Here is a 72089-nt window from a genome sequence, read left to right on the forward strand (position 1 = left end):
AAATTCTTGGATTGGCATTAATTCTTTTAGTTTTTATTCATTCATTTGATTCATGAGTTCAACTTATGTTAGTTTAAAATTGATTTGGTACTGTGATCTAGTCTCTATGGGATCAATACTTTTCTCATCATTATACGCATATTTGACTAAGGTACACTTGCTTGAATTAACTATGCATAAATCATACACCACCAAGTAAAAAATTCTAGCTACTCAATTTAATTATTATTTATACTTAATCATAAAGTAATTTACAAAGACAATTATAACCCTATTAGGGCGGTTAGTACTAAAAATAATGAATAAAGTAATTGAAACATAACAGACACATATGCGTGAAGGCCTAATAACACTAAAGTATAAACAATAATATTTTTACTTTAGTATTTAGAAGTAGTAAAATACAAAGTATATATTATACTTTTACTTTGAAATCCATTTGGATAAAAAATTCTATGGTTTATGCTTTTCAAAATAAAACACCATTTTTTGTTTAACAAAAGCATAATAATAAATGTGTTAGTAATAGGTGGTTATCACATGTCATGGCATATTTATAATAATGACACATCACAGTAATAAAACACTTATACATGCCAACTTGTATTATTATGTGATACATGGTAGTTAGAAAATAGTGACATGCGTCAGTAACACACATGCATATTATAGTGACGCATGGCAGTTATTAAAAGTAACAAGTGTCAAATTGTGTTGCTATGCGATACGTAGTAGTTAGAAAATAATGACACATGGCAATCACATAATGATGACATGTGTCAAATTATGCCAATATATAACATGTTGCGATAAAAAAATGACACATTTCGGTGACACGTATAATAATGACACATGATAGTCACATAGGTAGTGCTTTGTATGGTTTCCGTTTATTTGATAAATGGTGCCATGTCATTGCCAAATCAACATTTATCTCATCATGTCCATCCGTATGCATAGGTATTCACAAAAGTTGGTTTTGATTTATGTACACACCAACTGTTGGGGAAAGCTTCATTTTAACGCTTCCTCCAACGATTATGTGTTTATTCACTTTTCCATTAATGTGGCGCTTAGTTTTTAATGAATATATCAAGCACTTTTCTCGGTTTTGAAGACAAATCGAGTACAAATGTTTATTTAATAAACGAAAGCTATAAACACATACATAATGGAAACACTTGTATGGCCATGCTATATGGCAATAACATTTATAATTGTAATAGTTACATAATAATAACACATGTTAGCAACACATGTATAATGGATGCCACGTAATAGTAACATAATGGTGACACCTTTATGACCTAAAACACATAGAGGTGTAAAATGGGCCATGTCAGGCTGACACAACATGACCCACCTTCGGCCCGCGCAAAGTGCAGGCCATCATGGGTCATGTCACCCTCTCTAGGGATAATTTGGGGGGTTGGCCAAACACGGCCCATGGCCTAAGACCATGTGGGCCTGGGCTGTGGACCTGGGCCAAGCGGGCTATAGGCCATGCTGGGCTAGGCCACATGCTGAGCTTTGAGCGTGGGCCGAACCGGGCCAAATTGGTTTTTTATCTTTTGACATTTTTTATTTTTTTATTTGTTTGCTAAGTAAAACTAAAATATTTAAATTTCTTTTGGGAGCTATTTAAAAAAAATAAGAAATCTAACAAATAAATGAAAATAAAATTACTTAAGCAAATAAGAAGTCAAAGAGACAGAGACTAACAAATTGAAAGAAAAATAGGAATTTTATTTCATTTAAATTTGAATATACAAAGCATACAATAGTTGGATGAATGAAATATGAAAATTGGAAAATGAAATAAATTAATAAAATATAAAAATACAATATAGTTACAAATTGAAAATAAAAAATTATGTTATTAAAAAATATCAAAAAAATTAAAACAAAATTTACAATAATTTGAAAAAAAAAATGCTATACAACTATTAAGTATACAAAAAATATTGACTTCATCATTTTCTCCTATTGTTCTTGACTTTGATCATCTATTTCAGGTGAAACATTAGGTGTAATGTCATGGTAAAGGATAAGGCTATTTATAGGAATTAGAAATAATTTAATTGTCCCAAATACCCTAAAATTAGTCATTTTTCAGTTGTTGGGAGGGATATTTTGGTCATTGTAAAGTTATTTATCACTTTACCCAAAATATCCCATAAACTAACTGTTATATAGCTATTGAGGGGCATTTGTGTCATTCTTTCTCCCCCTCTCCCCAAAACCAAAATACATAAATACCCTCCTATAAAGTTGTTTATAACTAATGAGGGGTATTTCTACAAAAAACCCCCAAAAGGATGAAACTAGCCGTTGAAGACCCCCCAATGGCTAATTCATTGGGCGGGCCGAGCGTGACCCGCTACGAGTCTATGGGCCGTGCCGCGGGTGGCACAACCCGATTTATACCTCTACAAGAAGTACATAAATATAATTAGGAAAAAACAAATAAATAACCATAAAATTTACATTATTTGATACATATACCTAGTTAATATGAAAAAAGATTCCTCATGTACAACGCACGTGCTGAATTACTAGTATACGAAAGTGAAAATACAAGACAAATGAATATTAAAAGAAAATCACATAATGTAAATGTGCAAAAAGCTCTTGGAAAAATGATTATTTGATATTGGTTAGCCAAAGAAAGAAAGAAAGATTGGAAAGACAAAAACACTTACTATTGTTATGACAAAATTTACTTGAGAAGAGTGAACAACTAGAACAATTAAAACCCTATTATCAATATCCATGCTTTGTCATGCCAACTCTGGACCAGTAGGAAGTGCTACGTAACCATAATAGTGTTGGGAATTGGTTGTATTCCTGGCTGGTTCAACAGGAATTTGCTTTATAATAACCGCAAAGACCATACTTATAGACCCAATTAGAATGCTGAATAGCCATAATTGCCAGCTTAGAGGGACAGTACTTGCAAAAGTTCCCAGGAATTCAACCATTAATATTTGGAATACTATTGTGCAGAACATCACAACTATGAATACCCAACTGTTAAACATGCCACGGAAAACATTAATGTTTTCCATATCACGACTATTTATTTCATTGAAAACCTGGCAAAAAAAGATTAATTAGAGAAAGAAGATTAATACATGTTCAATTATTAAAATCAAATCATAACAATTGGCAAGACTTTGAAAAAGATTAACTAGTGAGCACAGACTACATATTAGAAACATCATGATTGAAAAAAAAGGGGAAGAATGGTAAACAATATTAGTATCATCATCTATTTTATATAGTTAGCTACTTGTAACCACACATCATTATCTTTTCATGGAAATTTCATTTTAATTATACTATTGCCCTCTCTCTAAATTGTGCTTCTTTTTATCCTAATAGATTTGCTCACCTATTAATTTCTTCTTCTATATTCTTCTTCAATTTTCTATGCACACATCTATTATCATTAAACTATGTTGTATGCTTAAGCTTTTTCCTAAGATAATTTTGCATTCTTATACATCATTTTTTTTGTTCTCTTGATAAGGAAAAAAATCTATTTAACTTAAGTTTGATCCACTTTTAAATAATATTAAATATTTATCTATACTTTTAAATATGTATATATTATTAACATATCATAAATTATTGTAAATTCTAAAATTGTATTTCATTTTTCAATCCCCTCCCTAAACTCAAATTCTTTATGCACCATATATTATCTACTACACTTCTTTCCTTACATGCCTATTTAGATCTCCTCTTACAAAAATATTTTCTTCATTTGGATGGCATCATTCATATTGATCTTTGAGCAATTAAGGTGAATCAACTAAAGCGTCAAGAAATTCCTAGGTTGATTGAGTCTATATAGACAACATGTTTTTTTTAAGGTTTGGTTGACGATCTCCATTGAAGCATTATTATGGAAAGAGGCTCAAAGGGTGGAAGATGAAGTAATAGAAGAAGGGTGCTTATGTGGCAAGAGAAGAGTGGGTGATTCAAATGAAAATGCAAATTTCACCAAAATAATGAAACAAAGGTTGGAAAGTGGAAAAGATGAGGGGCTAGTCATAATAAATTCATGCATGAGAAAAGAGGTTTGGGTTGGCGTGTGGATTGTCATATGTTCAAATTTGATAACCACCAAAAAGCTGATTGTATTTTTTAAAGAAAATTCAATAAAAGTAAAATTAAAAGCATTATAAAGAAACACATATTCTATTTGATAGATTAAAGGCAACACGTATTTGGAGTGTTTAAGGGAGAACTGGTTATTTTTTATGTAAAACATTAGAAGGCAACACGTTTTTAGAGTGTTTAAGGGAGAAGTGGTCATTTTCGATGTAAAACATTAGAAAGCAGCACATATTTAAGAAAGAGGTGGCCTTTTCGAGATTTATCAATGAATTATCATAACTCTCACATGTGCTCCAAACAATTCTTACAAAATGAAAAAAATCGTATACAAAATTCATCCTCTAACATGTACTACAACTACATGTACACGATTAAACTCACGTGTGGATACCATTTTCTGCATACAAAATGGACCATGTTACCTAACCCCAACCCTTCCTATATAAATATATATACAGGCACACACCCACACAAACTTTGACAAATGTAAATGTCTACGAGTACATGATCAAGGGTATTTGTAGGGTTACAACTTGAGTCTAGACCTGTTTATGGGTCGGGTAGCCCAACGGGCCAGCCCAATCTAAGTTGGGATTGGACAAGATATCAGGCCCGTGGGCTTGGGTTGGGCCTAAGACACCAGGCTTGACCTTTTTTCGAGCCGGGCTTGGGCTTTCTCAAAAAAGCTCGGCCCGAGCTCGAGCCCAACTTGATAATGCATTTATAATATATATATATATATATATATATATATATAATATTTTTTCTTTATTATTCTTACCTTTTTCCAAGTAATAGTGAGATTTTTCATTATTTTTTGGGTTTTGAGGTCTTTTAATATAAATAAAATAAATTTTTATTGAATAACAAAAATATTTTCCAATTTTTTGGCCGGGTTCGTGCTCGGGCCTAGGCTTTGCACTTTATATAAGAGTCGGGCTTGGACTTAAGATCTAGGCCCACTGGTCGGGCCGGGCTCGGGCTTGGGCCTGGGTATATTCTGTTAATATAGAGACAGAGCTCAACCCAGCCTGGCCCATGAACAGGTCTACTTGAGTTAGTTTGGGTTGAGGATCTATTAAATGTTGAATGGGCCTGAGTTCAAATCCCAACCCATTGTAGTTGAGATTCTTCAATTTGGACAATTAGAGCTGCACCCTTAGGCATTTGGTCTTTCTCTTATAATACAAATAGAAGAAAGAAATTGTATGCCTTGTACTTTTTTGGAGATTATTTTGTGTTTATGGTTCCTAGGAAGAAGTCTACAAAATTTTCTCCAGAAGTCAAGGAAAACTAGAGAATTGGAAATTTGCTTTGATTGTAATCTTGCAGATGTTAATCTTCTATAAAAAAGTGTGAGCAACTTTTCTAGTTTGTCCACTTTGATATGTTTTGTCCTATCACGAAGAATAAGGTTGTGAGCAATACTGATGACAATTTTATTATAGCAATATAGTGACATAGGGCTTGTTATAGGTAGGGTTGTTAATGGAGTCTGAAAGTTGAATACCTAATTCAACTTCGAATTTGATTATCTCAGATTTGGATGTTAGAACTTGTAGTTGATTAAAATCCAAGTATAATAATATTATTTATGTATATATGTAATACAATTATATATGTATATAGATATTATGTGTAATCTAATTTTAATATTTTATATTTATATAAAACTATTATACATATATAAGTTAAAAATAATTATTTTTTTAAAAGCTTTTGGTCATTTTAAACACAATAAGATGGTTGTGGATTAAATTTGAATTTGATATGAAATCTAACAAGATAATTGGATGTGGATGTAGATCTAGAGGTTTGATAATCAGATTTGGATGTGGACATAGTTGAATCCAGTCCAAATCTAATTTGATTATAGCCGTAGTTATAGGAAGACCTAACTAAAGAAGTAGTTTTCACCCGTAACATCTCAATAACCCTGTGTGCCATAACACGATATTCCACTTCAGTACTTGAACGAACCACCATTAATTGTTTCTTACTCCTCCATGTCACTAGTTTGCCACCTATAAATGTGCAATACCTAGAGGTTTACCTTCAATCATCTACAAAGGCTACCAAACTGTATTAGTACATGTTTCAACATTCAAATGTCCATTATTAGCAAATAAGATACATCTTCTTGGGTATTTTTGCAAATAATTTAATACCCTTTCTCCAACTGAGACGTGTTGATTTAGGAACATACATATTAGGAAACAATATACCTCTTCCTTGGTGCTTCTTCAAATACTTTAGTACCCTTTCTACAAATGAGACATGTGATGATTTAGAAGCATGCATATGTTAGCTAAGTACACCAACAACATATGCAATATTTGGCTAGGTCATAAACAAATACAACAACTGACCAACAAGCCTCTAAACTGTTTGGCATCAACAACAATATTCCCCACATATCTCCTAAGTTGTGATTGGGCTCAATAGGAGTGTTGAATGATTTACATCCAAGCTTACTTGCATCCTGTAAAAGATCTAGGATATATTTTCTTTAGGAAATGAAGATGCCTTTCTTGGATCTAGAAGTTTCAATCTCTAGGAAATACTTAAGAGAACCTAGATCTTTTACCTCAAACATAGGAGCAAAAAATTGCTTCAACTTCTAGATCTCTGTCTCCTAGTCACTTGTAATGATGATATTATCCACATAAACAAAATAAATAATATGGACAACCGATTTCTTGTCTCCCCTATTCACAAACATAGTATGGTCTCACTAAGACCGTTTAAAACCCATCTATTGAATTGCTTTGTCAAATTGGCCAAACCAATTCCTTAGTGACTGCTTTATCCTATACAAAGAGTCGTTAAGATGACAAACCTTCACTTCAGTATCCTTTGCATGAAAACTTGGAGGTTGTACCATATACACTTCTTCTACCAAGTCCCCATTTAAGAAGGCATTCTTTACATCAAGTGATGAAGATGCCATCCTAGATTGATTAGCAAGGATAATAAAACTTATACTGAGTTCATCTTTCCAATAGGATCAAAGGTCTCTCTTTCCTTTAATAAGATCAATTAGTTCCCACATATTGTTCTTGTGTAAGGTGTCAATCTCTTCCAGCATATCTTTAGTTTATTTAGGAGATTACAAAGCTTCTTTAAGTGACTTAGGGATAGGAACACTAGACATAATAGAAATGCATGCATGATAAGGAGATAAAGAGTCAAGAGAAGTGTAACGAGCAATAGGGTGCCTAGTGGTACAAGATTTAACACCCTTACCATGGTCAGTAGGAACATCAAGGTCATTAATGACAAAAGGTGAAGGCAAAGAAAAGATACCCATTCGAAAAGAATATGGACTAGCATGTGGATTTGCCTCCTAAGAATCCATTGGTAATGGTTGCACAACTTTTGGTTGCTCTACACCTTGAGATGCATGCTGGATTTTTTGTTGATAATGAAGACGAGAGATAACACAAAGAGGAAACTGAGAATTAGAAACAAAAGGAGTAGAAATTGGGAAATTGGAATATATATAGGAAACTAAACCTGTTTCTCACCACCACAAATCTCCCCTTAAGGAGAGGGAAGAAAATAAGATTGGGATAGAAAGAAGGTAACATCTAATGAGGCATAACGCTTAGATGCACAAGGTCAGAACACTTATACCCTTTTTTGAAATGAAGGGTACACAAGGAAAACACAAGGAATAAACTTGAGGTCAATCTTACCCCATGAAGGAGACAACTTATGGACAAAAAACTTGCACCCAAAGATGCAAAGAGGGATAGAGAAAAAAAAAAAAAGAGGATGCTTAGAGTAAAGAAGCTAATAAAAGGCTTTGTATTAGAGGGTCCCACTAAGCATATGATTCATTAAGTATGCTACTCTAAGAATTGCATCACCCCAAAGTCCTTTTAGCATGTGCGTTTTCAATAGTAGGCCTTAAGCCACTTCCAACAGGTGTCTATTCTTTTGCTTGACTATACCATTTTGTTGAGGTGCTTGAGGGCAAGAACTACAATGTAATATTCTATTAGTAGCAAAGGTTTAGTCAAACCCTTGATGAAATACTTATTAGCAATATTTGATTGGGAAATTTGAACATCCACATGTTCAAATATATCCATATGGGGTTCCTTCATGTAAACAATATAAATATATCCATGTGTAGTGAGAATAGTCTTCAGTAAAAGTCATAAAGTATTGATATCCACCATCAATCACAATACAAGCCGGGCTACATATCCATGTGTAGTGAGAATAGTCTTCAGTAAAAGTCATAAAGTATTGATATCCACCATCAATCACAATACAAGCCGGGCTACACACATCAAAATGCACAATGTGAAATGGAATATTAGATATTTTATTATTCAATAGAAATGATGTTTTATAATGCTAATTGACAAGTATGACATTGAAATGAGGACTCAAAAATAGACTTAAATAAAGAAGGAACCAAATATTTTAAAGATTCCAAGGGCATATAACCCAAACAGAGATGTCACAAATAAACCTGTCTCTTAACATGGCTATCACTATGACTTAGAAGTGTTGTAGAGGAAGAAGATTTCGGCCTATCACCATCTTCCAAGATATAAAGGCCATCCACCATATGATCCCTAACAATCGTCCTCCTCTAAGTCAAATCTTGAAAAGCATATGAAGTGGTAAAGAAGGTTGCATTACAATGTAGAGGTTTGGTAAGACTACTAATAGAAAGAAAATTAATAGGTAATTTGGTTAAATACAATACATAAGAGAGGACAAGGTAGGCATAACAATCATATGGTTGGAAGCCTTGAAGTATGGAAAGCAATAGCCTATTTACCTGAGCTGGCTGCAAATGAGGCTAAGGAACCTCTAAGTTACAGACCTTTGAATGGGTATGCTAGGAACCAAAGGGAGTTGTATCATGAATTACTATACTAACTACCACATTAGCTGAATTAGTCTTCTTACTAGGCTTCTTTTGAAATTTCTTCGGTTTTCCCACTAAATCCCAACAGTTCTCCTTGGTATTTCTCTGTCTACTATAACGACTACACCATAGTTTATCCTTGTCATCTTCCCTCTTAGACTATTTGCCTTTCTTAACAACTCCCTTTGTTTCCAAGGCCATAGGCTCCCCATCGAACAATTTCATAGAGTGTCTTCTGCTCTCCTCTAACTGGATAAGGGAATACACCACTTGGAGACACAGCAAATCCTTGCTCCCCATGGGTTCATATACTAGGTTTACATCAACAAGGCAAGCAAACACATGTTGCTAAGAAACTAACTTCCTATAATCCTTATGTCCTTCTCATTTCTCTAGGAAATTCTCTAATAATAGTCCAGCTCCTTCCACATGGATATAGTGTATAATAATAGGCAGATAAGATATTATCACCCTTCTTACATCCAATTAACTCAACTAGTAACTGGTAGATTCTAGAATAATGCCTAATCCCAAACCTCATTGGAAATTTCAGCCCACATGAAGTTTTTCCTAAGAGAAGGATGAATAGAAGACAGTAACCAAGTCATAACCATATAGTTTTCTTGGTCCCATTATCTGGCTCCTTCCCTTTAGGTTCTGTTATGCGTCCTGTTAAATAACCAGACTTCTCATTACTCCCCACAACCAGTCTTACACTTTTACCCACTCTAGATAATTTCACACTATCTATAAGAGTAATAGAAACATGTATAAACATATTACCAAGTTAATTGTTACACCAAAAAGAGTTTTAAGGTAACAATAGAGGTTGTAGAGTCTTCACTATCCATCTTTAACACCCAAAGCTAAACTAAACCATTTAGCAATAAGAGCTAACAATCATACAACAAACCAGGAAACTACCTCCCAACAGGCTTGTACTGCTAACAACAATTAAAAAACTCACGTACCAACATTTCCAAACCAAAAAAAAAGGAAAGATATAGCCCAGTTGAATCCTTCTCCTTCACCAATTTTGATCGGTCACTTCACTGCCTAGCCAAAAAACACTATATATACTGCTAGGAAGGATAGACCACTAAAACTAGAAAGGGGAACACACAACACAGCTATTAAGAGTCTTTACACCATTGTCAATTAGCTTAGGAGAGCATGCAATCTGAAATACAAAACTCACATTCAGTGTCACCACTAGAATATCCCATGGCCTCCAGATTTACTGCTACAGAATGAACACCACTTGTAATTGTAACACAAGAACAGTCACAAGAATTTCCAACAAAAAGGATTACTCACATCATCTAACCACCTACAGGTTTGTGAAAGAATCTTCCTTGGTTTTACAATCAAGGACAAAGAATAAAAAATGAAAAAGAAGTATAGCTGTGACCAGATCAGATGAAGTGTTTCCATATTTCTTTGTCTCACGAGTGAATAAAAAAAAAAAAAAAAGAAGAGAGAGTATAGGAAGAATGTCCCTTGATCAGATCTAGTGCTCTAATACCATCCTGTAAACGTTAATCTTCTAGATAAGAATGTGAGAAGAAAGAGACAAGTGAAGAGAATGATTGGAGTCAAAGTGGTGAGTGGGTAGCGGCTCCTCTTCCTATTTATATTAGGGAAAACATAATACAATGTAAAGGACAAACTGCCCCTCACACTAACCATACATATCTACTGAATAAACAAGGTATTTTTTGATAGATTTCAAATTTATTTAGTGGTCGATTGTGATACTTGATGATGAACTTTTAAACAAAAAATGAGTGTTTTAGGTTGTTAGGTGAGGCTATCTACCTACCTTGGGGTACTAGGCACTTTGTTCTATGTTTCTATGATATATTAAAAAGGTTATTACCCAACATTGCTGTATATTTCTGTGCTATGTTCTTCGATAAAATTTTCTATTATTGATAAAAACAGAACGATGGAACAGAATTCATATAGTCAACTCAATACAGTTGTTTGGGCTTACTTGAGTTGAATTCTATTGATCATAAAGGGCAAAAAAAAAAAAAGCATAGCAAGATATAAGCCATAAAGAATGGATAAAATTGAGGGGGAATGCTCTTTAGACCAAGAAAAAGGAGATATAACAGCAACAACAAAAATAAAGAAGTCAGTGAACTACATGGTTTTTTAGTAAAAAGCAAAAATAAATAGGAAACTAATTAGAAATGCATCAGCAGATAGCAGGTTGCGCCTTCATGTCACTTAGCAATTCACATCTCATGTCCCAAAGTCATCTGAAACTTGATCTTTTGCTTCTTTTCGTAACTTAGTTTTGGCTTTACTTCTATTCCAGTATCTATGAAGGGGCTATCACAATCATTTTATTTAACTCGTTAAGCCTCGTATATTTCTTTCATCCAAGTCAAATTTTCATATTGTTTTCTTATATAGTTCATGTTTTGCAACCCAAATAAGATCCATAAAAAACATAAAATAACACAACACATAACAGGCATGCATAACCTGAGATATGAATTTAAACCGAAGCAGTTGATAAACCCAATTTTCACTATCAACCAACACATAGAATAGAGTTTTAAGGTGCAAATTGGATGAGACACTTAGGAAAGAGATTCTTCACTTTTAGAATCTATAAACTGAAAACAATGAACCATACCTGACAGAAGACAAAGGAATTGAAGAGGAAAGTATTGAGAACTGAAGTAGCATCTGAGCCACTAAGTCTCAAAAGCTCCTTTCCATAAAACTGAAGAGTAAGAAGGATGATCAATTGATAAATACTCTGACCAATGATGTTCCTCCACATGGTCCTGGTAATGAAACTAATGCCCCTGCCAACAGGAGGTCTTTTCATCAACATATCATTTGGAGGTTCGGTAGCCAGTGCCAATGCACCAAGAGTGTCCATAATCATGTTCACCCACAGCAATTGGACAGCCGTAAGAGGAGCAGATCCTGTAAGTCAACAAGTTTAGGATAGAAATCAGCATAATGAAAATAATAACATTGCCATACTGTAAATCCAACTAAAATGCTCATTAGAATTGATCAAATTCATTGATTGCATACCTGAGATACAGGCAGACACAAAATTGATCACAAGAGCAACAACATTAACTGTTAACTGAAACTGCACAAACTTTTGAATATTTATATAAACAGCACGTCCCCATTTGACTACATTGACAATAGTTGTAAAGTTATCATCCATGATGACGACATCGGCATTTTCTTTTGCAACCTGTACAAAAATAATATATATGTAAATATGAAAGTTAAAATGAAGAATACGGAGAACACATGTGCAACCACCTCTCCGTATAATTTCTTCTTCCCCATATGCTTCTAAAACCATTAGAGACCATTATCCATATGCTCCTAACCAAGAAGCAACCACATTACATACTCAAAAGTAATCTTTAGCCAGAAAGTAGTTATTAATAGCATGACTTATCTACCTCTTGTGGTTTGTTGGGTCAGCATGTTGCATCTGTTGCAAGTTGAAAATCTAGACGAGCTAAGGCAAGCCATAAAGGACATGGGTTGAGGCAGTCAAATGATTTGAGAATGGACATTGATGGAGTGAAATGAAAAAAAGGAGTTATGTAGTCAAATGTAGTAGTGTTAAGTCTTTGTTTGAGTGGTGCAAGTCTCCTTTCTAAGACCATCTCTTCAAGTGTTGTATAACATATTTTTTTAGAAAACTTACCATATCAATTTTTTTTTTCAAATTCAGACTATATCTCCACATAGTACTTTCCCCATTCTTAAGATATAGCATAATTCATCTTCCACACCAGTCAAACTCCCTGTCTTACATCACCTATTTACCTTCATTCTTTATTCTTTGACAATAACTTCATCTTTATAATTTAATTATATTCCTTACACATTAGCATCATGATGTAGGAAGACACCCAATATAAGAAAACAAAGATGTTCAACCCAAGAACAAACTCTTAGTCATAAGCACCTAATAGGTTCTTGAAAGAATGATGTCAAAATATGGCATCTGTAACAAAAAAAAAAAAAAAGAGAAGTCAATAGAAAATTTTTTATTTCAATTCTCATTATCCTCTTTTACTAAAGATTGTGGACCTTATATAAACTTCTTTCCCTAATCTAAAGATTCCTTTATCCACCCTCCAACTCATAACTATAGATGAAATCGATTAAGCTAACTGAACTTCTAAAATACCCAAGGATTAACGTTTTGACACATTACAAGTTCAACATGAATTTCTAATAAGGACACAACTTCTAAATCTAATATCTAAGTAAATCCTTTGTCTAGAACTCTTTACTCAAAAAACTCATACTGAACAATAGGAAATCCTGTCTCAATTTTATCAATTATCTATTAATTGCTCAGCACTTTCTTAATTCATGTCCAGATCATGATATCTCCAGCTTATTGAATAGATAACCAAATGACTTTCTATTGACTTCAAAATCAAGCAAAACAGATACATTTTGACACCTCAAGCTCTTGATGCAAGTAGGCCAATAGACTTGGGACAGCTCTCTTTGGGGTTTGATTTGAGACCCATGAAATTCACCTAAAACAGCTCTATATTAAAATGCACTAGATTGCTCAAAGGAGAAATTGTTTGGTTGCTTGAAGCATACTCTTCTTCAAATGAAAATGGGGTGTTGTATTCAGATTTAGGAGAAATCTGAACGATTGGGAGGTTAGGTCATGGGCAGACCTTCTACAAATGCTTAATGACTACAGAATTGACAGATGAATAATGGACAAAAGAAGATGGGCATGGGAAAAATATGGATCATTCTCAGCAAAAGCTTTTTACCACAGATTAGCATGTTCAAACATGGCCTGCTTTCCAGTTGATAAATTTCAGAATTCAGAAGCTCCTTGTAAAGTTGTATTTCTAATGGGGTGGCAAAACTTGGGAAGACCTTAACTATGGAAAATTTAAGTGAGAGAGGGGTGGAAATGGAAAGTCTTGTCTGTGTGATGTGTGGTTAGGTGAGGCAAATAGGATTTCATTTGTTTCCGCAATGTTGCTTTGTGAGGAGATTGTCGGCACAGATGTTCAACATCTTCCATTTTCAAGTAGAATGTCTCATGCTACCACAATTACAACTTCATCATCACCCATAGTACCCATGAGAACAGAAAAGAGATTACAAGGTGCAGTGGTAGACTCAAATGATTTTTAAGCTCCACAGGTTCCAGAAGAAAAGAAATGGTCCCTTTAAAAATCAAAGTATACATTTTGATACCATGTCACATGATCTCAGAATTGGTTTAAGAATAACAGAAAAGGATAAAAGAAGAGGAATAAAGAGAGAAGAATGAGAAAGTGTGAAAATGTGGGAGAGGAAAAATCACTCTCTCCCATGAAAACAGAAAGACATGACAATGGAAGGGCTTTTACCAATCAAACCCCCTTAACCCCCTGGTGAATTTTGATAAATACCACCTGATTGGTTAACACTTTTATGATACCAGTTGACTGGTTAAAAGTTTTTCCAGTATCACAGTTGAACCTAAATTATATTGTAAGTTTGTAACCAATAATGAGGGTAGAAAGATTTAACTACCCTCATGCATGTCCAGACAAAATAAGGGTGAGAAAAAATAAAAACACCCCTCATAACTCATCAACGATATAATTTCTAGTTCTAAAAAGCTATGTACCCATAAAAAAACAAGCTGTTTTGATAAAGGGATTTTTCTTAAGCATAATGTTCTTGGGATGCCAAATTTGTTACATGTAGAGGGTTGTTGAAGAAGAGTACTAACAAAATGAAACAAATGAAAACTTCAAAGAATCATAGATGGTACACGTTACAAAAGGTTTCCCACGTCTCAAAAGTAATCTCTACAAGGTTGGTCCATGAAAGAGATTTAATGCCTAGGCAATTAGATAGGTAAGTTGCCTAGGTTCTACCGGGTTTTTAACAGCATTGATTATAAGAGAACAACAAAATACATGTAATGAACAAAAAAGATTCAAATGACACAAATGCCAAACAATTGCGGGAAGAGGGAAATTTGCAAGAAGTCATGCCTGAGCAAATAAGAACTGGTGACATCACATAAGGCTAGATGTAACACAAACCTCTGTTCCTGCTATACCCATAGCAAGCCCAATGTCTGCTGCACGCAAGGCTGGGCCATCATTGGATCCATCACCTGTCACTGCAACAACTTCTCTTAGATCCCTCAGTTGTTTCACTAAGGTGTGCTTGTCCAAAGGCAAGGACCGTGCCATTACCTGTAGCAACATAATTAGCATTTAAAAGTACCCCTATATGGTTAGCAACTAAGGGCCTGTTCATTTGGTGAGCTTTTGGTGCTGATATCTTGTTTCTTTTTTGTTATAAATAATTAAAAAGAATAGTGAAATGTTTAAAATTTTAAAAAATTGATTAAAAGTATAAAAATGAATAAAAAATTATTAAATTTAGTAAATAATAGAATAATTATTACATATCTAAAATACTTAATTAATTATAATAAAATAATAATAATTAACTAAATTAATTATTTAATAATGAATAATTAAAACAATTATTTTAACTCATAAAAACTACTGAATTAATTATTTTATTTCATTAGTGATGAATATTTAAATTATTTTATAATTAATAAATAATTAAGTTAAGTAAGTATAATTAATAATAAAAATAATTACTTTTTAATTAAAAGTCAATTATTTTAATTAATAATATTTACTAATTTTTTATAAAATTAAAGCAATGGTGCTAATAATTAAAAATTAATAGTTTTAATTATTAATAGATTTAATAGTTTTTAATCATATTAATTAATTATGTAAATATTATTTTTATAATTAAATATTAAATTAACTTAATTATTAATATTTAATATAATGAAAATAATAAGGATATAATTACTATTAGATTATTGGAACACATACTCCACATACCTGTCGGACTAGGGGTATAGTTGTAAAAATAAGGATAAATCAAGAATTAATTTTACAATTTAATTGAATGATAGGCCGCCTCATACGATTCCAGAGTGTTCAGCCTTATGGCAACTGAAAGCTCTGAAGTCACAAGATCCTGTACGGCATCATTTCAGAGTTAAGATTTCAGCGGTAATGAACAGGCCTTAAAATTTTGTAATGTAAATGGCATTGCAACCTGAAGTTTTGGTATCAACTTCTTCATCTCTTCAGGACTTTTACTACTGAAATCTGGACCCTCTATAGCCAAGCCATCATCTGTCAATATGCCGCATTCTTTTGCTATTGCTTTAGCTGTGTAAATATTGTCCCCAGTGACCATCCGTATGGTAATTCCCGCAGCTAAACAAGCCTCTACTGCATCCTTGACACCAGGGCGCAGTGGGTCCTTAATTCCCAGAATTGCCACCAGAGTATATCCATCACCAGGAAAGTTATCATTGTTGAAACTATCATCTATATCCTTGAAAGCCAAGCAGAGTGTTCTCAAAGCTTCAGAAGCAAAACCATTTATGATATTCATGACATTCTCTATCCAGGTTTCTGTCAGATAGACAAGTTCCCCATGGCTACCAATTACCTTACTGCACGTTCCCAAGATGATTTCTGGTGCACCTTTGCAGAATGCCCTAAATCCACCAGTTGGGATAGTCAGAAGAACGGACATCTTTTTCCTGACTGAATTGAAAGGTTCAACCTTAACAATATTAGACTTCTGGCGTTGACCATCAAAATCACCCCCCAGAAGCAAGCCAAATTCTAACAATGCTGATTCGGTTGGAGTACCCAGGATGGTATTTTTTCCATCTGTCCCTTTCACCACCTCTGAACTAGTATTCTGAAATATAGAACGTAATAGGATTATCAAAACATCATCAGAAATCATAGACTTTAAAGCATCTATGCTGTCATTACCTTTTATCACCTTTGTTTCTTCACAGATCCATATCTTATTGACAACCATATGGTTTGTTGTCAGTGTCCCTGTTTTGTCTGTACAAATGCAACTAGCAGAACCCATGGTCTCACATGCAGGGAGATGCCGTACGAGTGCCCTATCGTTCATTAATTTCTTCATTGCAAAGGCAAGGCTTAGTGTCACTGCCAACGGTAGCCCTTCCGGAACTGCCACAACAATTATAGTCACTGCAATAGAAAAATAGTTCAGAAGCTTCATTGCATCGTTCAAGGACCACTGTAAAAACTTGTTTTGCAATGCCTTATCTACCAGAAACCTTGCCACTAGAACTACGACTGTCAGAACCGCAAAAGTCAAACCAATCTTCCCAATAATAGTAGCAACACCATTCAGCTTCACTTGCAATGGTGTCTCATCCTCTCCTCCCTCATTCAGAGTCTCCATCAACCTTCCCCACTCAGTCCTCATTCCAACAGATGTTACCAGCATTATACCATTCCCATCTTGAACTTTGGTTCCTGATAGAAGAAAAGGATTCTCCTCAGATATGTTTACAGGTTCACTCTCACCAGACAAGCTTGACTCATCAATCAACAAGCTGTAACCTGATATAAAAATTCCATCAGCTGGAACTTTGTCACCAATAGAAAGATGAACAATGTCTCCAACCACTAAATCATAGATAAGAACTTTCTGTCTACACCCATCTCTGGTTACCTGAACAAAAATCTTTTTCTTCTCCTTATCCAACTCTCTGAATTGCAATGACTGCTTGTAGTCGCTGATTGAAGTAACCATCACTACCAAGAAGATACTGAGTACAATTCCCAATCCATCATATATACCCTCTGGCCAACCCTTAGTGGCAATTCCTACACCTATAGAAATCACAGCACAAACTATGAGAATGATTAAAGTCAAATCCTGCAATGCCTCCCACACGAATATCCAGAAACTCTTAGGTGGTTTCTCAACGTATTGATTAAATCCATAAACCTTCTGCCTCCTAGGTAGATCAATTAAATATACACCATCAGTTAGTGAGACTTGAACTTTTCTGGCAATTCCTTCAACTTCTCCATGGAACTTCAAACGCCTTGAATCATGGCCATGAACAATTGATGCAAGTTCATTTGGATCAATGCCAAAGTCAGCTTCTCTAACCTCTTGGGAGAGCTTGTATTCTACTCGATTTCCAGCTATACAACAACACAAAAAATAAAACACAATAAAATAAGTGAGAATGCAAAACAGAAGTTATGATTGAAAAGAAATACATAATTGAAATGTGCTTTCATAGAGGCCATACCATCAATAAATTGTAGGGCTGCTTTTTGAACATATAGAGCAACACGTAACTTTTCCTGGCAGAATTAATAACAGCAATAAGGATATAAAATTTAAAAGAGAAGAAAGAAAAGAAAATCAACCCAGAAAAATAAATGTTTCAATTAGTTCGATCAGTTCTCTCTCTTGTCTCCTAATTACTTATACAAACTTAATCATAATGAACAGAACCACAAAGATACCCTTAATGGAGTGGCCAGCTCATAAACATAACATAGAAAGAAGTTAATGGCCCATATGGTCCAGGCCCATTAATATAAACATAGCTAGTAAAAAGACAAGAAATAAAAAGAGCACTAGGGCCCATTCGGCCTAGATGTCAATAATGCCAGCTTGCTTAATGTAGTAGCTTCCCTTTTGGAACTCAAGACATCAGAGTGTCTTCCAACATATTGCACAAGAAGTTGACGCGTACAAGCTCTAGCAGAAGTTCGAGAGCCTGTATGAATGCAAGACCTCGTAGAACACGGCTTTCATGATCTGAAAGCTTGTAAATATGAAATATAAGGATGGGTGCAATGTTTCTGAGCATTTCAGTAAATTCCAAAAAGTCTTGAACGAGCTATCTAGCATGAAGATAGTATTTGATGATGAGGTACAAGCATTGCGTCTTCTGAGTTCTCTACCAGATCACCGGGAAACTTTGGTGGTTTCACTTAGCAACTCAACCCAGAATGGTGCACTAACTTTGAACATGGTAAAGAACAACATGTTCAATGAAGAAACAAGGAGGAAGGAGAATGGTACCTTCACTCAATACGATGCTCTTATTGTTGAAAAGAAAGGTAGGAGAAAAACCAGAAGACTCTACAAGAGTGATGACAAAGACAAGTCTAGAGGAAGGTCCAAACCAAGGAAAGATATAAAATGTTATCACTATGGCAAGACTAGCCACGTAAAGATAGAGTGCAGAAAGCTAAAAAGAGAGCAATCCAAAGGAAGGGTAAAGGCAAAAGACAAGACAAGGACACAATTACAGTTGCAACTAATTGTAGCCTTGGATCCATGAACCTCACAAACCAAGACTCCAATTGGGTGATAGACTCAGATGCCTCATTCCACGTCACTTCTTGATGAGATTTCTTCTCATCCTACACTACTGGTGACTTTGGCTTCTTGGGTTAGGAAATTATACTATTGCCAAGATCATTGGCATGAGAGATATCTATTTGAAGACCAGTCTTAGTTGCAAGCTTCTCCTAAAGAATGTCAAACACATTCCAGAAATCTGCCTAAACCTTATCTCCACTAGTTGCCTTGACGATGCTGGGTATTCTACCTATTTTGGTGAAATTAAATGGAAGCTCACTGGGGGATATCTAGTGCTGTATTGAGGTGAGAAAGTGAATATCCTCTATGTCACACAAGCAACGATCTGCAATGGAGAGGTGAGTGCTGTGGAAGACCCCTACAATGAGCTACAGAAAACGAGACTCAACCATCTGAGTGGCCTCGAGACCCTTGCAAGGTAGAAAGTTTTGCCTTTAGCTAAATGTATGCATCTGAAAAAACCTGCTTTAATTGTCTAGTAGGAAAACAACATAATGTTTCTTTCCAAAGGTATGCTTTGTAACTAAGTCAAAATATTCTTGACCTCGTTCATACTGATGTGTCTTCTATGAGCACTAGAACACTTGGTGGTGCTCTGTATTTTGTTACATTCATTGATGACCATTCTAGGAAGGTGCAGGCTTATGCCCTGAAGTCCAAAGACTAAGTGCTAACGGTCTTCAAGAACTTTCACACTAGTGTGGAAAGAGAAATTGGCAGAAAATTGAAGTACATGTGTTAAGAGTCGACAATGGGGGTTAGTATAGAGGCTTCTTCGATGCTTATTGTAGAGAATTTGGCATCAAGTTGGAGAAGACTGTCCCATAGACACCCCAATAGAATAGTGTAGAAGAAAGGATGAATAGCACCACTGTCGAAAGGATCAGGAGCATGCTTTCTCGGTGCAAGTTACTTAAGTCATCTAGGGAGAAGCCATGAGGACTGCAGTAGACTTATTCAACCTTTCACCTTCTGTTCTACTAAAAGGTGATGTTCCAGAGTGAGTCTGGAAAGGGAAGGATGTATCATACTCACACCTATGAGTATTTGATTGTAAGGATTCTATTCACACCGACACACCCCCCAAGGATGAAAGGTCCAAGCTTGACAACAAAGCAAAGTAATTCATCTTCATGGGATATAGTCATTAAGAGTTCGGCTATAGGCTATCAAAGTCCTTGAGAAGATAGAAAAATCAAGGTTTGTGCAAAAAAGTTTTGTGGACTTAGGTCCAAGTTCACCCATGGTGCATAGTGAAAATTGAGGAGAAGTACCATAGGAGTGAGAAATCTTGAAAGAAAACAACTCTAGTGATAGTTCACTGTGAGAGGGATTCACATCCCCTGAGCAAGTATCTCTTGAACCTACTATTGACCAGAAACCAAGAAGATCTACAAGATAGAGACAGCCTTCCTAGATGTACACCCAAATGAATATCTACTGGTCATTGATGGTGATGAACTATAAAACTTTGAAGAGGCTACGACTCATGAGTACAAGAAAGAGTGCCTAAGGGTGGTGTAGGATGAGATGAAGTCTTTGCAAGACATCAACACCTACAACCTTGTGAAGCTACCTGAAGGAAACAGAGCACTCAAGAATAGGTGGGTGTTCAAAGTTAAGACAGGACATGGTGTGAGGCCCAGATACAAAGCTTGACTGGTGGGGAAAGGCTTCAGCCAGAAGAAAGGGGATCCTTTGATATGAAGATTGAGAAGTCAAGATGTGTTGATTGTTAGACAAGAAGTCAAGAAGATTGAGAAGCTAAAGTTAGAGCTGAGCAAATCCTTTGATATGAAGTATTTGGGACCAGCTAAACAAATTCTGGGTATGAGGATTCTCCGAGACAGGGAGAAAAAAAAACTCTGGTTGTCTTAGGAGTACACTGAAAAGGTACTGGAAAGGTTCCATATGAGCAAGACCAAACCAATTAACACTCAAATTTCAGTATATTTCAGATTGAGCTCACAATAGTGTCCTTCAAGTGAGAAGAAAAAGAAGAAACGAAGGGTGTACCTTATGAATTAGCCGTGGGAAGTTTGATGTATGCCATGGTATGCACTAGGCCAAACCTCACTAGGCTATTGTGAAGTGGATCCTCAAATACCTCTGAGGCACCTCCAAGATGAGTCTATGTTTTGGAAATGACAAACCTGTTATGGATGGCTACATAGATGCAGAAATGGTTGGTGGCATTGACTCAAGGAAGTCTACTACAAGGTACTTGGTTACCTACTCAAGGGGAGCAATCTCATGGCAATTTAAGCTTCAGAAGTGTAATGCCTTGTCCACCATTGAAGCAAAATTAATAGATATTATAAAAGCAAACAAGGAGTTGTTGTGGATGAAGAGACTTCCATAAGAACTTAGGCTAAAGCAAGAAAAATCTATTCTTTACTCAAATAGTCAGAGTGCCATCCATGTCAACAAGAACTTCACCTTCCATTCAAGGTCCAAGCACATTGATGTTAAATATCATTGGATTCATGATGCCTTGGAAATAAAGTAGTTGGAACTTGATAAAATCCATATTGATGAGAAAGGATCAAATATGATGACTAAAACTGTGATTGTTGAGAAGTTTATTATTTATGAAAATAAGGTAGGTAAGGTAGAACCCTCCTCATGAGTCAGGAGGGGGTATTTGTTGGGTTTTCCCTCCTCATGTAGAGGAAGAATTAAACATTCAGCAGTGACCTTACATCTTCAGCCTCGCAGATCATCCATAGACCTCACAAGTTAGCCGCAAACATCATGGAATATCTATAGACCTCATAGCTTCGTGAGATGATGGCCTTGCTAGCTCTGCCTCATCGCTCCTCGGACCTTGCTAGTTATTTGGTTTCGTGTGTCATCTAGCACGCAACACCCTTTTTGGTATCGCTAGCTATCCTAGGCCTTTCTTACCTTGTTCCTCCTTTAGGCCTTGCTAATGGTGATTCCACAGGCTTATGAACTTTGGTATTCCAAGAACCTCGTAACTATGCGATGTGGTGATCAATTGCCTTTTGACATGTAGGGTATCTTCAATGATTTAAGCATTGGAAGATGAATGGTCACTCTTGTTTGTTTATTTATTTATGTGTCTTTGTTCATTTTTAGACTGAGTGAGAATGTGAGCTTGCATTAGCTACCTGTAATTAGTTTAAACGTGTGAACACCAAGTTCATCCTCTATAACAAAAAAGGAGATTTTATCTTCTTGCTGCATTATCCTTTAGTAGAGACCAGAGAAGTTGTAACCCCACCATTCCAAGAGATAGTGGAAGTTCATCTAGACTAGTGTCTCGTGGTTTTCCCCTTTAGGTTTTCAAAAGGGTTTTTCACTTTAAAAATCTTGTTTGTTCTTTGGTTTTGTTCTTGCCCCGTTTATTTTCTTCTCCATTTTGCTAAGTTCACTTTTCAATTTCAAAGCTATACTCCTTTTTTCTCAACAGATGGTTGGGAATATGAACATAATAGGTACACCCAAAGATTAAAGAGGAAGAGGGAAAAGATCCTCATCAAGGAATAAGAGATTGAAAGATGACTTGAAACCCAAAACATGAGAAGGCATATGATTTATCAAATATGTGGCAATAAGAACAGCATCCTTGCAAAATTTTACTGGAACATGAGATGCAAAAAGAAGGCTTCTGGCAACTTCAACCACATGACGATTCTTCCTTTCTACTATTCCATTTTGTTGTGGAGTATAGGTATATGAGCTTTGGTGAATAACCCCAAATGTGTCAAAATATGATGTAATGTTCTTCTTAGAATATTCCTTGGCATTATTAGAGTGGAATATTTTGATACAAATATTAAACTATAAGAAAAAAATCATGAAATTGTTGCACAATGGTTGGAATTTCATCACTGAAACACATGAGGTAAATCCAAGTAAATCAGGAGAAGTTGTCAACAAATATAATAAAATATTTATAGCCACTCATAACTGGTAAATGATAAGGCCCTCAAACATCAGAGTGAACAATATGAAAAGGAGAAATTGATCTTTTGTTACTTGATGGATAAGAATTTCTACAATGTTTGGAAAGTTCACATGATTCACAATGAAAACTAGACAAAATTAATCCTTTAAACAATTATGGAAACGAATGACTTAAAGTAGAAAAAGAAATATGACCAAAATGTAAATGGCATAACATGACTCAATTGATAAACTGATGAAATAGACTCCAAAGCAACTCCTTGAGATGGTACGAAACTCTTGTTAGGCATATCCAACAAGTATATCCCATTTGCCTTATGGCCACACCCAATCATCTTTTGAGATTGTAATGCAAGAGTATATAGAGGAAGAAGAATTTGTTATATTATTCATCAATCTCGTATGTATATATACAAGTTACAAATTCTATGTTAGGAAAGAAGACTACTCAAATTCCTACAAATCAGTCCTATAATCAAGGTAAATCATATCTCCCTAGTATTTACTTCCTATTTAAATTATACAGTCTATAATATTCCCCCTTAAGCTGGAGCATAGATATTAATCATGCCCAACTTGTTACAAAGATAATCAACCCTAACCCCATTAAGAACCTTCGTGAAGATATCTCCCAGTTGTTCTCCTGTTTTCACATAACCTGTGGAAATCAAACCCTGCTGAATCTTTTCACGAACGAAATGGCAATCAATCTTGATATGCTTAGTTCGTTCATGAAATACAGGATTAAATGCAATGTGAAGAGCAGCTTGGTTATCACACAACAACTTGGCTGGTACTGAAGTTTTAAGACCTACTTCAGTCAGAAGCTGATATATCCACATTATTTCACACACAGACTTGGCCATAGCTCTATATTCCGATTCTGCACTCGAGCGTGAGACAACATTCTGCTTCTTGCTTTTCTATGAAACTAGATTCCCTCCATCAAATACACAATAGCCTAAAGTAGACCTTCGATCTTCCTTGGATCCTGCCCAGTCAGCATCTGAAAAACATTCACTTCTAGTATGACCATGATTGTCATGCAAAATTCCTCGCCCAGGTGTTCCTTTTAAGTAGCACAAAATTTGTTCTACAGTTGTCCAGTGATTAACTGTTGAAGAAGACATGTACTGACTCACCACACTAACTGAATACGCAATATCTGGACGAGTTACAGCAAGACAATTCAACTTTCCAACCAATCTTCTATATCTCTCAGGATCTTCAAGTAATTCACAATCTTTTGTGAGCTGCAAGTTAGGAACCATTGGAGTACTACATGGCTTAGCTCCCAACTTTCCCGTCTCAGACAACAAGCAAAGTACATATTTCCTTTGAGATAAGAATATTCCCTTCTTGCTTCTTGTTACCTCAACACCCAAGAAGTATTTCAGCATTCCCAAATCTTTGGTATGAAACTGAGTGTGGAGAAAGGATTTAAGGGATGAAATCCTTGTAGTATCACTCCTAGTAATGACGATATCATCCACATACACAACTAACAAAATGATGCTGGCAACAGAGTGCTTGAAGAAAACAGAATGATCAAACTTACTTTTCTTCATACCAAAATTCTCGACTGCCTGACTAAACTTTCCAAACTAGGCGCGAGGACTCTACTTCAACCTGTACAGAGACTTATGAAGATAGCAAACATTTCCATACTCCCCCTGAGCAACAAAGCCAGGTGGTTGCTCCATATAAACTTCCTCCTGAAGATCCCCATGAAGAAAAGCATCATTGATGTCTAACTGATGAAGAGGCCAACTATAAGTAGCTGCCATAGAAATAAACAACCTGACAGAAGTAAATTTAGACACAGGAGAAAAGGTATCAGAATAATCCACTCCATAAGTTTGAGCATATCCTTTAGCAATAAGACAGGCTTTCAATCAGGCAATGGACCCATCAAGATTGACTTTAACTGTAAACACCCATTTACACCCAATAGCCTTCTTATCTACAGGTAAATTTACCAAGGTCCAAGTACCATTGTCCTCTAAAGCATTCATCTCCTCAATCATAGCATTATGCCATCCAGGGTGAAAGGGCTTCTTTAATAGTCTTAGGAACAGAGATAGAATCAAGAGATGCAATAAAAAAACAAGAATAGGACGACAAATGATTATAAGACACAAATGAAGACACTGGATAAGTACACTTACGCTTACCTTTACGAAGAGCAATAGGAAGATCATCATTAGAGACTGGTTTTGATGACGAAGGAACATGATCATTTGAGACTGGACCCGACAACGAAGGAGCTGGTGGCTTAGGCCTAGCAGGAGTAGATTCAATAGGATGTGCAACAGATGATGTGACAGTATAGATTAACAAATCATCATCCTCCCCCTGACTTGAATGAAGAGTAGATGGAAAGAAAGGTGTATCTTTTAGAAAACTAACATCAACTGACACAAGATATCTGTGAAGAGTAGAACAATAACATCTATACCCTTTTTGAACACGAGAATACCCAAGAAAAACACACTTCAAAGATTTTGGATCTAGTTTGGTAACCTGAGGACGAACATCCCGAACAAAGCATGTACACCCAAATACCCTAGGCTTAATAGGAAACAATGTTTTATTTGGAAACAGAACATGATAAGGAGTCTTACCCTGAAGGACAGACGAAGACATATGGTTAATCAAGAAACATGCTGTGGAAACTGCATCAGCCCAGAAAGGTTTAGGAACCGTCATTTGAAATAACAAAGCTCTTGTAGTTTCCAGAAGGTGTCTATTTTTCCGTTCAGCAACCCCATTTTGAGATGGTGTATCTACACAAGAAGTTTGATGAAGAATGCCATGCTGAAGCATGTAAGTTTGAAAGGATTCTGACAAGTACTCCTTAGCATTATCACTTCTCAATATTTGTACTGAAACATTAAATTGAGTTTTAACTTTAGCACAGAAAGCAGAAAAATGAGAAAACACCTCAGAATGATTTTTCATTAAATATAACCATGTCATACGAGAGTAATCATCAACAAAAGTAATAAAATACTTAAACCCAGTTTTGGACTCAACTGGACACGGACCCAAAAAATTTGAATGGACTAACTCAAAAGGAGCACTAGCTCGTTTATTGACTCTAGGACTCGAACTAAGATGATGGTGTTTAGGAAACTGACAAGACTCACAATTTAATGACGACAAACTCTGAAATTGAGAACAAATTTGCTTTAACACATGGAGAGAGGGGTGGCCCAACTGACAATGTGCTTCAAAAGGGGTCACAATTCCAGAACAGGCTATGGATCTTGGAACTTGTGTATCAAGGATGTAGAGACCTCCAAACTCATGTCCTTTACCAATAATCTTCTTTGTCGTAAGATCCTGAAATAAACAATAATCAGGAAAAAATGAGACACAACAATTAAGGGTACGTGTGAGTTTGCTAACAGAAATTAAATTAAATGATAACTAAGGTAAACTAAAAACAGATGACAAAGGAAGTGGTGGTGTTGGACTAATTGTGCCAGACCCAATAACACAAGATGTTGACCCATCTGCTAAAGTAACAGGAGAGGTAGATTTATGAGACTGAAAGGTAGAAAACAGACTTGAATTACCTATCATATGATCTGTAGCTCCAGAATCAATGACCCATTTTGAAGAGGAGGAAACAAGACATGTATTGGGTTTACCTGATTCGACGATGGCAGTAATAGGAGTAGATTGAGGTTTCAATGATTCTTGGTACTGAGCAAATTTGGCATATTCATCTATAGATATCATGATAGACTTCTTAGAAGTATTCGTGGTGGATGCAATATGGGCAGACTGAGTTTTCTTATTCTGCAACTTCTTGCAATCCCGCTTCATATGTCCTGGCTTATGACAGTAATGACACACTATCTCTCCTGACTCCTGTCCACGAGTATTAGTATTCATGTCATAGTTACTTGACCTATCATAATTGTTGGATCCTATCCCTTTACTACCACTACCACTCCTGTATTGTTGTCTCCCTGATTCATATGTATTATTGTGACTGACAAGGGCACCACTAGGCTAAATAGGTGGAGAACTTTCTGTACAAAGGACCCTACTGAAAGCATCTTGTAGAGAAGAGATCTTTAAACTGGAAAGAATCTGAGATTTAGCAGTCTCAAATTCAGAAGAGAGGCCAGCTAAAAAACTCATAACAGCCATCTTTTCTCGCTGAGCTTGTTGAACAGTCACATCAGTACTAAACGAAAGCAACATATTAAGTTCTTCATATGTTTTCTTGAAATCCATGAAATAGCTTGTAAGAGATCTATCGCCTTTGTCCGCCTTGTAAAAGGCTTTGCAGACATCATAAATGCGGGAAATATTCCCCTTTCCGGAGTATAAGAACTCTAGATAGTTCATTAATTCCTTAACAAATCCATAGTGAGTGACTAAACCAACCACCTCACTTTCAATGGAGTTACGTATCTGCAAGAACAAACTAGCATCCTCCCTCAACCAAGACTTTCTCGAGTCATCACTAGGAGGGTCATCAGTCAAATGGTTATCCATAGCAATACTCAATAAATATAGTTGAACAGTTTTACTCCAATCCAGATAATTAGAGCCATTAAGCTTATGCTCAGTTATTTTTGACATCACCGTAACAACATCCGACATAACTACTGATTTCTTGTCTGCCATAACCTCAAAATTCAAATAAATAGAATATTTTAAACACCGAAAATCAACGAAGCACACCTGTTGAAAACAAAAGTCACATCGGAATGGATATGCATGTAACAAAGCACAAATATGTGCTATACAGGACGAGGTGAGCCAAAAGACAATGACCGACAAATTTTTTTTTTTCGGCGACAGACGCGCCTTCACGCGCCGGCACGTGTGACTGTGGCAGAATCTTCAGGCGGCGCATGAGACGCATGCGCAGGATTTTGTAGAACCTCCGATCGACGGGCGGCGCTTCTTCCTGGATGGGCGGCGAGAAAAAAAAAAAAAAAAAAAAAAAAACTGCTCCAAGGAGGTGACACTAAATACCCAAAAGTTTTCCTCTACCTGTTGTTTACTTAGGAAAAAAACGAAAGGGCAGGTAGAGACCAGATGCTCTGATACCATGTAATGCAAGAGTAAACAAAGGAAGAAGAATTTGTTATATTATTCATCAATCTCGTATGTATATATACAAGTTACAAATTCTATGTTAGGAAATAAGACTAATCAAATTCCTACAAATCAGTCCTACAATCAAGGTAAATCATATCTCCCTAGTATTTACTTCCTATTTTAATTATACAATATGTAACAGAGATTTTAGGTTTTGAAAAACAAAATGAGTGTGAAAAGTGTTATACTACAATTCATTGACTTTGTTAAGCTACTAATAGACAAAAGTTAAGTATTATGTTTAGGAACATGAAAAACAAAGGATAAAACAAGGGTTTTTGAAGTTTTGATATCTTCCTTTCTTGAAATAGGAGCAAGGGGCCCATCAGCAAGGGATATCTTTTTACAATCAGAAAGAAGTTGTTATGAGCTAAATAGGTTAGACATGCTGGTTATATAACTAGAAGCACCATAATTTATAATCTAAGGGCTTCTATGATTACCTGAAATAGTGGCATGGTTTATAAAAGCACACCCTTTCTCACCCTTTAGGACAATAAACACATTTGCATTCCTAGTCTTCTTGGTCTTCTTACTACTATTGCTGGTCCAAAACCTTATTGGTAAAAGATGTGGATGTAATTTCTAGCAAGTATCCTTCGTATGTTTAGGCTTTTTACAGTACTCACATACCACTTCTTTCTTGTGACAATCAAATTGCAGTCCACATCTCCTTTGATCCAGTTTTTCATAAAAGAACAAAGCATATAGAAGTTGACTGTCACTTTGTGAGAGAAAAAGTGATTAGTGGAGTGATAGCCACTACATATGTTTAACACAAGAAGTCAATGGGTAGACTTGTTTACCAAAGGGTTGAGTCGAGGAAGAGTGGACTACATACGTAACAAACTGGGATTATATGATATTATATACTCACCAGCTTGAGGGGGAGTGCTAGTGTCGACTGAATAGGAGTTGTTTAGTCCTTTTATTTATATTTAAAGTTGATGTGTAATGTTTATATTAAGTGATGTGTCCCATACTTAAGTAGGAACCCTTGATCGGTCAAGGGTTCGTCTGGGCTGAATGGTCCGACTGTTCGAACCAAAGGGACAGTCCATTCTAACAAAAAAAATTAAAATAAAAAATGGCCAAAACCGTTGAACAGTTCAAACTGTTAGAACGCCCGAGTCAGTAATTTGCTAACTAAACCAACATTTTTTGGCAAAAGAATGGAATAGTTTTGGGGTAAAATATACGGTTTTTCGAATCTAACCGTTATGGGGTAAAATATACGGTTTTTCGAATCTAACCGTCCGGCCCGGTCCATTTTGGCCATTGGTTTTCGAGTAGCCCGCGTTGTAACATGTAAATGTGTAGCCCAACCGAACTCCTGCAATTTTGGTCGTTAGACACAGACCCCATTAGCATTCTATCACTAACTTCAAAAAATTCTCACATCACTGTTTAAATTTCATTAATGCCCAAACTACCCTTTTCTTTAATTTTTGAAATCATCAAATTTTTTTTATACTTTGCACTTTCATCGTCTTTCCTCCGCTCCCCTTTCTCGTTCATTCATGCCAACGCTCTAGCCATTTGACAGTAAGATTAATTTTTGGGTAAGCAAACAAGATCACAAGATATTCATCACAACGAAGATAAGTTTCTTTGTTTCTGTAAACCTTCAATAGTAAGATTAATTTCTCTGTTCCTGTACTGCACAAACAACGCTTGGTAAAAGCACGAAGGGAAGGCGCTCCTGCGATCATCATCCAACCACAACTCTCCGCTGAGCTTTTTCTAATAGCTTCTTCACAACATCTGTGCTATAGCAAGTGGGAAGGTGCTCCTGCGATCTCTGAAGCTCTATTTATGTTATCGATTGTTAACAGTACCAGCCGGTGTTACACATCTTATTTCTAGCAGCTCTGGATTCAGGGATCCCTCCAACCCCAAAACTCCAATTATACTCCGCTAATGCTTACTCTATACTGTCATGGTTGCCTCTACAACCAGTCCTATATTAATTCTAATCCTCCAAAAGCCCTCTGTGCACATTCAACTATTCAAGTATGGCTTCGTACAGAAGCCATCGCTCCTTTCACCTCTATAGGCATCTTCAACTGCAGGCACTTCAACGTTAGTTAGAAAACCTCTATATATATCCTTCACTGCTCATTCCAACTTGTCGGATTTCCAGAAATCTGGTCCTTGTTTTAATTCGTCCAACTTTAGTTCTGTCACTCGGAGAACGATTCCGGCTTCTGCCCACGTTCGGTGGTAGAATAAGAATAGTTTGACGGACAGCTGGCTTTCCACGTGGCATTTAATTACAAAGTCGGTTACCATTTGTTACACTTGCGTCAATTAGTTGCAAGTCGGTTATCCACCGACCCGAAATGTATTTATACCTCATTCCATTCTCATTTAATTCAAAAAAATACCTCATTCCATTCTTTCCGCACCCCGCCTCTATTTTCTTTGTTTTTACATGGTATGAGAGCCTTAATCCCTTTCGCTGTGATTTCCTCCTTCTTTATCCCTTTTGTTTTCATCACTGTCACTGTCGCCATTGTTTCCAGCCGTGACAGCTATGGAATCTGATCCAACTTTTCAGATAATCCAAAGCATTCTTGTATTCTTTCCTTTGACAGAAGATAATTATCTAACATGGTAACGGACAGAACAAATACCGGTTGGTGGACGAGAATGGGTTAAAGGTAATTCAATGGTGGTTTCTTGGCTGTTTAATTCTTTGACTCAGCTTCTGAGATGTGGAAATGATTAGAGGAAAGATTTGCAGAGAGCAACATCCCACGGATCCAACAACTGAAACGGGACTTGGCAATGCTAAGGAGACCTAACCGTAGCCGGGTATTTCACAAGACTCAAAGGGTTGTGGGATGAACTCAAAAGCCTCACCTATCTGCCTCAGTATACTTGCGGAGCATTTAAACAATTAATTGTGGACCATGAGAAAGAAAAACTCCACCAATTCTTGATGGGTTTAAATGAATCTTTCAACATTATCCGATCGAACATTCTAGGATTGGATCTATTGCCGAGTTTGAACAAGGCATACTCATCCAAGAAGAACGCTACTAGATGTCTATCTCCCTTTGAGGACCACCCAACCCTGAAGTTGTTGCATTGAATAGTGTATCTAGATCCATGCCTCGAGACTCTGAATCGCAATCGTTCTAAGTATGTTTGTGATCACTGCAAGAAAATTGGACACACAAGGGAATGATGTTATAAGCTTGTGAGTTACCCTGTCGGATGAGAGAAAGGCAAACCAAATCGTTCTACAAAGTCTGGCAAGATTCTCCAACCTAGTTCGTGTGCTAATGCAAACACCAATGATGATGAATCACCTATCGTTGGGCTGAGCATCCAACAATATAACTAGTTGACGGGCCTATTGAGCAGAGAGAACCATGAATCAGACTGCGCATGTGAGTCTTTCCGGTAAGCACTCAACTATTTCCGTTGGATGGATTCTAGATAGTGGTGCTCCTGACCATATGGTTTCCATTGCATCATTGTTATCTAATCGCACTCAGTTGCACTCTTCCAAACCAATTCATCTTCCGAATGGGACTGTTACAACTGCATCTTATTACGAAACTATGAACCTTGGACCAAGCTTGGTCATCAATCATGTTTTACATGTCCCAAAACTCCATTGCAACTTACTCTCTGTTAGCAAACTTACAAAGGAGCTGCAATGTGCTGTTATGTTCTTTCCTTCATTTTGTGTTCTCCAGACCTTGTCTCTTGGACTGTGATTGGGATGGGTAAACTCATGGATGGATTGTATTACTTTACCACTACTGGATCTGTAGATAATTCTGTGTGTTCACTGCAACCTTAAATAAAGGCCAAGAACTTTGGCACAGACAACTTGGACATGCCTCATCGCAATGCCTTTCTCTCATTCTAGAAATTTTGACCCTTCCTCAAAACATCTATTGCGATGCATGCCACAAGGCCAAACAGTCAAAATTACCATTTCCTGTTCAAAAGTCTTGAGTTGCTCAACCCTCTGACTTGGTACATTGCGATTTATGGGGAGGGTACAAGACTCTAGCATACATGGGCGCACATTATTTTCTTACCATTGTTGACGATCATACGAGATGTACTTGGACTTATCTTTTGAAATTTAAATAAGGAGTTGTTCGTCATCTTATATCTTTTTGTGCTATGGTAAAAAGGAAATATGGCCACTCCGTTCGACAAATTCGATCGGATAATGGCAAGGAATTCTTTTTTGTTCATCTTCTCAATTACTTCGTTGAACAAGACATAACCCAGCAACATCCTTGTGTAGAAAGCCCTCAACAAAATGGTGTTGTAGAGCGCAAACACCATCACCTACTAGAAGTTGCATGTGCATTACGCTTCCAGGCTTCACTACCTATCACACTCTGGGGTAACGTCTCCTCACGACCACATACCTCATTAATCGGCTACTAACACCATTCCTTTCAGGAAAATCTCCGTCAGAAGTACTACTGCAACAAACCCCAAGTTACAACTACATGCGAGTGTTTGGTTGTCTCTGTTATGCACAAGTACAACCCAAACCTCAGGATAAATTTTCTAGCAAGGCAACATGTGTGTTTGTTGGGTACCCCTTTGGTCAAAAAGAGTATTGTGTGTTTGATATAACCACTAGGCACACTTTTACCTCCCAAGATGTCATATTTTATGAAGATCAGTTCCCATTTTAGACTTCACACTCAACATCGACCACTCTTATCATCCCATTGCCTGCATCCGACCATGATTCGACCATATCACCTGATTCATTCGTCCATGACATGCATGAAACACCACCAATCACAAGCACACCCGTTGACAACCCAGAAATAGTCATTGAGGAAAATAACCAAGTTTCAAACTAGCTTGGCCCACGACCACGTAGACCTCGTCAAGTCTCCACCCACTTGCGCTCATATGACTACCAACTTCCACCTCTTGCAAATGCGGTCACCAGCCCCAATGCTTGCCTAACTATGATGTCCTCAAAAATAGAACCATCTTCCTTTGTTGAGACTGTCAATGATCCCAAATGGTGACAGACAATGGCAACCGAAATTGAAGCACTTGAGCGCAACAACACATGGACACTTGTAGACTTACCACCTGGAAAGAAGGCCATAGGTTCAAAAGGGTCTACAAGATCAAGTTAAGAGTTGATGGTAGCATTGAGAGATACAAGGCCTGTTTGGTGGCAAAAGGTTATAATCAAGTCGAAGGACTTGACTACCATGACACCTTCACACCTATAGCAAAGATTGTTATTGTTCGTTGCTTGATCACAATGGTTGTTGCCAAGTGATATGAACTTCATCAACTTGATGTAAATAATGCATTTCTCCACGGTGAGCTCCAAGAAGATGTTTACATGTGCATCACTCTTGGATTTGCCATAGATGGCGATCAATGAGTTTGCAAACTCCAAAAATCCGTATATGGCCTCAAACAAACTTCACAAATGTGGTTCCAAAAATTCACTCACATGCTCTTGGGTGCTGGATTTACCCAATCAGTGGCAAACTACTCACTTTTTACAAGCAAACAAGACAACTCCTTTGTTGCAGTCCTTGTGTATGTAGATGACCTCATCACCACAGGAAATGATCTAAGTTGTATTGCCTCCCTTAAATCTTACATCAATGAGTGTTTCAACATCAAGGATCTTGGACCTTTGACATATTTTTTGGGCATTGAGGTGGCTCGTTCGAACTCAAGCATCTTCTTAAGTTAGCGTAAACACATCATTGACATTTTGAACAAAACCGAGATGCACGAATGCAAATTGATGAAGGGTGATTTGGCCCAACCTAGTAAAGAGGGGACACGTGGACGCGACCTAAACAAGAGATGACAACTCAGTCTAACTTGACCAGCCCGCAACAGGTTGAGCTCGGATACCCAACTACCCCGGTACCATATCGCAACAAGAACACCTCGATGCCAAGGCACTTCGGCATTCAACCCAGTTCGGGACTTAAAGACATCAACTCGGGGATACCAGCATGCCGCACGTGGTGATCTTGAAAATCCCTCCAACGGATCCCAAACCTCACGGGATCACGCCGCGTAACAACTAGCATTATCTCCCCGCCTGATTCGAGTGGAATTGATGGACCTTATCGATTGGCAGCGTTATCTTCCAACTAAAACGGAAACGGATCCTATCGTGACGAAGATCCCGAAACCGATCCGCAAAATCCGCGAGGACTCAACTATATAAAGGCTCCTCCCCTGGTGGCTCAAGGTACGCGTGATTTTCTTGCTCTCTAGCTCTCTACTTTCTAAAGCAATTCTCAGCTCGCTTCAGTTTACTGACTTAAGCATTGGAGCAACTTCGTCGGGCTAGCAACCCTGGGTTCTCTGATATTCTTGTAGATTTAGTCCATCGTCTGTCTGGGAGACAGATCACCTCCAACAGGGAGTAATTAGATCGCGCAGCATCACAAACCATGTTCAACTCCCATGGAACAGTAACGACACTTCAATAATGATGCCACTCCAGTCCTCTCAAACCCAACCCAATACAAGCATTTGGTGGGCCGCCTTCTGTACCTTACGACCACAAGGCCTAATCTTAGTTTCATAGTAAATCAGCTTAGTCAATTCATGCAAGATCCACGAGAAGAGCACCTCCAAGTTGCTTTATGGGTGGTTAGATATCTCAAGTCCACTCCCCATCATGGCATCTTTATCCCATCCACTAATGACTTCGTGGTCTAGGCCTTCTTTGATTCTAACTGGGCTAGTTGTCCACTTACTCGATGCTCCACAACAGGCTATATCATAATTCTTGAGCAGTCTCCGATCTCTTTGAAGACCAAGAAACAACACACTGTGTCACGATCCTCTACAAAGGCCGAGTATCTAGCTATGGCAGTCACAACCTTAGAATTCATTTGGCTTAAATGAGTTTTTGCAGATCTAACAATTCACATCGCAACACTCATGGAATTATTCTGCAATAGTCAAGCTGCTCTCCACATCGCTGCCAATCCAATTTTCCATGAACACACAAAGCACATTGACATTGACTGCCATTTTATTCGAGAACATATTCAGAGTAACGAGATCAAAACTTTCCACATCAATGGCAACAACCAACTAGCAGATCTCCTAACCAAAGTTCTCGGGGTGTCACCATTTCAAAACCTCGTTCTCAAGGGCATTACGTCGTCTCATTTCAAAACCTCGTTCATTCGCACGTGATATATATATTTTAAAACCCAATTTTACCCTCCACCTCCCACCCATCTTTCTCTCTTTTCCCTTCTTTTTCCTCCAAACCCGTGTGACTTCTTGGGTGGAACTGCGACAGATCCCCTCTGCCCCGAACTTGTAGTGCCGCTGTTCTTTTACTCGACGTTCTTTAAAATGGGATCGGTCTCAAGCAGCTGGTCTTCCTTCTGTAGACCCCCAAGGATCCAATCCAAAAGCCCTTTCTCCTCTCCGCTTTCTCTGGATCTCTTCACCGTAGTTGCATCAAATACTCTCCCCGCCGGAGGAGCAAAAGCTGTGGTGAATGATGCCATGGTACTAGAGGTCTCCAATGCCAGCCTGGATGGAGCCGACGATGGTGGTTACAACGATAAACAGTTGGGTGATGAGGTTGGTATTGGCATTGTACTTGACAAAGGCCCAATCACAACAACTGGTGTAAATGGATTCCGTGAATCCAAGGCAACGGGCAGAGGAGGCGAAGGTGGAAGATGGAAGGAGTGCTTTGTAATCCGGAATTTGTTAACCTCTTCTCCTGTTTTCTTCTTAAAACGGTTAAATATTTTGTTATTTATTGTTTTTAATATCAAAAACAGGGGAGAATGGAGAAGGAATCATGTTTAATGGGATTCCAACAGTTAGGATTCACGAAATCCAGAAACAGGGGAGAATGGAGAAGGAATTCCGTTGAATCGATGTAAATTGTATTCTCCTTATGCAAAAAAAGGAATCGTGTTTAATGGAATCCTAGGAGGACCTTTAGTGGATAATAGAGAATAGATCTAGGTCCATCCACCTCTATTTCTTTGATTAAAATTTTAAAAATCAGTACACTAATTTCTTCCTAAAGGTTGTTTTCTTCCAGAAAAAAAACAGTAAACAGGACTCAAATAACCATCTCACCTAAAGAGCTACAACAGGTATCTCGTGAAGAGTTGCAGAGTTGCAACCTAAGTTGCAAAGGCGCAAACAGTAAACCACTTGCAGACATAGATGAATGCGTGGATCGAACCATGAATAACTATGCACGATCAACGATTTGCACAAATACGGTTGGGAGTTACTAGTGCTCTTGCCCAACGGGTTCAAAGGGGGATGGAAGAAAAACTGGACGCAGGTGCATCCGTCTTCAACCTTCACTGACAAAACTTCACGTGATTCAAGTCTCCATAGGTAATATATAGGGTAAATTTCTTAGAGGAGGACGATGGAAGGTTCTGGGTTTGAAATGTTAGTGTTTGGATGAATCAACATTTCTTTCTTGTTTTAAAATTTTGAAGAAGAATAAAGGGTAAAATAATCTTTTTTGGTCTTTCTGTTATCGAAAAAAAGTATTAGTCAATTGTCAAAATCGATATGAGTATTGTTAGTCAATTTTCAAATAGTAAAAATATACTTAATCAATTAACTAAATTATAAGGACAGTTTAAGAAATTTGCCCAATTCATCGAAAAGTTTTAAGAAAGAATGAAAAAAAAAAAGAAAAAAAAAGTTTAATGGATATTTTGATAATTTAATATTTTCATTATCTGAGTTAAGGGGTATTTATCATAACATAAAAGTCCAAGGGTATTTGTCATAACATAAAAAAAATTCAGGGGTATTTGTCACTGATCTCGTAGTATATGGGTACTTGTAATAATTTACAAAAAAAAAGACTTATTTTCTGTACAAACAGATGGACAGATGGTCATACGACTAGGGATTACATCAGACTTTGGAGAACAGTTGTACTGGTGGGTGGTCAGTGGTCTAAAGATAACTTATACCTTTACGCGGTAGTTGACATTATTGAGGGTGGCATTGGATTCTTGACAATTGCATATGCAACCGGAGGTTGAAAGAAAAATGAAGGAAGTTGCCAAGAAAATTATAACAAGAAAGTGAGACAAAGGACACATGAAGATCTGTTGGATCAAATTGGAATATAGAACATGGCTATCTTTTCCACACGTCATCTTTTCCACTCGTGCCTCACTCTACACTCACCATTGTACCCCTTGTTTATGTTATGCAAACTTCTTCCAAACTTCTTGATTGAAAGAGCGATTCAACGACAATTTTCTAATAAAATATTTTAGCAATATGGGTCTTGTTTTTTTCCAAAGTGCTACTTGCGAGATTTAATCCCACGTCAACGCTGGAACAAACCAACGATACAGCAATCGGTTGGGTCTTGTTGGAATATGCTCAGTTGCTCACAAGCTAGTTAGTTAAATTATCTATAAAAAGTAACTAAATTTCGCTGAAAGAGACAATCCAAGTCCCATTAATTAAGGCATACGCCAACCGAGGAAGGCATATATGCTCACTTAGACCATGGAGAACTCCATGAAACACATTGAGCAAGTATTTGACAATCTTTTAACACCTGCCTTAAAATACCCCCAGCCTGACGTCGTTAAAAAAAAATTAAAGACAAGATTAGAAACAACTTCTGTAAAACATGCTTGAGATTCCGGTTTACTGTTTAGCGGGCTGTACAGACAACTGAATTGACTTATTTTTTTGGGTGAGAGGAAATGGTTCGTGAATTCACGGTTGATGCTAAACGGAACCACCTCATAGAAAATGATAAAAATTTTAGGCGTGGCCTATCATCATCGTGAATAAGGACCATTTCCTGTTTTTTAAAAGAAACAAAAATTTTCTCCGTCACTTGACGCAAGGAGGGCAACAACACTCATACTGGAGTTTTTTTTGGAATTAAATACACATGACATCAATAACTTTGTTACATTGTATGATTCTCTCTAAGTATCGATGGTAATTTCGAAATCAGATTTGCTTCATATATAGCACTTCTCACAGCACATCCAGTTGTCAATGGGAAATATTTTCCCATGAATGATAATACATAAATAGGGAAATTGTTTCCAATGCGTGGCTAAAAGTATTGTAAGTTGGTGTTAAGAGTGTTCTTAATTTCGGATTTAATAATTTTTATTCATTGGGAGATGTTTTCAATACATAGCTATAACTGATAGGACAAAATTCGGATTTGGATTCTACCTTATCAAATGGGTACTGGTTGACAGTTTTATTTAGTTTTTTTTTTTTTGAGGTAAATAAAAAAAAGAATTTATTAAAAAGAAACAAGAAAGGAGATTACAAAGGGTGATAAGGCATCAGCAAAAAAATAGAACAAAAACCCTGCCCCAACATTTTCCACAACTTAAAAACAAAAAACCACCAGGACAAAGCTCTCGAACCACCCACTAAAGCCCAGATTTGCCCATGCCAAAAGCTCTTCTTAAACCCCCCCTAAAAAACCCCATCATTTAAACAGACCCAAAACTCCCCATCCTAACGGTTTTATTTAGTTTGAAAAAAGAAATTCTGGGTAAAAACAAACAAGCTTTAGGATTTTACAATCCATGCTAGAAAGAATAGGATACTGATGATGGAGGATTTGACCCTCCAATGACAGTGCAATGACAGTGCGACACATAAAACTACTTGCCACCTTAGAGCCAACTCGGCAACTCTAGGGGCACTTTGCACTCTCTAAGGAGCCTCAACGCCACCTCAACACCTCAGCATACTAGCGAATTGATCATGGGTGAGTTGGAGACTTCGGCATAAGGAATGGCCTCCTGTTGGGATCCCGTGGACATGACCACGACCTAGCCGATGATCCACATTACATGGCGAATGGCATCCTGTACGCGTGGCTCTCCTGGTTCTCCGGGATCATGTCCCTCACTTGGCAGACCTGTCCTCCCGCACCGTACACTCTAAAACGGCCGGATAAGCCTTATCATATGCGAACTCCTTCTCCGACTAGGAAATGGCCTCCGAGCGAGGCGGACACATTTTATCGGAGATCTCAGGCAAAGAGCGTGAACCACATGTATCTCACATCTATATAAAAGCATCCCATTCATCAAAAGAAAGTTATGTTTGATTTAGCTCTCAAACACTCTTATCTCTCTTACTTTCTAATTCTCAAACACTCTTGACTTAAGTATCAGAGTACCCGCACCAAAAAAGCACATCGATACTTTGACTATTTTTTTATAGTTCGGCCAAGCGACTTACTCAATTCGATGTTTGATTTGTACTACAATACAGAGCACCAGATCGCACATCATCAATTACATTATTGGGTTAAACCCTATCCTCCCTAACCTATATATTGAATTTATTAAAATACTCCTATTGCATATATATATATATATGAGCTTACATATTTTATGTTGATTTTAAGGATATTTTGATTTCAATTAAATAATTGAAAATTTTAATATTTATTCATTATTTTGCGTATTTATGGACCATAAAAGAAAATTCGGATTTTGGGCCCTACGTTTCTCAAAAAGATGAAAAAATAATTATAGTCCCTACGGGGAATTCAGGCATATGATTAAAAAGAAATACCCGAAAATGTTTCCAATTCTGCAAATGCGGTGTGATGGATGAAAAGATGATTGAGAAAAGGGGATAGAGATCTGATACCAATTGAACGTTCCCAACACTGATCCAAAAGAAATCCTAATTGGTTCACCTATCAATCACAAACACTTGAGCCCGTGCACCCAGAGTAAACAACTAAATAAACCAGTTGGTTGGTAAAGAATTTTGGGATTTCTGTTTGCACGTAGGTTAGGGATAGGTTAGGGGGTTTATGGGCTTGGGGATGAGAGATAAAAAAAAAACCTCGGAACATTATCAAATCTAAGCCTACCCTTGAAACAATCAGTGGGTAGCAAATTCCAGCCTAGAAAAAAAAAAATTTAAAGTTCAGTCCATTCCTAGGGTGGATTAATGTTAAATTTACGGACAATTTATAAGAGGCTAGTAGTAGAGGAGGGGGTTACAAATTTATATTTCTGAGGTGGATGGCAGTCCACTTATCCCCAGTGTTCAGAAACAAGCTTTCCCAATTAACAGGTGCTGGGAATTATTGTTCACAACTACATCGCGCCCCACTATCCCCCACAGCACATCCCCAACCTTCTATAAATAACATCTCTCAATAAAAATATGGGAGATGATAAGACATCATCGAGAGATATTCCCAATATAAGGTTGGTGGGGCGCCCTAAATTCGAATGGTTGGGTGCCTGTGTTCCGGAAGCAGTAGCATATTAATGCATCTGCACTATAATACAAATAAAGCACTTCTTCGATGAAGCCACCGGAATACGGCGGCATTCATTTCTGCTCTTTTCTACGGTTTCGGATTGACGCCCAACAATCTTGAAATCATGAATTTCGTTCTCGATTCGTAAGATATCACCGAAGAAAATTTCAAAGTTTTAGTTGAATCCCATAGAATCTCAGACCTCGTCACTGTCATCCAACGTGAGCAGTTTGAATGCAATCTTGTTTCAGAGCCCACTGAAACCCTAAAATAATCGACACCACCTCGCCGCCCACCACATTACCATTTCATGCTCTAAAGCATCGATTAAGCCATACGGATCAATAAGATCGAAGTAAAACAAAGCCGTACAGAGAGTGAACGCACCTGGATTTTCCGCCTCGCTTGTTCGGCTTCTGATCTCTTATCCAGATTCGCCGTGTAACGGAACCGCCTATGCCGGTTCCTCACCAGTGAAACTGCAGATCTCCACCTTCTTAGAGCCTCCTGCGAGGGGTGCTTGTGTTCGAGATCGAACTTTTCCTCCAACAACTTCTCCATTCCAAAAACCTACAGAGAAATCTCCAATTCTTCTTCCGCCTCTGTTTTCAACCAAATAAGAGAGAAAGTGAAAAACAACTCGAACTCCAAGTTTCTATAGATTGGCCCACGGCCATAGAAAAGGAGAAAAAAAAAAACACAAACGGAACGAGCCACCGAGATAGTCAGTTACCACTACTGACAGCATATGAAAATTACCTTAACAAATAATACTAAGGATTAACCACTGTCCAGGTTAAAGGGCGAAAACTGTTGCTGCTTCAATCCCTTTCTCGACTTCAAATTTATAGCAGAATCGATTGATCAAAAACAACAATCGCTGATCGATAATTATTGCATAATCAATCCGACCGAAGTGTCACACCGCGATACTCGCCGCCTGTAATTCCAACTTCACGACTCTGTAATATCGTGTCAGAAACAGAAAATTGGATCTTCTGTAAATTTATTATTGGGAAAAAGTGCATATTTCTGCTGCTTTTTTCACTGATGGTCGAAACTATTGCCGACGTTCCTTCTCCCTGTAGTTGAGACGGATTGTTTTCTTTCGTATGCCATGAAAATAAAAGCTTTTATTCGAAAAAATTCTTCAAATACATCGAAGCTATGCTCGTATGAATCTAATGAAGTTGTGGCTGCTGCTGTCTAGTTAATAGAAGTCTTCATGGCGCAAAGTGATGGAATATGAATGAACAAAGGGGGTCGACGTGGTCACGCGCTTTTGAAATTTTGTTTAACGAGTGAGTCGAGTCAACGGGTGATCGTGTTCATTGTATTGTTACCGCAAAACCAAACCTCTGCGGTTGGTGTTCTGCACTTGAAAACGGTTTGGTTCGATTTGATATTTTATTGAATTGGAGTTTATGATTTTCGTTTGGTTTATTGGATTAATATTTAAATTGAATGTATAAAATTATAAATATATAAAATTATGATGCCGAAAAGACATGTTGTTGAAAGAGTTTTGACCAATCAAAAGGTTTGATTCAGTTTGAAAATTTCTTTAATCATAATAGGGTTGCAAGTCAAGGTTGCCCAATTCAAAAAAATTCAACTATATCAGGGTCTTTTTTTTTGTAAGAAACTATATGAGGGTTGGATCATGGTTAGGCTCATTGGAAATTTGTTACTCCCAGCCCAAGTTATAGTCATATCTGGGCTGCAAGGGTTACCAATTCGAAAAAATCAGCTACGTTGGGTTTGGATTCGGATTAGGTTATGGTCCGTTGAAATTTTGTTAAATTCCCAATTCAAGTCTGCTCAAATTGTAGTTATTTGGATTTTATGATCAGTTTAGATTCAGGATAGGGTCCATATTTAGGGTTGGTCTTGGTTTGACCCTTAACCTAGATGTATTGAAAAAGAGAGGAATTAATGAGAGAGGAGACATTCCAAACATTATAATAATAATATTATTTAGAGAGAGTAATGATGGATTTTGATAAAGATTTAATTGACTTATTGTATTTTTAATAATTTAATTTAATAATAAATAACATGTGTGAAAAAAATATGGGGAAAGGGAGGTCTGCATGAACTTTGTGGTGAGAGGACCCTTCACTCCCCCCCCCCCCCTCTTTCTAATATAGATATGGAAGTGGTATGGAGCTAGGGTTGAGGCTGCTAATGGACTCTAAGGGGGTGTTCTTTTTTTGGATTTTTAGAGGGAGAAGGTTGGCCAATGGGATTTTGGTTCCCATTGAACAAGAATCCCATGTTTTTTTTTTTTTCAGATTTATGTGGGGATCAGAGAAAGTTTATTTTCCTGGGTATTACTTATCCGGGTAAGTGATACCCATCTCTTAGGTGGGTAAATAAATTTCCCACCTAAGAGGAAAGTTGTCAACACTTAAATGAGAAAAAAAAAATGTTTCTTTTAATAATGGATTTTAATTGATAAAATGGTCATTGCCGTATTTATATGAGAAATAAAAGAACATGGGTAAATGCACTTACTCGAGTAAGTGTTTCCTAGGAAAAACTTACCCAAGTAACTGCATTTACCTGGGTAAATAATTTACCAAAAAGCGAACGAGGCCTAAAAGTCTAAAACCTGATCCCATAACTTGCATCCGATTAATCGGGAGCAAGGTTCAAAGTTTTGAAAAGTATGGGGCCATATCGGTCGATATGTATCATATTGGGGGCTTCCCAATACACCCCTACAGTGGATGTTTTGGGTCAGACCATGGCTCAGGGGGTAGATGGGACTTAAACTGATCCCTCTAAACTAGATTGAAAAAGAAAACAAAAAAAATGAAAAAACAAGCCTCGATACACCAAGCATTCTATATTGTGGTTATGTTGTGTGTTCCAAAGCCATAAGATTTGGAATACATAAACTATTATTAAAAAATTCCAAATTATTATTTGATAGTGTTCTAAGGTGTGGTGGGTTCTGAAATACAATATTTCAATGTGGTGAAAATACTACGATATTTTCAATTTTACAACACATCCTAATTCAAACCAAAATGCACCAGTGTAAAAAATTGTCATTTTTTGTGGTGCGTTCTAGAACCAAGCAAAATGAGCTACAGCCACAGAATACCCCCTTAAACATTGAAAATTGGGGAAATGCAGTTTTGGCATATTAATATAATGCTGTAATTGCTTATTGTTGTTTAATACACGTATAGATGTCACTAGGGGGTGTTCTTTCTAGGGATTTTGAGAGGTAGGAAAGTTGGTCAGTGGGATTTTGATTCCTATTGACCAAAAATCCCCTGTTCTTTTTTCAGATTTATGTGGGGATTAGGGAAAGTTTATTTCTCCTAAGTGGGTAAATAACTTTCCAACCTTAGGGGAAGTTGCTAATACTTGAATGGGACAAAAATGCCCCTTATAATAATGGATTCTTAAGACTAAAATGGTCATTGTCTTATTTACATGGGAAATAAAAGAAAACGGATAAATGCACTTGAAACTTCTAAATGTTTTTTTTTTCTTTCAAGAATAACTCACATAACTCAAGGTAAAAATCAATATAAACAGTTGTACTTGAATCCATCCAACTAAATGGGATTTTGGTTTGGTAAAATCAAAAGACTCATGTAGCACTTACATGGCAAACAAAATGGCTCAGCAATACCATGATGGCATGATATCAAATACACCCCAAATGCCCAAATGGGTCTTATTATATTTTTGGGTAAATTATTGATACCTCCCCTGAAGTTTTGTAATTACAACCACCTCCTCTAAACTTTTAAACAGTTGCAAATAGACTCCCTCGATTAGAATCCTCTAACAAGAGGTGCAAAAATGTTCAAAATACCCATGCCTGAATTGGGATGAGGTAAGTAGACTAGGGCTTTTGGGTATGAAGACAATATATGTGTTATTTAGTTGCTTTAATAGTTTTCTAGAAAAAAAAATCTTGGACCATCTCAATAATGTTTGGGCCCACTACTTCCCGTATTTTTTTGGGTAAATTTCTGAAACCTCCCCTAAAGTTTTTGGTAGTTGTTGAAACCTCCCCTGAAGTTTGTAAATTGCAATCACCTCCCCGAACTTTTAGATATAATTGCAAGTAGACACCCTCTATTAAAATCCTCTAAAAAAAGGCATAAAAATGTCCAGAATACCCATGCAGTTACTTCAAGGTTGGTTTCTGCAAAAAAAAAAAAAAATACAAACTTTATGAAAACAAAAAGAAGAATCTAAAGATGCAACTTTCCCTTTGAGCAATTGATGTGAAGAGCAAATTGCTAATAAATCAATTAAAAAAAAAAGAGAGAGAGATTGAAAGGGTTTGGACTTTGGGGTAAGGATCCATATGTAGAGAAAAGATTTGAGGCTGGCTTTTAACTCGTTAGGTTGCTCATCCATATTGGTCGAAGTTTTCTAAGGTGGCCAGTGCGCGAGGAAAAATCCTACCCTTGAATGTGTCATTAGGCTGGAAAGTGGCTTCCATGGAATTTAAAAATGCTTTTTTATGCTTGTGCTGTTGTGCATAATGGCGTCCTTGCCTTTGCTTTTAAACGCTTAGGCTGTAGATGACTAGACAGGAGATTCTCCCCATCTTGTTTTAACTGTACTTCCTTGCCTTTAATTTAACTCCATTGATGCCTATTTGTATTGGTAGTTGTCCTTGCAAATGAATTGATTACTGATTTGATTCGATTTGAATCCAATTCGTTTATACCAAATTCAAATATCATAGCAAATCGAATTTGAGTCGAATTGGATACATTCATCATTCAATGATCAATTTGATATATATGTATATATGTAGCTATGTATGTACAAGGAGTGGCATACCAAATTCAATGATCAATGGTTAAAATTTTGTTAACCATTTCCCAAAGAAAAATTATTACTCATAAGGTATGACATAATCTGCCTTGCCATAGAACCAAAGAACATGACTCTTCTCTCAAACTCTCTGAAAATTTGAGCATTGCCTTCAAAAAAACCATTATAGAGAGATTTTTCATCAATACCTATTGGCTAGGAGATCAGCACACAGGCTTTCTTTCCAAAGATTATGGGCCTGTTTGGCGTGTTTTTCTGTGTGGGCTTTCGATTGTTTACAAGTTGGGAAGATCGATTTTCGGTCTATTCCTGTTTGGCTCATGGAAGATCTAGTTGCTAAAAGACGAAGTGCCGAAAAGACACAATAAGCCCATTTTGGGCTGATTTTGGGAAGCTTCAAATGAATCTTTCCGCGTTTCTCTCATTTTATTCTCGTGCGAAAAGACACGAAAAGACGTGCATCTGTCAAACATGCTTCAAGCTGCTCAGATCTTCATGCAAAAACTCAATATGTCTTTTACATGTCAAAGCTACCAAAAGATCTTCCCAAAAGATGCGTCAAGTGGACCCTATATATATTCATCCTTTGTACAAGACTTTTAATCCTACACAAGGATATAAATAGAATTCTAATGACGATCCACATTACCGAGCATAATATCTATAATTATCTTGTTGTCAACCTCTACTTCTTAAAATCCTTTTTCAAAACAAAGAATTAGGCCAATAGGCCATCATGCAAAGCTAAGAGTTCAACTTGAATAGAAATATAACTCCCATAAAATCAATTAAAGCCAAAAAAGAGTTTCATATGTTCAATTTATTAGGCACAGTGCATATACAAATATTTATAGTGTAAATACAAGGTTTAAAAATACTATATACATGTTTTTTACACTCGTCCCAAACTAAGCCATATGTACATAACAACCCACAACCACCTCTTTCACCAGGGTTTCCATGAAACCCATCTACATTTGTTTATTTTTAAAGCTTTCAAAGGAATATTACTGATAGAGCTGCAAGTCGGGCCGGGTTAGGTCAGGTTGACGCCAACCCTAACCCAACCCTAAGTTCTAAACCCCAACCCTAACCCAACCCAACCCAACTCGAAGTCAATTTTGGGTTGGGTTGGGCCCAACCCAACCTTCTTCCCATCCCTTAAAACCTCATAGAATTTCTCAATTTTAGATCTTCTTTCAACTCTCACGACATATATTAATCCTATGTTTTATTAGTATTTGTTTGTTGACGCTTTTTTTTGGTAGAAAATTCAGAAAAACAAGTGTTAGAAATGACTATAGTTTATTATGAATTATGACTTACGATTAGGGGTGTTCACGGGTCGGGTTGGGTCGGTTTATTGGGGTTTTCCCAACCAACCCGACCTGGTCGGGTTACCTGAGGTGGAAATCGAAACTGACCCACTGATAGGCCAAACCGACCTGGTCGGTTTGAGTCAGGTTGGGTCGATTTTGGTCGGTTTCGGTTTTGCTCCTGTACAAAACGATACCTAATTGAATTATAATTGTAATTGCCTAATGGGTTGCCTATTTGGTGTAAAAGATTATAGAAAGTTAGAAACTATTACAAATTGCCTATTCTAATTGTAAATGCCTAATGGGCTTTCTAGTTCTAGTAGAAGACTAGTTCGATTCGGGTCGGGTTGGTTTCGATTTTCACATAAGAAAACCGAAACTGACCCGATATATCGGTTTATATATTTGCCCAACCCGAAACCGACCGGTACTGATGAAAACCCGACCGACTCGGGTTGGGTCGGTTTGGTTGGGTTGGGCATTCTTATGAACAACCCTACTTACGATAGATCTTTCTTAGGCAGCAAACAACATAGAGGAAATGAATAATAAAATTTTCAAAAAACATAAAATAATGTCATTAAGTTTTTATCTTTCTTATTAGAATTAAGTGAAGTGATTATCTTAAAAGAAATACATGATACTATATGGTGGGGGCTATACAAATATCATACATCTAAACAAATCAATGTATGTTATATATTACATATAACATATTTATATATGGCATGCACTATAGAGTCGAGTTCGGGTTAGGTTGGATTTGCTAAGAGGTCAACCCTAATCCAAACCGAAATAAAGTCGGGTTCATGAATTCCAACCCTAACCCTAACATCAACCCAACTCAACCCAACCCAACCCAACTTTTTCGGGTTGGGTTCAGGCCAACCGGACCCAAGTTGCAGCCTTATTTGCTGAGCACTTGAACCAATAAAGAGTTGTTATCCATAGGAAAGATGATAATAATGTTAAACAGATTACGGAAGTAACACCAAATTAGGACACCATGACCCATTGCAGAAAACAAAAGGGATTGCGCCAGGCACTTAAGAGGCCAAATAATGAATGCAATTTTCGTTAAGGAGGTTAACCTTTCATGCATTTTTATGCCAGTTAACTTGTTCTTGATTTAAAATTAGCAAGGTTTTAAAAACTGATTTGGAAATGGAACCACTTTGGCCACCGATTTTTGGGTCAGCAGTTTGACCATACAGGTTGAACAGTTCAGGTGGTTTGGAATATTAGGGCGAATGATATTTAGGTGGTTAGTCATTTTTAAGAAAAAAGAGATGGTTGTCAATTAAGAAAGAAAGAAAGAAAACAAGGAAATAAAGGAAGGAAATAAAGAAAGGAAAAAAAAGGAATGAGGGAAGGAGGAAGAAGAGTAGGAACATCTGATGTTCACCGGAACTGATGACAACGACAACGGAGGAGGATCTCTGCAATCTTCTCTCTCTCTCTCTCTCTTTGGGATCCTAGTGATCTCAGATCTGAGATCATTCTGGTCTCAGTCTCTCCTCATCTCTCAAGTTGCTCTGCATCTTATTAAAACGTGAACCACTGTCCAGGTTGAACAAGTCAATGGTTCAATCACCTGGGTCAGTGGTTCTCTGACTAAGTAGTCAACGGTTTTTGACCCAATAACAGGTCAAGAGTGAAACGGAACCAGTTGTCTGGACAATTTTCAGGCTGAATGGTCCAATCATCCGGGTCAATGACAATTTAAAAACACTTCTAGATTTGGTGTAGGCTTAATTGTTGGTGAAGATGCCATTTGAAATTTCTTTCTAGATGAATCTATCATCATTATCATCAACAACATTACTTAAAGCTCAGATAGGAAGGAGTACAAATATGTACAGTACAAATACATATAAAATAATACAAATTAGAAGGTTTTACACAATAAATTTGCATTTATACTCCTTCCAAACTGAGCCTAAACAGCAATTAGATTCCCTAGAAAATTGTTTAATGGCAACATAAACATTTCCAGCTTTTTGGAAAGACCACACACCCTCTTGATTCAAAATCTTGTTTAAAGAAAAGATTTCACATTCATTAGCATCCATTTCTTGAATTAAAGCTCTAAAGCCCAACTTGTTATCATAGCAAAAAGAAATATCTCCTTTCCCACAACTCATTTGCAAGAGTTAAACACCACCTCAATAATTTCCCTCATCTCTTTCCAAAATTTAAAACAAGAACGAGGATTAATAAGATGAATAATAGGAGTGGGCGGTTTGATAAATTTTGAATGCATGAAATTGGCCACCCACATGCATAATACATTTTCTCTTCCAATAATTTCGAATCAGCTTTTAACCTGAAATCTTTGATTATATCAAACATAGATCAAATACTCATCCCCCTTCTTCATTAGTAATTTTTTGCCATCCTATCCAATGTTTCGTATTACCATATTTCGAAACTCCATATAAAATATTAGCAAACAATATTATATGAACCATGTAAATCACTGATTTTGAAGGTGATGCGCAATTACTAGAACATGAATTAGTTGGCTTTTAGAGAACATGCATACGTCTCCCTTTACCAATAAAGAGCATTTGCATGCCAATCATCAATTTTAATTTTGATTTTTTATTTTTTTTACAAAACAGGTTCAAAATCCTTCATCTGAATGTAGTTTTCTTTTTTCTTTCTTTTTTTTTTCTAATTGGAGCTCAAAGATATATGAATGAGAAATGTGGTTTTTAGTAGGGTTGCAAATGGATTGGATAGAATAAGATACAGGCATATCCAAATTTGATTTGTCCAAATTGAATTCAAATCGATTCATATCAATCATATATATAGAATATTCGAATCGAATTTGTACTATAATTGGGTATTAAATAGTATAAATAAAATAAAAATGATCAAAATATTATAATAAAATGAGTTAAAAATGACTTTAATATTATATTTTATGAACAAAATGACTTGAAAATTATTTGTATAAAACTTGAAACTATGACAATTTAGGCCCTGTTTGATGAATAAGTAATTGTTAAAAGAAGTACTTGTTTCTTCTTTGAAGTACTTATTTTAACAGCCCTTAAGGTTGTTTGGTAACCCACTTTTCAAATCACTTATTATGTTTTTAAGCACTTATTGGGGTGGGAATGTTTGGTAAGCTACTTTCCCCATAATTGCTTATATTTACACAAATGACAATTTTAACCATCACTTCACTCATACATATATACAATGCTTTTCACATATGATATTATACATTTTAATTGAGAGCCCACGTGGACCTCCACGTGGATCCAATTAATAATAATAATAATAATAATAACATGGGATAATAGCATATAAGGGCAACTTTTGAGCCTTAATATCAATAAAAGTAATATGTTTTAAAAATATTCAAAATTAGGTTAACTTTTAAAAAATAATATCAATTAAGGGTAAAATCACTGTTCATCTTCTTTTCTTGCAATATGTTTAACAGTGCTGCCACCTCGGCAATGCCTCTGGCTATCTCCACCCACCTCCATCTCCTCTTCCGACAACGTTGTCGAAGGTGGGCGGAGGTAGAGGCGGTGGTGGTAGCGCCGGTGGTCATTCCTCTACCCAACGCCACCACCTCCGCCTCTGGCAATGTTGTCGGAGGTGGGAGGAGACAAAGGCGGTGGCGGGCAGCGGAAGTGGCGGTGTTGAGCAGAGGAATGACCACCAGTTCACTCATAAACTATTTTCAAGGTGCAATTTACACAAAATACTTCCAGAAAGTGCTTTTAAGGCGCAGTTTACACAAAATACTTCTAGAAAGTACTTTTAAGGTGTAGTTTACACAAAATACTTCTAGGAAGTACTTTTAATGCGCAATTTACACAAGATACTTCTAGAAAGTACTTTTAAGGCGCAATTTTCACAAAAATACTTTCAGAATGTACTTTTAAGGTACAATTTTCATAAAATACTTTCAAAAAGTACTTTTAAGGTACAGTTTTCACTAAAGACTTTCAGAAAATACTTTTAAGGTGCAGTTTTCACAAAATACTTCCAAAAATCACTTTTAAGGCACGGTTTACAAAAATACTTTGAGGAAGCACTTTTAAGGCACAATTTACACAAAATACTTCCAAAAACTACTTTTGGGGCACAATTTTCACAAAATACTTCCAGGATTGCCTAGATCAGGTTGAAAGTTGGGTAGGGTTAGGATTAGGGTCAGGGGTTCAAAGCTAGTTTTTTCTTTTCACAAGATGCTGGCAATGGACAAGTTTTGAAGAGTTCTTTGTGAAGCAAATTACTAGTTCATTTCAGCCCAGCCCCTGGCATAGAAATCTCTAGTTCTAAAGAGTTCATTTCAGCAAATAGCAAGTATCTCTAATAAGTTGCATATTTGAGTGATTTCTAAACCCTAAGTATTGTAAAGGGGTTTAATTTTTGTTTCATAAGTCAGTCATTCATTAACTTGTTTTATATTATATAATTTCTGTAGTTATCTTTGCTGGTTCACCCTAACAAATGTAAGCAACCACAAGCAAAGGAGGCATTTGCAGGGAAAAGCAATTTAGAGGATGGAATCCAAGAAATTCACCATAAGAAGAAGCACAAGAAAACATATTGGAACACAATCACAAAGTGAGTTTATTCAAATAAAAATTATTTAAAGAATCAAGAGAAGAAGAGGCATCACAGATTTCAGGATCCCTTACCTCCCCCCCACCCAAAAGCCAAAGCCCTTAGATGACAAAGAGAAAAAGATTGGGGTCTAACAGATCTGTTGTACTGCCATTTACAGAAAATATCATCCAAACTAATTGAAAATTTCTTAAGCTAGAAGTAACTGCATATCCTCTCTTTTTTTTCCCTGAACAACAACCAATAATGTTCTCATACAAGAAAAATAGCTAAACTCAGGCACATTCTTCATAACTAAGTGCAGTAATCTCTACAACAAGAATCATTCTTTAATTGATTGTTCCCACCACCATAAATCATACCAAATTTTGGTATTGCCACCTGCATGAAACTTAAATCTGATGGAATGAGGAAATAACTAGGGTAACCCATCAAAAATCATTATTTTGAAGGCAATGAAAGATTATTTTTTTTCTCCTTCACAATTATTTTTTTATTCAAATTAACAGTATAGATAGTCATAAAAATTTATAGGAGCTATTCGGATTCATAAAAAAATAAACAGCTATTGGGATTTCTGTTTTAGAGATCTGAAATCGATCTCTGTTTCAGATTTATGTTTCAGAGATCTGAGATCGAGCTTTGTTTCGGATTTCGGAGCTCTGTTTTATGCAACCAACTTTGTCATCACTCATCACATATCAGAACAAATTAAAAAAAAAAAACCAGGAAGAAAATACAGAGATCGATCTCTGTAGAGAACTAACCCCTTGTCACCGGTCGCCGTTCAAATAGTAGATTACACAATAGTGGATCTGCAAAGCATAGATTTCATGTTAGAAAAAAAAACAAAAGAAAATAAAACGATTAAATGAGAAAATGAGAAAAAACTTCAAAACATAGAGGAAAGAGGCCAAAACAGCTGGTCTGCCGAACATGGTTCCTCACCGCCGTTCATTGCCAATGGACCTGCAACTGGTGCGCTGCTGCTGCTAGGGTTTGAGGGTCGAATGAGTGGAGAAGGGAGAGGTATAACCATGCAGGAGTATTTTTGTCATTATAAAAATTTATCGGGGACTGGTCCGTCCTATTTTTTTGGAGAAGTACTTCTTCAAGAAGTACTTAGAAAAAAGCCAACTTGAAGTTACTTTTTCAAAGAAGTGCTTCTTTAAAAAAAGTACTTCACCACTTTTTTACCAAACACCCATAAGTACTTAAAGACCACTTAATGTGTGGTCCCATGTCTTAAAAGAAATACTTCTTTTAAGTGTTCTCAAACAGGGCCTTGGTGAAAATAAAACATTGAGACAAACTTCAATGATAGATATAATATAATATTTAAGTACATATGAGTATATATATTTAAATTGAATCGGATTATATCTGGTGATGGAGTTAAGATTTTTCTTTTTTTTTTTTTTGTAGAGGGCCAAATTAAGCAAGAAAATGAGATAGGGAGTGGAAAAAGTAGGGTTTATTAGGGAAAATGACCTGAAAAGGTTTGAATCTTTTACACCCTTAATGGGATAGATCGATATGTGATCCAATTATTAACTGATCAAATTCGAATCAACCTTAATGGGATCGAAATCCAATTGAAATTCGGATAATCGGATACGTTTGCAGCCTAATTTTGAGAGAAACCTATTACGTATTTGATGATGTTTACCTTACACATTGATGCACAGATAGTATGAAAGATTAGGGTGTTTATGTTAATTGATAACACAAAAGATAAAAAAAAAGGGGGTTTTAACCATTTAGTCCAGCCCTAGAAATCTTAGCTCTACCCTAGCAGTGGAATAAATCCTAACCGTGGATTGATGCCAAATCCATGGGCAGGATGTAGTTTATAGGGGGGCTACAAATAGACTAGGAGGTGGCTATAATTTCATATTTCTGAGGGGGAAACTTATCCCTAAAAAAATGGTCCTATTGTCTTTTCAATAACTAATTAATTAAAGAGACAAAAAATAAATCCTAAAATGTAGACATATAGTCATTTATCTATCAAAAAAAGGTCACAACTCACAACTGTAATCCACCACCAAGGATAGAGTTTGGTTGTGCATCTGTGGCCCTTTAATTTCCATATAGAGTCAATCATGGGAGATTACCTCACTTAATATTTATTTGCGTTCATATGTATCTCTTTTCATTTAAATGGTGTAAATCATAGGGGATTGTTGAAACGTTCCTCATATTTTTTATTGTTGTTGAAACTTTTCTAAAGTTTGGTAATTGCAACTACCTCTCTAACCTTTTAATATAGTTTTAAGGAGATTCCCTCAATTACAGTCACCTCTCCTGAAGTTTTGACCAAAATATTTATTTTTCAAATTTTCTTGAAAACAGCGAAGGAGAAGCAGTAAGATTGTCACAGTTGAATCTCATTGATCTGGCAGGTTCTGAGAGCTCCAGAGATGAAACCAATGGTTTGAGACGAAAAGAAGGATCATACATCAATAAAAGCTTGCCAACTCTTGGAACTATTGCTAAAGGAAAACCTAAGGGATGGCAGACTGTGGGTCTGAAGGTTTCATGGCGACTTCAAGGTGGAGACACTTCCTGAAAGTGGAGGCAAAGAATTTTCTGTTTGAGTTAAAAATCAAGGGACAACTTAGCTTGAAGATAAGGGAGAAGCAGAAGGCAACTGTATTGGTAGAAGGAAAAAAGACAATGGAATGGCTCAAAAATTTTATGGTTGAGGCTACAAACAAAGGAAAGAACCCAAGTTGGAAAGAAAGAGTTACAGCAACAGTAAGAAGCTACATATTGGAATGCAGAAGGAACGATGGAGGATTTTACATTAGCCTTACAGTGTTCTTTGCTATAGAGAAGATGGGCCGAATGGCCCATAGGCTGTTTATCCTTTTTTATTTTGTATGTTCTTCGCTGTAATGGGCCTTAATCTGGGCTTTATTCTTTCTTGTGTTATGTTTTTTAATTCTTTGCCCAACTAGGGACTTCTCTGTAAATTATTAATGTTTAACTTAATGAAATAGAATTAGGGGTGTAAGAGAGAGGATTATGTTAGGAAAAAAAAAAGAAAGAATAAAGCCCAGATTAAGGCTCATTACAGCAAAGAACATAAAAAATAAAAAAGGATAAACAGCCTATGGGCCATTCGGTCCATCTTCTTTACATTTGCCAAGGATAAGAAACAATTGGTATGCTTCCCAGAAGGAAAGAATAGCCAAGGTTGGCAGGGGGTTGCTGAAAGTCTTAAGGATCTTCTGACTAACTAGAAGAAAGAAAAACAGGAGATCTCTCAAGTGGAAGTACTGCAAGCTCCCTCTGAACCTTCGGGCTCTAAGTATGACCCTATAGCTTTGGCTCAAAGTACAGCCACCCCTACTGTGAACATCAATTTCAGGAGAGAAGTGTGGGTAAGGATGCTGGTAGTTGAAGGTAAAAGTCCAGTCTCCGATTGGAAGAAAGTTGTTGATCTTATGCAAGATAAGTTGAGGTTAAGAAGTACTTTCATATTAACTCCTTTTGACAATTTTAAAGCAGTACTCGATCCCCTTGATAATTTGGTGGAAGTTTCTGCCAAGAGCTTCCAAGAAGTCTGGGGGTCTTTTTTCTACCCAAAACTCTTCGAATCTATTTCCAAAATTGATTTACTTTCCAAATTTTGCCCTTGACACCAATTGTTCAAAGGTAAGGCTGCAACTTTATATTTTCTTTTTCTGTTGTTCATAAAGTTTGTTATGTTCTTTTTTTTTTCTGTAGAAAGCAGTCTCAATAGTAAATGCATGGGTATTTAAGACATTTTCATACATCTTATTTGAGAATTCTAACAAAGGAGGTTTACTTGCAACTATGTTAGAAAGTTTAGGGGAGGTGATTGCAATTACCAAACTTTAGGGGAGATTTCAGCAATGGTCAAAAACTTCAAGGGAGGTTTCAGGAATTTGCCAAATTTATTTGCATATTATCAATGGTCAGAGAAAGAGGATCATTCACACTGTGTCATCATTGTCAACTCCGGTGAACGGGAGGGGGTTTGTAATTGGACAATTGACAACAATATTTGGACTACCTATCTATTGGGGCTTAAACCATAGGAGTACTTTCAGAAATTTTAGAGAAGTTATGAGGCATATTTAAAGATACTATCTTTAGAACATTAATTTTCTTTTATTCAAGTGACTATGTTTGCTATTAAGTTATGAGAAAATTCATTCCTAGGATACAATAGAGCATTGGATGAAAAATTACAACTAACGAAGTTGAAGAATCTCCAAATACACCTTCTGAGCAAGGTTCAAAGTATCGGAAACACCAAGTGTATCAGAAAGGGAATTTTAAAATATGTATCGAGATATACTTTGGATACGCATGTGTATCGGAGAAAAACTAAGATACGCATAGATACACTTGGAAATACTATAAATACTTTAATGAAACATAAAAAAATATCAACAATACTAAATATAAGACCTCAATGAGGTGTATATGCATTAAATTAATATATTTTAATGGTTTTATGAAAAAATATATTATAGCTAATTATAATTTCATTAAAAATCATATTTGATGGTGCGCAATTTGGTCACTACTAGCTGGCACTTGCGTGGCTCCTAAAAGGTACCTGAGATGGAGAAGATGAAGAATCCTCGGGGGCTTACCTGGCGGGAACACTCCGACACTTAAGTTACTGTGAAAGATGCAAAGAGAGGAAGAAAGCTAAGAGTGCAGATAGTGCGAGTATCAAGAAGTTACCTCTGTTCTTTTGGATTGGGCTACTTATAACAGAACTCTGTTAAATCAGGCCCACTAGCCTCTGACAGGGCAGGTATAACCGCCACTTTCATCTTGCCGCAGCCATTACAGCCAGGGCCAAGGTGGCACACGCGGGGCCGTCGCCGTAGGGTACATACCTGTTAGATGTACGACACCTTCCAGGGGTGGCGCGCACAATGTTGTCTGATGAGAGACGTGGTTGTAGTCTCCAGGTTTGTCAAGTACGGCGGTCGGGCAAGAGACCTTCCTGCAGTATGCTAAACTGTTCATTCACGAGCTACCCTGTACCGAGCTACTTGTGAGTGGCGAGCTGCCCGTGGCAAGCTACACTGAGCTGTCCGGCCCGAGGTGTCTTTACCTCAGGGTATCTAGAGGTGGATCGGGGTGTTCCTATTTGGGAGTGGCCTAAAATCCACTGGGAGAAGCTCGGACATTAGGAAAGGTCTGGGGACCCCGAGCTTGGAGGTAGTTCGAAGTGCCTCAGCCTCGAGGAGGAGGTGTGGGCCACGCGGCTCTTGGCGAGTAGCCTAACCCACCGAGATGCCAGGCTGAACTCGGTGAGCCCTCCCTACCGAGTTGCGGTTGCGCTTGCTGTGCTATCACGCCGAGTCATCGCTTGAGCAAGGTCATGCCCACGTGTACCCATACTACGAGGTCATGCCAAATCACCCTCCATCTATATTCTTAACTATAATTTATAAATTACAATTCTTAAGTTTAAATAATTATTATTTATAATTTATTTTCAAAAATTATAAAAAAATAAATAAACATTATATAATATATTCAAAAAATAGTTATTAAAGAAAAAATTTCAATTGTGGATATGATAGATCATCCATAGAATTATAATATATTCAATCATTGTGATCAAATGATAAAATATAATTAATTAATTATTTACTTTTTAATTCTAGAAAAATAAAAAAAAAGTAATTATTAAGGAAGAAATTTCAATTGTTCTATGGATATGATAGATCACCCATAGAATTATAATATATTCAATTGTTATGATCAAACGATAAAATATAATAGTAGAAATCACTGATTGTATATTTAGTTGAATTTCTTGTAAAAGGAAAATGGGAGGAAGATAAAGATTTCAGTAGTAGAGAAGAAAAGAGAGGGAGAAAAGTGTAGGGAGTCAACCTAGATTCTTAAAATTAACCCTAGCTGCCAACCCTCATTATATTTATATTTAACTTAAAGGATGAGATATTACAAGGATGCCCTTAGTAGGGCGGCTACTAATGTAGCTGAACAGTCACAACTTAAGAACATAAACTAATGGGCCTAAAGCCCAACAACTTCCTAACTAAATAGCTTAAAATAAGAATAAAAAACAACTAGGCCCAACTCAACACTCCTCCTCAAGTTGGGAGTAAATGCCACACATTCCCAATTTGCGTAGATCATGCTCCAACTTATTCTTTGCAACACCTTTTGTGAGAACATCCGCGAGCTGTAGATCAGAAGCAATGTGTGGAAGACAAACTTCTCCAGAAGTTACTCTTTCTTTGATAAAATGTCTATCCAACATCATAGGTTCTTCTGCCTGTACGCCAATTTCTTCTAATAGGGAATGGATCCAGAGAACTTTTGAAACTCCATGTGCCATGGCCTTGTATTCAGCTTCAACACTTCATCTTGCCACCACTGTTTGTTTCTTACTCTTCCACGAGACAAGGTTACCCCCAACAAGGGTGCACACTCCTGAAGTTGATCTCCTGTCATCAAGGCATCTTGCCCAATCTGCATTTGTATAAGCCTCTAGTTTCAATTGTCCTTGATCAGTAAAAATATGCCTTTGCCCGGGTGTCCCTTCATATAAGCAAGAATCTTGTCAACTGCCATCCAATGCTAGACTCATGGAGCATGCATGTATTGACTTACCACACTTACTACATAGGAAATGTCTAGTCTTGTCATACACAAGTATAGCAGCTGACCCACAAGTCTCTGATATCTCCCAATGTCCTTTACTGGTTCACCTTCTGATGCATTGATTCAATGGTTCTGATCAATTGGGGTACTGATTGCCTTCATTCCAAACTTCCCTATCTTTTGAAGAAGATCCCAGACATACTTCATTTGAGAGATAAAAAATCCATGTTTTGATCTTGCATTTTCAATGTCTGGGAAGTATCTCAGTTCTCTAAGATCCTTAATTTCAAATTCTTTATGTAGATTCCTTTTCAGACAATCAATCCCACTTAGGTCATTCCCCGTGACAACAATATTATCCACATAAACAATTAGGACTGACACCAAAGATCCCCTTCGCTTCACAAACAAGGTATGATCGGATTGAGTCTGATGTATCCAAAAGCAATCAAGGCCTTTCTAAATCTATCAAACCATGCTTTGAGAGATTGTTTCAAGCCATAAAGTGACTTTTTAAGCCTGCATACCTTTCCCTTTTCAGTATCACTATAAAAGCTAATAGGAAGATTCATATACACTTCTTCTTGCAGATCCCCATTTAGGAAAGCATTCTTTACATTAAGTTGAAACAAGGGCCAAGAGTATGAGGCATCAAGAGAAAGAAGTATTTGAACAGAGGTCATCTTTGCAACCAGTGCAAAGGTCTCTAAGTAATCAACACCATATGTCTGTGTGTACCTTTTGCAACAAGTCTTGCCTTGTATCTTTCTCTATTTCAATCTGCCTTATATTTTACCGTGTAAACCCATTTGCATCCAACTATTTCCTTGCCTTTTAGTAGATCCACAATGTCGCATGTCTGATTCTTAATCAAAACTGCCATCTCTTCCTACATAGTTGTCTTTCACTCAGGTTTAGAGAGAGCCTAAATAACACCCTTGGGTATAGACACTGAGTCAAGGGAAGAAAGAAAAATACAATAGGAAGGAGAAAATCTACTGTAGGATAAGTACTATGAAATACAATGAGCAATACACTTTCTTTTCCCTTTTCTGAGAGCAATAGTAAGACCAAGGTTATCTGTAACAGGAGTTAATAGAATCAATGGGAACTGAAACAATAGTGGGACCAAGAAGAATACCTGAATCCATGTCAACCGAATCTGGAGTCTCCAAGGAATCGACGGGAAGTAATATAAGTTTTATTGCAGTGGAACCAGCCTCATTGTGAAGTCTCTATTGTAAGTAATGCTGAGAAGCAGGACGCGAAGGAGTTGGTAAGGTAGGTGACACAGGATGGTCAAGCACAGGAGTATACACAGGATGGTCAAGCACAGGAGTAGACACAAGGATTGGAACTGGGAGAGGAATAGACTGCTGACTCACTTCTCCAAAACACTCCCCCTGAGAAGGATTCTTTGAAAAGAAGTATGTGGGTTCAAAAAAAGTGACATCCATGGTAACATACCGGCTCCCAAAGACTAGATCATAGCAGCAGTACTCTTTCTAATTTTCTGCATATCCAAGGAAGACACACTTCTTTGCCTTGGGATCAAGATTTGAGCGGTGAGAACCAAGGACATGTGCAAAGACGACACACCCAAACACCCTGAGAGGAATATGAAATATCTCCCCCTCAGGGAAAAGGAGACTGAATGGGGTGTTGAATCCAGGTATACGAGAGGGCACCCTGTTAATCAGATATACTGCTCTGAGAATTGCATCACCCCAAAACCGAACTGGAATTGTAGATGTGCTCATCATGCTTCTTGCAATCTCAACAATGTGTTTGTTCTTCCTTTCTTCAACACCATTCTACTGTGAACTATAGGGACAACTACTCTGATGGACAACACCATATTCTAATAGATATGAAAAAAGGTGTTTTTCAAAATATTCCCCGTCATTGTCTGATCTGAACACCTTTATTCTTGATCCAAAGTGTGTTAGCACCATCTGATGAAATTGCCTCACTAAGGGTGGTACTTCATCACGGGATCTCATTAGGTAAATCCAAGAGTATCGTGAAAATCATCCACAAATAAGAGAATATATCGATAGTCTCCCATAGAAGGAACATGATAAGGTTCCCACATATCTGAATGAATAACATCAAAAGAAGAATAACACATTTTATTACTAGGTTTAAATGAATGTCTACAATGCTTTCCAAGTTGACAACCTTCACACTCCAGACTTGACAAACTAACAGACTCAAAAAGTTTTGGATACAAAAGACTCAAAGAAGAAAAAGGTAAATGGCCCAACCGATTATGCCAAAGAATAATTTGACCCACAGACCCTGACTCACTATCCTTGCTGACATGATGACTCTAATGAGGAGGAAGAACATCCAAGAGGTAGATCCCATTCACTTCACGACTACTCCCAATCGTCCTCTTTGAATACAGATCCTGCAAAATACAATGACCAGGAGAAAAAATTACTGAACAGTTCAGGTTCTTAATCAAACTACTAATAGATAACAAATTAGTGCTCAATCTAAGAACATGAAGGACTGAAGGTAGAGAAATAGAATCACTAATCTTAACAGATCCCTTCCCACCAATAGGAACATGGGATCCATCAGCTGTGGAGACCTTATCTCTGCCAAAACAGAATTGGTAAGAAGAAAAAATAGTAAAACTATGGGTCATGTGCTCTGAGGCTCTAGAATCTATAATCCAAGGAGGTCCCTCCTTACTTGAAGTAGAAACATAATTTGCAGTGATGTGTGAACTACTTGTGTGGGCAAAGGCAATAGAGTGGACTCCACCAGTGCCACTTGTACCTTGTTGTCTGCTTGCTGTTGAACTGGAACTAGCTATATCCCGCTGGTTCAAAAGCTGCCCATACCTCTCAAGTTCGGCCCTTACTGCAGCAGCTGCAACAAACTCCAGAGCAACTGTAGTAGGAGGGCTGGAATGTCACCAGTAACTGCCATGTGTGCATTTCCCTTCTTATTTTTTAGTCTAATCGGCACAAGATGTGGGTGAAGCTTCTAGCAAGTATCTCTTGTATGTTTAAGCTTGTTATAGTAGTTACAAATCAAATTTCTTTTATCTTCCTTCTTGGTTTCACTACCACCCGATCTCCACTTTGTTTAGGTATCACAGTATTCACCATCGCAAACTAATTAGAAACAAGATTTTTCATCATCACATCTCTCTTGTTCTCCTCCCCTGACACAAAGGCATATACTTGGGAGAGGGTAACACTGTCCCTAGAAAGAAGATGTCGCCTTACAATATCATACTCAGGATTAAAGCCAATAAGAAATTCAAACACCCTATACTTCTCTAGATGTTTCTGATAGGTAGCTGCATTTTTAGTGGTTTTCCAAGCAAATGTCTCTAAATGGTCAATCTCCTACCACAGGGTTTTAAGGGCTAATAAATAGGCTACAACAGGTCTATCTCCCTGCCTTGTAGAAATAATCTAATTTCTCAACTGACAAGCCCTAGCAACATTCTCCCTCTGTGAATAGGTTTCTGCAACCTCATCCCATATTTTCTTAGCTATATTTGCCCATAAAAAAAGTTTACCTATATGGGGCAACATGGAATAACACAAGGTCATCACCATATAATTATCTTGTACCCACCAGGAGTTGCTAATTTCGGGTTTCACTTCCTCACCAGTGATATACCCTAATTTCCCACGAGCACCAATAGTCATCTTTGCATATTGTGACCATTCTAAGTAATTTGCACCATCCAACCTAACTGTAGTAAGGGTCTCAGTCCCGAAAAGTTCTCCAGTACCTCTTCTTATTGGTCTTATTTAACTCCCGGGCTTATTTTCAATTTCGTGACCCTCCATGCTTCTCAAAAAATGTAAAGAAAATAATTGAAATATGTAACAAGGTCAAACGAAACACTTCTAGAACCAACAACACCTTTTTGGTGTCCTAGATTATCTTCCCACAAGATATTCATTTTCTATGGGACAGGAGAAGAGAGAGAAGAGGCAGTCGCTTTCTCTAGAAGCCTCCAAATCAAGCAGGACTTGAATTGCCCCTTACAAAAAACTCCAAGGAACCCTAAAAAATTAGGGCGCCACTTCCTAAGTCAAAATTAAAGAATCCAACAGAAATAGGACTCTTCCCCATTTTCTAGCTTTTCCTGATTTTGATGAGAAACCCTAGACCAGCTACAGGGCACATAGATTCACCAAAAAATAAAAAAACTTGGCTTACCTGAGAACTTCAATTAGCCTCTTAAATCACCATGCAGTCAGTCGATCTAGGGCTGCATGAGGAAACAACTCAAGGAACCTTCGGCCTGTTCTGATACCAAGTAGAAATCACTAATTGTAGATTTAGTTGAATTTCTTGTGAAAGGAAAAGGGGAGGAAGATAAAAATTTCAGTAGTAGAGAAGAAAAGAGAATGAGAAAAGAGTAGGAAGTCAACCTGGATTCTTAAAATTAACCCTAGCCGCAAACCCCTCATTATATTTATATTTAAGTTAAAGGATGAGATATTATAAAGATGCCCTTAGTACGGCAGCTACTAATGTTGCTAAACAGTCACAACTTAAAAACATAAACTAATGGGCCTAAAGCCCAACAACTTCCTTACTAAATAGCTTAAAATAAGAATAAAAAACAACTAGGCCCAACTCAACAATAATTAATTATTATTTATTTTTTTAATTCTAAAAATAAAAAATATATATTAAAGAAGAAATGTTAATTTCTCTATGGATATGATAGATAAATCCATAGATCTAAAACATATTTAGTCTTCATAGGCAGAGGAAAAACTTTCATTCTCAAATTTTTTGTTAATTTATATTTTCCCCAAATATTTTCATGAAATTTAAATCTATTGATAGCACACAAAAAATTATGATTTTGAGTGTAAGAAATGTAGATCAACATAAATTTAAACATTCAAGAAAAAAAAAAAGAAATCACAAGATATTATAAAAGATTGAAAAAAAACCTATTTTTGCCATATTTTTTTCAAAATTAAAAAAATCTTTAAAAACATTAACAATTCACACTTGTTTCTTGCAGAATTTTGCAAATTTAGCACTCTAGGAATGAAGTTCGGAGTTTTAGAGTCATTTTGGGGTGAAAGAAGGCTTATTTTGGGGAAAAGAAACTTGTTTTCCCCCTTTATTTTTTTTAGTTTTTGGCCGTATCTTTTTTGTCGATACGCCCCGATACACCCCCGATACATGTCCGATACACATGAAAAAAGATGAAACGTCTGATTTCCATGCATATCCTGTATCGGTTTTTAAAAGATACGATACAATACACCTCATATCGGGCATATCGTATCGAAATTTAAAACCTTGCTTCTATGTGTGTGTGTGTGTGTGTGTGTGTGGAGAGAGAGAGAGAGAGAGAGAGAGAGAGAGAGAAGAGTGTTCTATGTTGTGATTTGTGTATAAAATGGATTGAATTACATTAATTTTGTAGATTTTGGAGAGTCACCATGAAAAGGAACAAGTCTATTTGAAGAAACTCCCTATATAGTGGCATGTTTGAATTATGTAACTATTTACAATGCTTAATAGTTAGTGACTATTAACATTTAAATGATGTCCCTTGATCATACTTGATTAAATAGTGGCCATTGGATTTAATTTAAAACATCTACAACCATATTTTAGCCTTCCAAAAGTATTCCATCTCACATATGCGTGAATTTGTGTGATTTGAACCCAAATCAGATATGATTTGTAACTGCTAATGCACTTGCAATTGTGATTTGCAACTATGATATATAATTGTGATGGCAATCATTCTTGTGATAATAATCTTACGTATGGTTAGAATTGTGATGATCATCTCACTTGTAATGGCCATCTCACTTCACCTTGTCTAAAAATATATAGTCCCTTTTATGGGACCACATAGATGCACGCGAAGGCACTTTTGCACCGCACACACACATACGTAAACGCATGCACATCCATTGTATGGTAACAAGTCTCTATACTCACCTCTCCATACTTCTAAGGCCTTGTTCATTCATTGGTATTTAGTAGGGGTAAGTTGGTCAATAGGTAAATTGACCATGACCCCGTGTTCATTTATTGGTATCGAGTAACTAATACCCTCTTGAAAGGTGGGTAAGCAACATGCACATTGATAACGGTCACCTTGCCCACCTCTCTCTTTACCCAAGTAACTTGTACCACACAAGAACACTAGAATTGAACTTACTCAAGTAAGTTTTATCTAAGAAACACTTGCCCAAATAAACACACTTACACATGTAAGTGAAAACAAACGGGGCCTAAATAGTGTACTCATATTCGTACATCTTTTGTTTACCTAGGAAACACTTGCCTGAATAAACACAAGTAAGAAAATACTTACCCTAGTAGGTGTGTTTACTCATATTCTTTTGTTTCTAAATAAGTTACACAATGGTCATTTTACCCATGGAAGTCATTATTAAAAGAGTGAATAGGCAATTTTGTCCCATCATCATATATTGGTAACTCGGAAAGTTACTTAACCACATGAGCTATTAAAGAAAAGCAAGGTTCTTAAAACCAATCCAGAGAATGAACCGGTCAGGGGTCCAGTTCCCGGGTCGAACGGCCCAATCGTTTGAACTGAACAATCGGCCCATTCTGGCAAAAAAAATAAAAATAATAAAAATAAAAAATAATCAAAACCATTCGAATGGTTCGAACAGTTAACCACCTGGGTTAGCGGTTTGTTGACCAAAATCAACAGTTTTTGGGAAAAATCTGGTTTTGGGGAAAAATGGAACCGGTCACCTGAACGTTTCCTGGTTTTTTCGGTCCAACCGTCTGGTTCAGTCCGGTTTTGAAAACCATGAAGAAAAGTAATTTATCATGGGACCCACAATTTGTCAAAAAAGAAAAAAACTATTGGTCAACAGAAACCACTTCCACATTGACCTATGGTATAAAAACTTTATTTTTCTTAGGTATCACTTACCTAGGTAAATGGAGTCCAGATCTGCTCCTCATAGAGTGCGCCTCGCACCGACCTTATAGTATGTCCTGGCTACACATTGGAAACATCTCCCATACTTGTATTTATTATTCTTGAGGAGATTTTATGTAGTTGTGAGGTCGGTGGAAGGCGCGCTCTCTGAGGAGCAGATCCCAATTCAGGTAAATGATATCCATTTGAATGGATAAATAACTTTTCTTAATAATTTCTTTGCCCGCAAAATAAAAAAAGAGAACATTTCAGTTTAGTACCTTCAACTTTGGGGTAGTGTCAAGTTAGTACTTGAACTTTAAAATGTATTACTGTAGTAATCAAACTTTTGAAAACTGTCAATTTAGTCTATGAACAGATGTTAAGTGACATGTGGAATGACACAAATGCCCTCAAGACATCATCTAATTTTATTTACAATGTCCTCTCTGAAAATGACACAAATGACACGTTTTCAAGCTGAAGGTCAGACGACGGACATGTAAATAGGACTAGTAATTTATCTCAACGAGGACGGGAGCGAAGGTGTAGGCAAAGGCAGTGTCTCCAATGGCCTGAAAGACCCTCCACATTTTCTCAGTTGTAGTGACATCCAATCCAACTTCGACCCCTCTCAAACTAGTCTTTACATTATGGTTTCTCTCTGCAAAATGAAGCCCATCCAAGAAAAATGAATCATCCTTTTTGAGTATCTATCCTTCTAAGTATATGTTGTTTCAGAGTGTATTAGAGAATAAGAAAATGAAGGGATAGTGTGATGCGTCGCACTTGGCATGGTGGTCGTTTGAAGTAGTTGGACATTTGAATTGCCTTGATTGAGAAAAGCAATATGAAATCAAAACCAGGCATTATCTACAAACAATTAAAGCCAAAATTGAATGAAAGAAGTTAAGAACAACATTTAAAGCTTAGAGGGCATCGGATTAAATTACTTACACCATACTGATAGATGCAGTGACGGTGTATCCGATGGTAGCCCCTAGTCCTCTACAAAAGCTACCATATTGAGCTAATCTACAAAGATGAATCATTATTCCTCCTGAGAAGAAAGGGAAAATCAAAAACCCCATTAGGATTCCAGACATTCAAGAGAGACCCACTTGGTTTATCAATGTTTTGAACTTGAATTTTGAAGGATTTGTTTAATTTCTCTAAAAAATTTCACCAAGAATAGACTGGTTTCAGGAACTTTTTTTTTTGTTTTTTCTTTTTGTTACCTAAATTGGCTTTCACCGTAATTTAACAGGGTCAGGAGACCTGTAACAATCGGCAAGTAGAACATATGTGAAACAAGTGATGACAGTGAAGAGTATGAGAGCAGCAGGTTCGGCTATCCAACCCAACTGAGTTACAACCCAAACTAGGGAGAGAACAATAGATCCAATAACAATACTAAATATGTGAGCACTTGCAATCATCAATGCCCCTTCATATCAAAACGAATCACAAGAAGTAAATATATTTAACTAATTTTCAAAAAGAATCTCAGAACTGTTTTAATATCTAGAAACAATTACCAGTCCTTTTTTCGTTGGTATTGGTTTTCTAATATTAATAGTCCTTATTTTTTTAATTTCTGATATTAGTTTTCTTTTTAACAACAAATTTTCTAAAGTTTCAGTTTATAGGAAGAAGACTATGAACATCACGTTTCTTATTTTATTGATGTAGACTAAGGGCAAGTACAAATTGACAGTTTTCTAAAGTTCAAGTACTCCAGTCACACGTTACCAACTTGACACTACCACAACTTCAAGCCACTGAATTGAAATTTTCCCTATAAAAGAAAATAAGTAAATGCACCTACCTGATTCCTGCGTCTCTCGACTCTCCCGAAAAGCGCGAACGGGCCTTAATAAAAAGTCGGGCGAAAAGGGTTATCGTCACGAAAAGCAAGGGTATCTGGCCGTGTTCAAAGTTACTCTGGAAGCGATTCATGAGAATATTTGATCAGAGATAACTATGAAATCTTTCAGAGAGGTTCGAACTTCGAACTAGTATTCCACAATTAGGTTTTTTTCGAGTACAAATATCGGGGGAGAAATTGGAGAATTATTTTTGGTGAAGAATGAACAAATGAGAAATTGAAGGAAAGGAAAATACTGCTTCGCGCCGGAAGAAGCTTGAATCTTTCACCTTCTGGTATCGCATTCTACGGTTTTTAGTTAAATACGTCTTTTGTTGTTACGGGAAAGGCAATGGCACAACGGCACAACCAACACCATTTATGCTTAGTGCATATAACATTGGCACCGCTTTGGGTCGTTCGATCTAATACACCTGATCCAACCACCTGATACCCGGCGTTTTATTGGCAAACAATTATCCAGTGATCAAATTCCTTTTGGCTATTTAAAAATTGTTAATGAAATTCATGCAACTTGGTGGAGTTTCCGGCATGAACTTACCGATTCGTTCTTTACTTGTCTCTGCAATCAAGAACTCCACAAGCCAGAAATCTCTTTCAAATGGGAAGTCTGTCCATGGGCAGATCATCAAATTGGGATTCTTACCAGAAATCCAACTATTCAATCATCTTTTGAATCTGTATTCCAAGTGCTCAGATTTCGTATCTGCTCAGAAAATCTTCGATGAAATGCCTGAGAGAAATCTGATATCTTTTTCCATCTTTATCTCTGGATATTCCCAATCTGATGCACCTCAGTTGGCCTTGAATCTCGTACCGCATTTGCAGGAACACAGGCATAGCTTGAACCAATTTGTCTTTTCAAGCTTGATTTTGGCGTGTTCAAAACTGAAACGAGTTAACGAAGGAAAGCAAATCCATGCTCAGGTGATAGTCTCTGATTTTGAAGCAGACCCATTCGTGAAAACCTCTCTGGTTGATATGTATTCGAAGTTTGATGACCTCGAGTGTGCAGTTTCTGTTTTCAATTCAAATCCAATATGTGATCCGGTATTGTATAATTCTATGATTTCTGGATTTGTGACATCCTGCGCTTATGAAGAATCACTCGAATTGTTTTCAGAGGCACGACGTCATATTGATTTAAGGCCTACAGAGTTTACATTTGGAAGTATAATTAACGCATGCTCCAATTTGAAAAGAGAGGTAGGTGAGCAGATCCATGGATTTACCATAAAGATCGGATTGGATTTCAACTGTTTTGTTGGGACTTCTCTCATAGACATGTACGGTAAACTGGGTGATATGGAAAGTTCGAAAAAGATTTTCCACGGCATTACATCCGTCGACCTTGCTTTGTATAATTCAATGATTGTTGGGTTTTCTAATAATGATCTCCATGAAACTGCATTGGAGTTCTTCAACAAATTGACGTTAGAATGCTTTAGTCCTGATGGCCGTACTTTTTCTAGTGCTCTTAAAGCTTGTGGCGGCTTGAAGTGTTTACCTTTGGGGCGAGAAATCCATGCAGTCATCCTAAAATCCGAGTTTTGGGAAGATTTAATCATCAATACTGCTTTGATTGACATGTATGTGAAATGTGGGTGCTTGGGGCTAAGTTGTAGGCTGTTTGACTCAATGCCTGAAAGAAATACTGTTTCATACAATTCCATGATTTTAGGACAGGGGCAAGCTGGTAACTTTGACAAAGCAAAGATGCTATTCATTGATATGAATCAACAGGGTATACGTCCCAACCATGCCACATTTGTTGTGTTGATGAATTCATGCCCAGGGCACCACTGGAGTATCTATGCTCATGCAGTTAAGTGGAGTTTTGGATTGGATTTGACAGTACAAAATACATTTTTGGATGGTCTAATCAAGGCGGGTGCAGTTTCTGAAGCACAATGGTTTTTCAATAAGATGCATGAAAGGGATGTTGTTTCCTGGACTACAATTTTATCTGGTTTGTCTCAGTTAGGTTTGGATTTTGATGCATTGGTGCTCTTTAAGGAGATGCAAGTAGAAAGGGTCTGCCCTAATAGCTTCACTTTTTCGAGTGTTTTAAAGGCCTGTGGGAGTCTAGCTGATTTGGAACAAGGGAGATGTATCCATGGATGTAATATAAAGCATGGGATTGTAGATAATTTCACAAATAGCTCTCTTTTAGACATGTATGCTAGATGTGGATCCTTGGAGGCAAGCTGTAAAATATTTGAGGAATTACCAAAAACAGATATAGTTTCATGGAACACTATGATCACAGCATGTGCCCAACATGGAAATGGCTTAGAAGCTCTAAAGCTTTTGGAAATGATGGAGATGCATGGAGTTGAACCAAACCAAACAACTTTTACCTCTTTGTTATCTGCTTGTAGCCATTGTGGTCTAGTAGATGAGGGAATTAATGTTTTTGAATCAATAATCTGTAAGCATGGTATGGTACCCACCATGGAGCACTATGCATGCATGGTTGATATGCTTGGTAGGGCTGGGATGCTGGAGAAGGCTAAATGCTTGATTGATAACATGCCATATGAACCTGATGCACTAATTTGGAGGACACTCTTAGCTTCTTGTAAGCTTCATGGTAATGGCAATTATGCGCAGCTCGCAAAAGACTGCATTTTGCATGTAGAAGTTAAAGACCGCCCATCTCTCATTTTAATGTCTAATATTTATTCTGAGCTGGGCAAGTGGGATGATGTAGAAAGAATAAGAAGGAGAATAAGAGATGAAAGTTGTGGAAAGATACCTGGAGTCAGTTGGGTGCAGATAAAAGGGGGTTAAGAGGCTCATGATTTATTATATTCTTCCCTCAACCACATTAAGTTTTCCTGGTAAAGAAAAGAGGGCGAGAAATCTAGAAATGGAAAATACAACCAGCAGTTAAAATCATCATGGGTTGGAACACTGCTCCTCTTTTCCCACAAGCAAAACAGTATCAAACTCCACATTCATTGTCTAATCCCTTTGGGGCAGTTTGTAGGCTTGTAGCTAGTTATATCAGGATGGGAATACTCTAAACCAAATCTTCCATGTCAACCAATTAATCATGGCTTCAGTACATCTACACATGTATTTTGGTAATTACAAATAGAGCAGATGACTAAGAAATTGACCATGCGTAAGGGCGTATTACCTGTGCATGTGTACAAGGATATCATGATCCAGAAGTTTCCTATTCCCTTTCCAGGTTCCTGCAGAAGATTCAATCGCCTAGATTAATTGGTTCCTACTTCCCACAACATTTGACCAGTGATATTCAGAAAGGTATCCATGAGTTTATCAGTCTCAGTTGGTCTGGCTGCTGCTATTGGTGGGCCTATTTATAGCCAAAGGACTTGGTTTGTTTCATTTCTGTCTCGTATTCATTCAGAATTTAAGCAAGCAATTGACTGCCTCAACCATTGTATTGTGAGCCCCAACCTATTTGGGGGGCTTGGGGGTACCCCACAAGTCTTCAAGCATGATTCTATTAAGAATGCAGTTGCTCTAATCAGGTGAAAGTCCCCTGGAACTCTCTATTAGCAAGGAAATCTTTTTAACTATTAGCAAGTGAGATTCTTTATTATGCAAATGTTTATGCCCTAGCCAGTTTTTCTGTCTAATCTTTTCTTTTTGAAATTAGCAAGTATAATTCTTAAATCAGAAATTGAAATGTTCAGTCTTTTTAATTAATTTTTTGTTCCTCTGAAATTTTGGGCCAATGATTGATGAACACTCCAGGCTGCCATGGCTTACTGAGAGTTCACTTTATCATGCGTAAGTGTTTTAGACAAAGGACATGTTTGGTTTGCTACCATGAGCCTCATTTTTTAAATTTGAGCCTAGATATTGTTTGGTTGTCTATTTCTTGCTTTGGTCCTCGTTCTTTTTAGAATGAGTAATGGGTCCATACCAAAAAATTAATGCAGTCCCGACACAAAATAATTGTGCCTCAGGAAAAATTTTTGATTCTCATTCTTCCCTGGCTATTCTCTTGTCTTCAAAGTTCAAGCTAGGGCTCACGGAAGCAATCTCTGCTCTCTGCTCTTTCTTTCTCAAATCACCACAACTTGGTTCTCTCCACAAACTCACTTTCTCCTTGTGTTCCCCTCTCTGTAACATTCTCTCCCTGCTCATATCTTAACCGTTGTTTTGCATCTCTTTTTCCTTATTTTGGTTCTAATTTATTTTTCTCTTCTGGTATCTAACTCCATTGTGGCTGTGTTTTGCTGTGTCCAATTTGCAGGTTTGTAACTCTGCACCATCTCCAAAATCTCCTCCTTAGATGTTTGTAAGTTCCTGCTCCTCATTGCCCAATGTGTCAAATTTGATTACTTTTTGGATGATCTGTGAATTTTTGAAATTTTATGCATGCTCTCCACTTTGTTAACTACCTATAATTGATTAAGACTTGGAGCATTTTAGTCACAGTTCCTGTTTAGTAGAACTCCAGAGATTTGAAATACTGGTTGGAGGTTTTGTTAGTATTACTCCTCTCGTGATTTTTCCCCTAGTTCATCTGAAATTCTATTTATATCTAATATCTCTTTACTAATAACTTGTTTAACAATAGCCTTGGTATGCTAGGCAGTTGTAGCAGAGATCATTGAATTTCATTCAATATTTTATTAGAAAAATGTATTATTGGTCATTAGACACTGTCTAGAATTGTTTGCTGAAATACCTTGCTAATTAGTGGCATCTGGCGGCAATTTTGCCTAATTACAGGTTTTTTACCAGGGCTATGATATTGACTGGTTACCTAAAAGCCCATGTGGCATATTGGGAGGCTGGCCATCTCGTTACTGTTAGTTCTGCTACCTCTGATCATAACCTTACTTTAGATCGGTAAGTCGAGTGCGAAAAATCACCTGAAAATAAATACAATTCTGTTACAATTGTTAATGGCCAGCATTTTATCCTCTTACAAGCACTAAAATCCCTAAACAATGGCAGTAGAGGGATTCTTGCTAACTAATGATGACTGAAATATGGAGAAGATCAAACTCTCCCAGTAATTTGAGCTAAATTGCACTGCTATATATTTCAAGAATATTTAAAAGAATGAATTGAAAACTAATCAGATTTATGCCCCAACCAAATAATAAATAAAAAATCAACTAGAATTTTTGCCCTCTGCTTTGGTAGATTAAGCTTTGGAACTTTTTTTTTTGGTAGACTGGATTTGGAGTTTGTATTTGTAATTCAATAGTTAATAGGACTATAATCTTCAGCCCAACATTTTTACTCACATCAGCATATGAGATCAATTGATGTTTTGTGCA

The 72089-nt window shown here is 36.9% G+C and overlaps 2 protein-coding genes across 6 annotated transcripts in view; one reads left to right on the forward strand and one right to left on the reverse strand.

The window, feature by feature from the left end:
* Nucleotides 1–2631: 2631 nt before the first annotated feature.
* On the reverse strand, nucleotides 2632–41945 carry LOC148872306 (calcium-transporting ATPase 4, plasma membrane-type-like). Of its 3 annotated transcripts, none has more exons than XM_088973107.1 (8): nucleotides 41397–41945; nucleotides 41025–41239; nucleotides 18201–18255; nucleotides 16151–18090; nucleotides 15100–15255; nucleotides 12080–12251; nucleotides 11667–11965; nucleotides 2632–3095 (listed from the first exon to the last, which is right to left on the reverse strand). In XM_088973107.1, the coding sequence occupies exons 2-8, from the start codon at nucleotides 41196–41198 to the stop codon at nucleotides 2781–2783; spliced, it is 3111 nt and encodes a 1036-aa protein (XP_088829233.1). In that variant the 5' UTR covers nucleotides 41199–41239; nucleotides 41397–41945; the 3' UTR covers nucleotides 2632–2780. The 3 variants fall into 3 exon arrangements, with proteins under 3 accessions (XP_088829233.1, XP_088829234.1, XP_088829235.1); XM_088973109.1 differs by lacking the exon at nucleotides 2632–3095 and adding an exon at nucleotides 8102–8416 and having other exon boundaries at nucleotides 41397–41845; XM_088973108.1 differs by lacking the exons at nucleotides 41025–41239; nucleotides 41397–41945 and adding an exon at nucleotides 29974–30201.
* A 24810-nt stretch (nucleotides 41946–66755) lies between these two features.
* The window catches only part of LOC148872307 (pentatricopeptide repeat-containing protein At4g39530-like), a 6264-nt gene continuing 930 nt past the window's right edge, over nucleotides 66756–72089 (forward strand). Inside the window, exons 1-3 of one of the 3 annotated variants that reach the window (XM_088972632.1) lie at nucleotides 66756–70319; nucleotides 71051–71095; nucleotides 71533–71652. In XM_088972632.1, the coding sequence (XP_088828758.1) occupies nucleotides 67312–69606 (2295 nt within the window). In that variant the 5' untranslated portion in view covers nucleotides 66756–67311 and the 3' untranslated portion in view covers nucleotides 69607–70319; nucleotides 71051–71095; nucleotides 71533–71652. Of the gene's footprint in view, nucleotides 70320–71050; nucleotides 71096–71532; nucleotides 71706–72089 lie in introns of those variants that run through there. The other 2 variants (XM_088972633.1, XM_088972634.1) reach the window with 2 other exon arrangements.

Source organism: Nelumbo lutea, chromosome 2 (assembly GCF_056320005.1).
Source record: "Nelumbo lutea isolate HS-2025 chromosome 2, American lotus-T2T, whole genome shotgun sequence".
NCBI lineage: Eukaryota > Viridiplantae > Streptophyta > Magnoliopsida > Proteales > Nelumbonaceae > Nelumbo > Nelumbo lutea.

What these genes read in the sequence shown, in the direction of transcription:
- LOC148872306 (XM_088973107.1), bottom strand. Translation starts at nt 41,198, where the DNA reads ATGGAGAAGTTGTTGGAGGAAAAGTTCGATCTCGAACACAAGCACCCC. An exon ending in AGTTGATACCAAAACTTCAG is followed by an intron (nt 15,256 to 16,150) that starts GTTGCAATGCCA and finishes ATGTTGCTACAG; the next exon opens with GTAATGGCACGGTCCTTGCC. An exon ending in ATTCCTTTGTCTTCTGTCAG is followed by an intron (nt 3,096 to 11,666) that starts GTATGGTTCATT and finishes TTTTTTTGCCAG; the next exon opens with GTTTTCAATGAAATAAATAG.